Genomic DNA, 72,089 nt, shown 5'->3' with positions numbered 1-72,089 from the left:
GCTTAGTTTTGATATTCTATGTTAAGAAATTCTAATACGTCATTCTTTTGAAAATATCTAATAAGTTCTGTTGCAAATAATATGTGGAAATAGTATAATATATTGTATATTCTCATTTTACTAGTTTATTTATTTTTAAAATGATTATTACCATTACACGCAATTGTTTTGTATTTGTAGTATGATTTTTATTGTTTTTGCTTTTACTTGATTCTGAATATATTTGTTTTAAATTTTATTCTTATTATCATTTTTATCATTATTTTCTGTATTATTTATATTATTTTCATTATTATGACACCACTGGTATATTTTTGAAGGCCATCTTTTTCTGTGTAAAGATGTTTAGTTGAAGATCTTGATGATCCGGTTATGTTTCGGTCTTTATAAGGTGTTTTCTGAAGTTTTACTATCCAGAATATTATGTATACTGAGGGTAGATTTACTACGAGTTCTTTGATGTAAAGACTAAATGAACGTCAGACAGATTTGTGATTTTGTAAAATATTATTCTTTATTAATGACGTTAAAGAATATGTATAATTTTTTTAACAGTTTTGCTGTTTATTCTAAGTTCTTTTGTGAGACATTTCAAGTAAAGTTTTTTTTTTTTTACATATGAAGACAATATCATTAGAGCTTTATCAACGACATATTTTAGGTCATGTAAAGAGGACAAAGCATCAACAACCTATGAGTTCTTGAATGGGTTAGAAACCCTGGAGTTCATAGTACATCGTAGTTTCTGAAATAGCTTTAAACCATTTAGACAACGTGTCTAGTTATGCATACAACATGCACAAATATATCTAGTAATGGGTATATATGAAAAATTGATATTATACATAAGGCAATGTTCGCGTTTTACAACAGTTGGTATCAAACTTATCTTACTTGAATATATGTTAAAATCTCATCTCTTATGTATTTCGATATATTATAAAGGTAACAATAGAATACCGTTGTTCAAAAGCCATCAATTGAATAAGAGAAAACAACTCCTAGTTACAAACTAAAACCGAGGGAAATACATCAACTATAAGAGGAAAAAACGGAACAACAGAACAACAAAGTGTAACAAAAACGCCAACATACATAGAAACGGACTTGTTGATAAAATTGTCATATTCTAGGTACAGGACAATTTAAGAAAAAAGGTTGATTGAACCTGATTTTATAACGAGCCAAACGTCCCGTTTATACGACAATGTTACAAAATATTGCTAAAAAGACAAAACTACGTGACAGGAATACAGCTTGTAAACGTTTGAACGCTTAGACTAGTAAAACACACAAATAAATAAAATGAATAATTCAAAAGTACATACCAACACGTAAACTGCAGAATAAATAATGGCAACAGCAGAATACCACTGTTCGAAATTTATAAATCGATTGAGAAAAAACAACAATGAACATCGTCAAAATGACACCAAAAGGACACCACAACCAGTGACGTATTTTAGTGACATATATATTAACTTGAAATTCGTAAAAGAAACGAGATCATAAGATTCACCAATATTTTAACATTACTAGTCAAACCAATTATTATGATTATGAAAGGCTGTTTGAAAATAATGCTGGACGACGTCATAATTATTTGTTTTCCATGGACTATCACAATACTTGTTACACTCGACTTAACTGACACATAAATCATATATGATATGTACCGCAAGTTCTGAATTCGAACTATAACCATAAGACATAACAGTATATCCAACAGAACCCACAAAAGAAACTGATAATTAAATACTTGAATATATTAAAACCGAAACATGTCGTATAGTAATGCAAATACAAATTCGGCAAAACAGATATATTCCCGAATAGGTAATTTAATACTATTTAATTAGCACTGACGTGATAAGTAATTGTAAAATGATAAACCTTGGCTTTTAAGTCGGATGTGTCACAGTGACTAATGCACATTGTTTTGATATTGTGTGTTTCATCATGTTTACTAGTATTTAGTTGTATTGATAGTTGTTTACACAGTTATAGTTTAACTGTGCAGTTTATAAATCACTGGAACAATCAATGATACTGATGGAATGATAAGGACTTTCTATTTGTATTACATAATGATTCCAGAATCTACATATTCTAGAAGTTTACGTACAATACTTTTCTGCGAGTTTCCCTTCCATAGATATCCGTGACACCTACATAATTATATACAAACACTAAAATCTAACTTTCGAATTTGACATTAATATTCACAGAAGTGCTCTCAGTTGGATTGAAACGTTTATTTACGAACAACATCATACTAGATTGTGACTTATTACACGTAATATTTTGTTTGGAATTCCGTAAAGTTACGAGAAGGATTCCGAGAAAAGAAAAGACAAAGTATCGGACTTATATTTTGACAGTTAAGTTGACATTTCCAATTTTGTAAAACCTTTTGTAAACTTGTTTATTATAAATCTTTTTTTTCAAGGACTAAATGTAGAGAAAATAATAGAAAACTCATGCAATGCATCATGATAGTCGACAAAGTTCAAGCTTGCTTTCGATTTCCAATTGTTTGAGCTGACGTAAAGTCATGTTGTGGAATATAAATTGTTAAAGGAGGGACGAAAGATACCAGAGGGACAGTCAAACTCATAAATCGAAAAAAACTGACAACGCCATGGCTAAAAATAAAAGAAGACAAACAGACAAACAATAGTACACATGACACAACATATAAAACTAAAGAATAAGCAACACGAACCCCACCAAAAACTGGGGATGATCTCAGGTGCTCCGGAAGGGCAGGTTAAATAACAACTAGCACATCTAAAAAAAAACTGATTTGTCCGCCTGAATTTTTGTATATTTCATAGTTTATTTAACAAAATACTTTTTAATTATTGTGGATGTTGATTCATTTGTGACAAAGGGACTGTGATTTGTATAAATGATTTGCTCCAAAGAGATATATAAGATCTATCTTTTTCAAAACGACAAAATTTGTCATGAAGCCAGTGAATATGCAACACTATAATTCTGTCTATCTAACGCGTGTCCTTTGTGAATATTTGAACAATGTATGCATTCTCATAGGCTTCAATATGTAAACGATTGCATCATGTTATAATGATAAATCTCATAGAGTTTTCTAGAAAGGAGATTTCATTGAGATAAGAAAACCATTGTTTTGCATCCTATCTCAAGCTGTTTCATTTTGTCTCTTTGATATATAAATGTTCGTGTGATGTTATATTTAAAAATGAAATTTGCAATGAATATAATGAATTATCGCAAGAGGTGTGTGTGTGTGTGTGTGTGGGTCATACAATGAAGTGTACAGGAATGATGGACCATGGAAAGAGATACAAAAGTCATACAAGTAGGAATCAAGATTTATTTGTAAAAGTATACGTTGGCAGTTGCTGTACATCTTGTTTATCTTCGTCTTGAGCATTAGACAACTCGAGCTGAAACATAAGGTTAGAGTTGAGAAGATATCATCAAAATATAAAAAAAACAAGAATGTGTCCAAAGTACACGGATGCCCCACTCGCACTATCATTTTTCATGTTCAATGGACCGTGACATTGGGTAAAAAATCTAATTTGGCATTAAAATTATAAAGATCATATCATATGGAACATGTGTACTAAGTTTCAAGTTGATTGGACTTCAACTTCATCAAAAACTACCTTGACCAAAAACTTTAACCTGAAACTCCCACTTTCATTTATTATGTTCAGTGGACTGTGAAATTGGGGTCAAAAGACTAATTTGGCTTTAAAATTCAAAAGATCATATCATAAGCAACAAGTGTACTAAGTTTCAAGTTGATTGGACTTCAGCTTCATCAAAAACCACCTCGACCAAACACTTTAACCTGAAACTCCCACTTTCATTTTCTATGTTCAGTGGACCGTGAATTTGGGGTCAAAAGTCTAATTTGGCTTTAAAATTAGAAAGATCATATCATAAGCAACAAGTGTACTTAGTTTCAAGTTGATTGGACTTCAGCTTCATCAAAAACTACCTTGACCAAAAACTTTAACCTGAACGGACGGACGGACGGCCGGACGCACAGACGGACGCACAGACGAACGGAGGCACAGACCAGAAAACATAATGCCCCTCTTCTATCGTAGGTGGGGCATAAAAATACGTTGATTAGCAATAGAAGGTAACCAATGGATACAGGAAAAACACATGGCAAAAACAATTTCGCGAAAATGTACGAATAAACTATTTGATTCACGGCAATCATATATAGCAAATCAATGTGTGTGCATGTAGCATACGACAACTACTGTACATCAGATTCCTGACTTAGGACAGGTGCAAACATTTGCAGCGGGATTAAAAAATATAAGGGCATACACTACAAGCACGGGGACACATTCTACTGCATCCATGCATATTTATACATAAATTGAAAGGCTCTTTCTGATTTACTTTCACCTCTAACATATCTTATGTTCCATTAATATATAATTATAATATATAATAATATACAAGTATTCAAAAATATTAACAGTATCATTTTAATTTGTTTTAAAGCTGTGATCAGTATGCACTTTTTCTGCCTGTCTATCTATAAATACCCTTGATAAAAAAAAAACTCATATTTTTATAAACCATCACTTAATTTAAATAATTAACAAACGAAAAAGCCAAAGTAAGCAATCTACATGATCGATTGATTGTTTTTTCAAATCCCGATATCTTTCTCAACAAAACATGATATATATCGTCTATTTCTAAGACGATTTTTATTTTTAAATTTGAAAATTAAATATCTCGATTTGAGAAATATTATACCACAATCGACACAGTGGTAGAATCAGCATTTACATTAAATTTAAAACGTGTCAGAGATTACAAACCAATCAAACATGCCAAAGAGTAAACAACAGCTCAATGCCACCAATATGTCATCAACACAATGGGATAATCCCGCATCCGGAGGCTGGCTTCAACCAGGCCTTTTACAATAACGTATACTAGTGCAGCAAAAAATGAAGGCCACAATAAACTCCAAAAACATAAATGATCTCAACTTTTAAAAAACATAAAAGACTAACAAAGGACAGATATATGGAAATATTCATTGAACAAAATGAGAAAATTCTAAACGTTCTATATTACTGTTGGGCATATATTTGTACGACTAACGAACAACAGTCCACAAAACACTACACAGAAAAATAAAAATCAAAGCCGACCTCATCTGAATATTGAGAGGGCAATCAGGAACTACAATAAAGTAAGCAGTTCCCACCAACCTAATTTTAGTAAAGACTTACGTCGCTTGTTGCATTTACATTTCTCACATCCATCAGAACCAACTTTGTACCCATATTTACAGTATAAATTGCAAGTCACATCGGAACAATGGGCTGAAATGAAAAAGTATATGTTTCAGAGTTTTGTTACAATGCTACAGCAATTTATACTTTTTGCATTAAACATATACCTTTTTGTTAAGGGATCATTAACTCTTATGGTCGGAACCAATTAATTAACATGTAAAGAAGAAAACTTGAGTCTGAGACAGATTGATCAGATTGTGTTTAATTGTAATAAGAAGATTCAAAAACATTTAAATTAACGGTACTGACAGGACGATTTATAACAGTCTTTTTGTCAATAACATCCTAAGAGGTAAAACACTATATTAGTTTAAGATGCTTTTATACAAACATTGATCAGTTATTAATCCTTGGTCGTAAAATTAGTGAATATGAAACATAGTTTAGTCGAAATACACTTAGTAGAAGCCGCGATTGAATGGTATTTGACAGTTGAATTATTGTTAGATTAGGTCGAAAACGTCATCATATGATGTCAATAAAATCAAAGTTTGAGATGACTTAACAAAGAACAAAACACTTATATATCATAAAAAATAATCAAGCTGGTTGTATTGACTTACGTGGCTTGTTGCATTTACATATCTCGCAGCCATCAGCACCAATTTCAAACCCATGTTCACAGTTCATATAACACATCGCATCGGAACAATGGGCTGCAATTATAAAGCAGAACTCCTGAGTAACATCCAACTTCGCATTAATGGTGTTGTTTTTATTTTTTAAAGACACGTTGCTAATTATTTTGCATATTTCATTTGTAGCTTTGAGATTACTAAACAAAAGAGTATAAAAACTATGTTGAATAAAAAACAATTTATATAATTGTATGACTTACATGGCTTGTTGCATTCACATTTCTCGCAGCCATCAGCACCAACTTTAAACCCATTCTCACAGTACATATAACATGTAACATCGGAACAGTGGGCTGTAAAATTTAAGCATACCTTGATACAGCTTTTTTATAAGGTGTGTAGAATTACAAAAAAAACTTGAGGATCCCAAAAGGTCGTTTAAACAGAAACTAGAATAAATTGCTTTCAGTTCTGGTACGCGAAGCTTGGACAGATGGACCCCGAAATGTTGTTTAACCAGAAAGTCAAATAGGGCGTTTTCATTGGTAGTAAGCGTAGCGATGACAGATGGACAGCGTTTACATCCAATTGAGTAGCACCGTATGCGTGATCATTGATACATTTTTTTTAATTTGAAAATTAAATTGTATTTCATTTCATCATGCAAATCTTGTCTTTCGGAGCGTCTGATATCACCCAAAGTTTGAGTAGGGTTCGCGTTACCAGGTCTTTAGTTTTCTATGTTTTGTCTTGTGTACTATCATTTGTATGTTAGTCTTTTTCTTTAGTCTTTTAACTATGGCGTTGACAGTTTATTTTCGATCTATGAGTTTGACTGTCCCTTTTGGTATCTTTCGTCCCTCTTTTGTCAATTGAAGATTAAATTCAGTCACTTCATTTATACAGACAAAAATACTTATATATTGAATACCAGTATGGGATGAATTGGCTGTATGCATATGACTTACCAGGCTTGTTGCATTTACATATCTCGCATCCATCAGCACCAATTTGGAATCCATTTTCACAGTTCATATAACACATCGCATCGGAACAGTGAGCTGTAATATTAAAATATATATAATCGTTTCAGTTAACCTAAACCTTTGTCGCATTTCTGGCAGTTAACATATCTTGTTTTTACCGACAGCAGCATGAAGATTTAGCGATACAGAAGGTTCCCTGGAACCCGTTTCGACCAATTATTTATGAGAGTTTATATTGCACTTTGGCTTTGACAGCAGCATGCAGCTGTGAGTGACACAGAAGATGTCATTAAACCTTTGCAAATAGCCTATTTTTAACAGTTTATGCTGCATCTTTACAAGTGTACTGTTGGCATGGAACATGATATATATTTTTGTTCTGCTCTGAATTCTCATGTTTTGTGGCTAAAGCAATTCGTTAGTACTGCTTTGATTTTCGTTTTTCCATGCTCATACATTGCTCATACAGATACATTTCAGTTTAGTAGGTGCAACAAGTGACGGTACTATTTCAGTAAATGATAATACTGTTAAATAAGATAATGTGGATACATTTGTATGTAGGATAAGAATGTCGTAAATGTCAACCGATGTAAAGTACTTTAAAAGCATATAAATTCATCTTATGCAATATTTAAACTGATTGCATAGACTTACGTGGCTTGTGCATTTACATATCTCGCAGCCATCAGCACCAATTTCAAACCAATGTTCACAGTTAATAGAACACATGGTATCGGAACAATGGGCTGTAGTTATAAAATATTACTTCTGAATTTGATGTATTAACTTTTTTAAATACAGATCATGTTTCCATGCTTCGCTTGCAAGGATCTGACGACACTCTTTCCTCTTTCTGTTCTGATAAATTTGATACAAACCAATGATATCTTTGCCTTCAAATTTTCGAAGGTGTGCATCATTAACAAAAAGTCTTAAGATCCCGAAAGTCATTTAAACAGAATGTAGAATGGTACGTGTTCGGTTCTAGTAAGCGAAGCTTGGACAGCTGGACTATGTTGTAAACATATTTAGTAACACCATGGTTATTGATACAATTTTTTCATTTGAAAATTACTGAACATTTCATTTAAGTTTGTCAATTGAAGTTCAAACTCAGTTACTGTTTTAAAAAATACAAACACTTCTATTGAATATGAAATGATTTGGCTGTTGGTATGACTTACATGGTTTTTTGCATTGACATATCTCGCACCCATCAGCACCAATTTTAAACCCATTTTCACAGTTCATGTAGCACATCGCATCGGAACAATGGGCTGCAACATTAAAACATAACGCCTGATATTGATATAGTAAAATAATAATAAGTAAAACAGCTTTTTCATTTGAAACAATAATAACAGTTCATTTTATAGAGATCAACTCTTCACGTAACGATAGGTTAAAGTTCACTGTATTGAACAATCCACAAAATATTTATGTTGAATGTGAATAATTAAGCTTATCATAAAGACTTACATGGCTGGTTGCATTCGCATATCTCGCATCCATCAGTACCGACTTTAAATCCGTTTTCACAGTACATAGTACACATCACATCGGAACAATGGGCTGTAATATTAGACCATGTATTTCTGGGTTTTGTTATAATTCCATGTCATTGTTTATCTTTTTCATTTAAGGTTTTCCTTTTTGTCTGTTTAATCCCTTTTATTTTTCAATGAATGTGACATAACTGTTGGCAATTTTTTTTTTATCAATGACAGGACATGTAATTCAGATGTTAAGATAAATATAAGTTTAAAAAAAACATTTATATATATGTAGATCGTAAATCTGAGAGGCATTTTGAATAAAAATGAGAACTCGAGTTTGATACGATTGTGTTGAAGTGTAGTATTGAGTCAAAACAGAATAAAGAAAAAGGAAAGCATAAAGATCATACGGAAAACACTCAGAGGAAGCCGAGATGAAACTATATTTGATAGTTGTTTGGTAAAATAATGTAGATAATTATCAAGCTATCATGCAGATAATGTCAGTTAAAAACGAAGTTTTATGTCATCATACTTAACACAAAATAGTAGGAGCTGAAAACTCGTGAAAACTGAATAACTCTATATTTTTATTAACCTTGTTTTTACATTGTATCATTGATCAAATTTATTCGTTCAGTGTATGTTCATTTGTGTTACTACGTCTTTTGATTGAGTTAAGCCATTACAATTGATATTTGATTCACGGCAATCATATATAGCAAATCAATGTGTGTGCATGTAGCATACGACAACTACTGTACATCAGATTCCTGACTTAGGACAGGTGCAAACATTTGCAGCGGGATTAAAAAATATAAGGGCATACACTACAAGCACGGGGACACATTCTACTGCATCCATGCATATTTATACATAAATTGAAAGGCTCTTTCTGATTTACTTTCACCTCTTACATATCTTATGTTCCATTAATATACTAGTATTCAAAAGTATTAACAGTATCATTTTAATTTGTTTTAAAGCTGTGATCAGTATGCATCTTTTTCTGTCTGTCTATCTATACATACCCTTGATAAAAAAAAACTCATATTTTTATAGACCATAACTTAATTTAAATAATTAACAGACGAAAAAGCCAAAGTAAGCAATCAACATGATCGATAAAATGTTTTTTTTTCAAATCTAGATATATTTCTCAACAAAACATGATATATATCGTCTATTTCTAAGACGATTTTTATTTTTAAATTTTAAAATTAAATATCTCGAGTGGAGAAATATTATACCGCAATCGACACAGTGGTAGAATCTGCATTTACATTAAATTTAAAATGTGTCAGAGATTACAAACCAATCAAATATGCCAAAGAGTAAAAAACAGCTCAATGCCACCAATATGTCATCAACACAACGGGATATCCCGCATCCGGAGGCTGGCTTCAACCAGGCCTTTAACAATAACGTATACTAGTGCAGCAAAAAAGGACGGCCACAATAAACTCCGAAAACATAAATGATCTCAACTTTTAAAAAACATACAAGACTAACAAAGGACAGATATATGGAAATATTCATTGAACAAAATGCGAAAATTCTAAACGTTGTATATTACTGTTGGGCATATATTTGTACGACTAACGAACAACAGTCCACAAAACACTACGCAGAAAAATAAAAATCAAAGCCGACCTCATCTGAATATTGAGAGGGCAATCAGGAACTACACAAAAGTAAGCAGTTCCCACCAACCTAACTTAAGTAAAGACTTACGTCGATTGTTGCATTTACATTTCTCACATCCATCAGAACCAACTTTGTACCCATATTTACAGTATAAATTGCAAGTCACATCGGAACAATGGGCTGAAATGAAAAAGTATATGTTTCAGAGTTTTGTTACAATGCTACAGCAATTTATATTTTTTGCATTAATGTGTACACAGCCATGTATCACCATCATTGATGGTGATCCGATGGATACATCTGTTGTAGAGTTGTCACTGACTCAGACGTACTTATAAATATAATCATTTTCTATGACTGTATATTACATTAATTTGTAGGATCCTTTACTATAGATAATTTAGCTGATCTGTAACAATAACATCTTCATGTCTTATATACATGTATCATGTACTGTAGTACGCCGCTAGATTAAAACTGACGAGGAAAGGTAACACAAGGCCAGCGAAAGCTCTTTTTTTGAGAGCCCAAGTGGTCGCGGGTCTAGCGGGACGGCTGCAGTGCAGGCGATTTGGTGTCACGATATCACAGTAGCATGGGTTCGAATCCCGGCGAGGGAAGAACCGCAAATTTACAGATCTAACATTGTTGGGTTGATGTTTAGACGAGTTTCATCTGGGCTTCCTCTGATTGTTTTCCGAATGATCTTTATGCTTTCCCTTTTCTGTATTCTGTTATTAGGTTTGACTCAATCCTACACTTCAACACAATATTTTCAAACTCGAGTTATTATCTTTATCTAAAATACCCCTCAGATTCATGATCTATATATATACATTGTATATATATATATATATATATACAAAAAAAGTTTCTTTTCAAGCAGTGTACAGAATTATATATTAAAAATTAAATACACAAAAAGAGTTTTAAAAGCAGCATTGTCTAGCGCTTTCATCCATCTTGGGACTTTTCAATACTATGAACGTCGTTATGGGGAACACATTAGTATTATGACGTAACGTCATTGTTCGTAACATATTAGTAGTATGACGCGACGTTATTGTTCATGTAACTACTAAGCATTAAGCTTGGCGTCAAACACTTTTATGAATTTTCTCTCTAGTTCTTTACGGTATTCTTCTGTTGGTTCCGCACATTTGAAGAACGGGAAAATTTTGAATTTTCCTCCCGCACAAATGTCTAAATGTTCGCTCAACGGAATTTGTCTGTACTCGGGTTGCCGTATTTGCTGTTTATGGATCCTGACCCGTTCACACACACTATTTCCTGTTTGACCTATGTAATTTTCTTTACAGTTGACACATGTTATACAATAGAGTAAATTTTCTGATTTGCAAGTCATGTTTGCGTTTACTGTAAATTTCTTACCGTTTTTGAAATATTTCGTACTACCGATTTCTAAGTAATTATAATTATCTCTGGAACATACTCCACAGCGTGAATCGCCACAAATTTGTACGGATGATATGTTTTCAACTATATCAAATCGCGCTTTTGTAAGTTGGCGTTTCAAATTTTTCGGTTGTCTTCTACTATAAATGATCGATTCTTCTTTTACCAAATTTTTCATAATTTCACTTTGATGTAAAATCGGAAAATTCGATTTTATAAACTTGAAGGCATTTGGTAATGACGGATCATGAGTAGTCACAAACGGGAGGACATCATCATCGGTTGTCTGTTCCTTCGGTGTTCTAAGTTGACTTGTAGACATTTTATTTGTCCTCTCAATACTGAGTTGGCCAGATATTTTGACAGGAATTCAAAACTTATGTTTATGAACAGTGGAAAAGATTTCTAGACGATTGTTTTATATTATGGAATAAATCAACAGACGACTTAGAAAAATTCCATGAAATTCTTAACTCATTGCATCCGTCAATAAAATTCACTATTGAAAGTAGTAACTTGGAACTCCCATTTCTAGACATTTTGATTAAACTCTCCAACATTAAAATCATTACGGATATTTATTACAAGAAGACAGATACACACCAGTATTTAAATTTTGAATCATGCCACCCATCACATACAAAAAGAAACATTCCATATTGTATGGCAAGACGAGTATGTTCAATTGTATTGGATAAAACTCTTCGCAAAAGAAGATTAGATGTATCTCTTACAACAGAAATATCCATTAAAACTTATAAATGACAGTATTGAGAGGACAAATAAAATGTCTACAAGTCAACTTAGAACACCGAAGGAACAGACAACCGATGATGATGTCCTCCCGTTTGTGACTACTCATGATCCGTCATTACCAAATGAATTCAAGTTTATAAAATCGAATTTTCCGATTTTACATCAAAGTGAAATTATGAAAAATTTGGTAAAAGAAGAATCGATCATTTATAGTAGAAGACAACCGAAAAATTTGAAACGCCAACTTACAAAAGCGCGATTTGATATAGTTGAAAACATATCATCCGTACAAATTTGTGGCGATTCACACTGTGGAGTATGTTCCAGAGACAATTATAATTACTTAGAAATCGGTAGTACGAAATATTTCAAAAACGGTAAGAAATTTACAGTAAACGCAAACATGACTTGCAAATCAGAAAATTTACTCTATTGTATAACATGTGTCAACTGTAAAGAAAATTACATAGGTCAAACAGGAAATAGTGTGTGTGAACGGGTCAGGATCCATAAACAGCAAATACGGCAACCCGAGTACAGACAAATTCCGTTGAGCGAACATTTAGACATTTGTGCGGGAGGAAAATTCAAAATTTTCCCGTTCTTCAAATGTACGGAACCAACAGAAGAATACCGTAAAGAACTAGAGAGAAAATTCATAAAAGTGTTTGACGCCAAGCTTAATGCTTAGTAGTTACATGAACAATAACGTCGCGTCATACTACTAATATGTTACGAACAATGACGTTACGTCATAATACTAATGTGTTCCCCATAACGACGTTCATAGTCTTGAAAAGTCCCAAGATGGATGAAAGCGCTAGACAATGCTGCTTTTAAAACTCTTTTTGTGTATTTAATTTCTAATATATAATTCTGTACACTGCTTGAAAAGAAACTTTTTTTGCATATATATATATATATATATATATATAGATCATGAATCTGAGGGGTATTTTAGATAAAGATAAGAACTCGAGTTTGAAAATATTGTGTTGAAGTGTAGGATTGAGTCAAACGTAATAACAAAATACAGAAAAGGGAAAGCATAAAGATCATTCGGAAAACAATCAGAGGAAGCCGAGATGAAACTATATTTGACAGTTGTTTGGTAAAATAATGTAGATCATTTTCAATCTATCATGCCGATAATGTCAAATAAAAGCGAAGTTTTATGTCATCATACTTAACACAAAATAGTAGGAGCTGCAAGCTCGTGAACACTGAATAACTCTATATTTCTATTAATCTTGTATTTACAGTGTATCATTGATAAATTTCTTAGTTCAGCGCATGTTTATTTGTGTTACTACGTCTTGTGATTGAGTTAAGTCATTCTAATTGATATGTTATAATGTGTCTTTCTAGGTTGTGATTGTTTCAAATAAGGCTGAAGGTTTGGTACCATTAAAACGTTTAAACCCGCTGCAATTATGTGCATCTGTCCTAAGTCAGGAATCATCTGATGATCAGTAGTTGTCGTTTGTAGATGCGGTTCATAAGTGTTTCTCGGTTCTTGTTTTTTTATATAGATTAGACCGTTGTGTTTCACATTTGAACTATTTAACACTAGTAATTTTTTGTGGAGCCCTTTATAGCATACTGTTCAGTGTGAGCCAAGGTTCCGTGTTGAAGACAATACCTTGACCTACAATGGTTTACTTTTATTAAGTATGACTTGTATGGAGAGTTATCTCATTGGCACTCATACCACATCTTCCTATATCTATCCCATATGTTGGTGAAGTTGATATGTTGTTACTAAGGTGATGAAAATTGATTAATTAAAACTGTCTCCTTTGGAATATCTGTTTCACAGATAATATTGGATGTGTTCACAATGTCGTTACTACTATACCGTTCCATTTTCACGAATGTGACCTACCGAATAAGACTATTTACCGGGTCAGTTATAACATAAGCAACACGACGAGTTCAACATGTGAAACATGATCTCTTTACCCTTCCGGAGCACTTGAGATCACCCGTAGATTTTGGTGGGGTTGGTGTTGTTTAATCTTTAGTTTTTCTATATTGTGTTTTGTATACGATTATTTGTCTGTTTGATTTTTTTTTGTAGCCATGGCGTTGTCAGTTTGTTTTTTATCTATGAGTTTGGATGTTCCTCTGGTATCTTACGCCCTCTTTTATATAGATACATATCAATTTATTAGGTGCAACAACTGTCGGTATCATTTTATTAAATAAGGAAACTTCTGTTTAGTGTGAAGGATAAAAACTTTTAACGGAATTTAAAATGCTTTTTAAAGCAAATAAATGTATCTTATAAAATATTTAAGCTGTTTGTATTGACTTACGTGGCTTGTTGCATTTACATATCTCGCAGCCATCAGCACCAATTTCAAACCCATGTTCACAGTTCATATAACACATCGCATCGGAACAATGGGCTGCAATTATAAAGCATAACTCCTGAGAAACATCCAACTTCGCATAAATGGTGTTTTTTTTTTAAATACACGTTGCTAATTATTTTGCATATCTAATTTATAGTTTTGAGATTACTAAACAAAAGAGTATAAAAACTATGTTGAATAAAAAACAATTTATATTATTGTATGACTTACATGGCTTGTTGCATTCACATTTCTCGCAGCCATCAGCACCAACTTTAAACCCATTCTCACAGTACATATAACATGTGACATCGGAACAGTGGGCTGTAACATTTAAGCATACCTTGATACAGCTTTTTTTATAAGGTGTGTATAATTAGAAAAAACCTAGAGGATCCAAAAAGGTCGTTTAAATAGAAACTAAAATAAATTGCTTTCAGTTCTGGTACGCGAAGCTTGGACAGATGGACCCCGTCATAAAGTATGACTTGTATGGAGAGTTATCTCATTGGCACTCATACCACATCTTCCTATATCTATCCCATATGTTGGTGAAGTTGATATGTTGTTACTAAGGTTGTGAAAATTGATTAATTAAAACTGTCTCCTTTGGAATATCTGTTTCACAGATAATATCGGATGTGTTCACAATGTCGATACTACTATACCGTTCAATTTTCACGAATGTGACCTACCGAATAAGACTATTTACCGGGTCAGTTATAACATAAGCAACACGACGACTTCAACATGTGAAACATGATCTTTTTACCCTTCCGGAGCACTTGAGATCACCCGCAGATTTTGGTGGGGTTGGTGTTGTTTAATCTTTAATTTTTCTATGTTGTGTTTTGTATACGATTATTTGTCTGTTTGATTTTTTTGTAGCCATGGCGTTGTCAGTTTGTTTTTTATCTATGAGTTTGGATGTTCCTCTGGTATCTTACGCCCTCTTTTATATAGATACATATCAATTTATTAGGTGCAACAACTGTCGGTACCATATTTTTAAATCAGGAAATTTCTGTTAAGTGTGAAGGATAAAAACTTTTAACGGAATTTAAAATGCTTTTTAAAGCAAATAAATGTATCTTATAAAATATTTAAGCTGTTTTTATTGACTTACGTGGCTTGTTGCATTTACATATCTCGCAGCCATCAGCACCAATTTCAAACCCATGTTCACAGTTCATATAACACATCGCATCGGAACAATGGGCTGCAATTATAAAGCATAACTCCTGAGTAACATCCAACTTCGCATTAATGGTGTTGTTTTTTTTAAAGACACGTTGCTAATTATTTTGCATATCTAATTTATAGTTTTGAGATTACTAAACAAAAGAGTATAAAAACTATGTTGAATAAAAAACAATTTATATAATTGTATGACTTACATGGCTTGTTGCATTCACATTTCTCGCAGCCATCAGCACCAACTTTAAACCCATTCTCACAGTACATATAACATGTGACATCGGAACAGTGGGCTGTAAAATTTAAGCATACCTTGATACAGCTTTTTTTATAAGGTGTGTATAATTAGAAAAAAACCTAGAGGATCCCAAAAGGTCGTTTAAATAGAAACTAAAATAAATTGCTTTCAGTTCTGGTACGCGAAGCTTGGACAGATGGACCCCGTCATAAAGTATGACTTGTATGGAGAGTTATCTCATTGGCACTCATACCACATCTTCCTATATCTATCCCATATGTTGGTGAAGTTGATATGTTGTTACTAAGGTTGTGAAAATTGATTAATTAAAACTGTCTCCTTTGGAATATCTGTTTCACAGATAATATCGGATGTGTTCACAATGTCGATACTACTATACCGTTCAATTTTCACGAATGTGACCTACCGAATAAGACTATTTACCGGGTCAGTTATAACATAAGCAACACGACGACTTCAACATGTGAAACATGATCTTTTTACCCTTCCGGAGCACTTGAGATCACCCGCAGATTTTGGTGGGGTTGGTGTTGTTTAATCTTTAATTTTTCTATGTTGTGTTTTGTATACGATTATTTGTCTGTTTGATTTTTTTGTAGCCATGGCGTTGTCAGTTTGTTTTTTATCTATGAGTTTGGATGTTCCTCTGGTATCTTACGCCCTCTTTTATATAGATACATATCAATTTATTAGGTGCAACAACTGTCGGTACCATATTTTTAAATCAGGAAATTTCTGTTAAGTGTGAAGGATAAAAACTTTTAACGGAATTTAAAATGCTTTTTAAAGCAAATAAATGTATCTTATAAAATATTTAAGCTGTTTTTATTGACTTACGTGGCTTGTTGCATTTACATATCTCGCAGCCATCAGCACCAATTTCAAACCCATGTTCACAGTTCATATAACACATCGCATCGGAACAATGGGCTGCAATTATAAAGCATAACTCCTGAGTAACATCCAACTTCGCATTAATGGTGTTGTTTTTATTTTTTAAAGACACGTTGCTAATTATTTTGCATATCTAATTTATAGTTTTGAGATTACTAAACAAAAGAGTATAAAAACTATGTTGAATAAAAAACAATTTATATAATTGTATGACTTACATGGCTTGTTGCATTCACATTTCTCGCAGCCATCAGCACCAACTTTAAACCCATTCTCACAGTACATATAACATGTGACATCGGAACAGAGGGCTGTAAAATTTGAGCATACCTTGATACAGCTTTTTTATAAGATGTGTATAATTAGAAAAAAACTTAAGGATCCCAAAAGGTCGTTTAAACAAAAACTAAAATAAACTGCTTTCAGTTCTGGTACGCGAAGCTTGGACACATGGACCCCGAAATGTTGTTTATCCAGAAAGTAAAATAGGGTGTTTTAGTTGGTAGTAAGCGTAGCGATGGCAGATGGACTGCGTTTAATCCGATTGAGTAGCACCGTATGCCTGATCATTGATACATTTTGTTAATTTGAAAATTAAATTGTATTTCATTTCATCATGCAAATCTTGTCTTCCGGAGCATCTGATATCACCCAAAGTTTTAGTAGGGTTTCCGTTGCCAGGTCTTAAGTTTTCTATGTTGTGTCTTGTGTACTATCATTTGTATGTTAGTCTTTTTCTTTAGTCTTTTAACTATGACGTTGTCAGTTCATTTTCGATCTATGACTTTGACTGTCCCTTCTGGTATCTTTCGCCCCTCTTTTGTCAATTGAAGTTTAAATTCAGTCACTTCATTTATACATACAAAAACACTTAAATTGAATACCAGTATGAGATGCATTGGCTGTATGCATATGACTTACCAGGCTTGTTGCATTTACATATCTCGCATCCATCAGCACCAATTTGGAATCCATTTTCACAGTTCATATAACACATCGCATCGGGACAGTGAGCTATAATATCAAAACATATATAATCGTTTCAGTTATCCTAAACCTTTGTCTCCTTTCTGGCAGTTAACATATCTTGTTTTTACCGACAGTAGCATGTAGATTTAGCGATACAGAAGGTTCCCTGGAACCCGTTGCGACCAATTTATTTATGAGAGTTTGTATTGCACTTTGGCTTTGACATAAATATCCATTCTTCTGCTCAGAATTCTCATCATTTATGGCTAAAGCAATTCGTGAGAACTGCTTGAATTTTAGTTTTTCTATGCTCATACAACGCTAATATAGATTCATATTAATTAATAGGATGCAACAACTGTCGGTATCATTTCATTAAATTACTGTTCAATAAGATTATGGTGATACATTTGTTTGTAGAATAGAAAAGTCATCGGAATTTAAAGTACTTGCATTAGCATCTACATTGTTAATGTATCTTATAAAATATTTAAGCTAATTGTATAGACTTACGTGGCTTGTTGCATTTACATATCTCGCAGCCATCAGCACCAATTTCAAACCCATGTTCACAGTTCATATAACACATTGCATCGGAACAATATGCTGTAATAATAAAGTATAACTTCTGAATTTGATATAGTAACATCCATTTTTATTAAATACACATCATGTGTCCAAGCTACGCTTACAAGTAAGTTACCACATTTCTTCCTACTTTCTGTTCCTAGTACATTTTGTATCAACCAATGACATCTCTGCCTTAAAAAATTTGAAGATTAGTATGATTAACAAAAACCTGAAGAGCCCGAAAGGTCGTTTAAATAGAAAGTAGAATGGAGCGTTTTCAGTTCTGGTAAGCGGAGCGTGGACAGATGAACTGCGTTGTATTCAAATTTAGTATCCTAGCGATTATTGAAACAATTTGAAAATTTGAAAATTATATTACATTTCATTTTATCATGCGAATCTTGTCAATTATTGTTCAATTTTAGTGACTAAATTTAAAAACAAAAACACTTATTTTGAATCGGAAATAATTTAGCTGATAGTATGACTTACATGGCTGGTTGCATTTACATATCTCGCAGCCATCATCGCCAATTTGAAACCCATTTTCACAGTACATTTCACACATAGCATCGGGACAGTGAGCTGTAATAGTAAGCATATTTGATATTAAAGCAGAATAATTAGTCAAGCATGCAAGATTCTGAAGAAGGTAAATCCAAAAAAGCACTTTAGATGCAAGAAATGTATTAAAAGTGTTCATCATTTTTACAGCACTGGTTCGATGCTGCTGCTATTAGAATATCAGTCCGTCAGGGTATTATCAGTTCATTATTAATACTTTGGTAGTGACATACTGTAAATTCAGAAATTAATGCGAGGTTTTTATTATTGCGAAAAATGCGACAGAGTTGTAAACGCATTAATTCAAACTCGCATATTGAAATATTTTATATGAATTAAACAGGATTTTTAGAGTTTAAAAGAATTCGATGAAAAAAAGTTGAATAAAGGATAGGAAGTCGAAAACATAACTCAACGGAACTGGAAAACTTTTTATAACAGGCTTGTATACGTCGATTCGGAACAATAACTCCCGAGTATGTTGAAATGCTACTATATTTTAGATATATCCATTTTGTCAATCTGCTGTTTAGATTGTCGAGGAAAGTAGGCTCCGTGTTGAAGGCCGTACTTTAACCTATAATGGTTTACTTTTTAAATTGTTATTTGTATGGAGAGTTGTCTCATTGGCACTCACACCACATCTTCCTATATCTATTTTAAGAAACCAAAGCCTTGTTTTATTTTGATAGACAAAATCGGTTTCATTAATGTACACATTGTAGTAAATTATTAAGACTTTCTTAAACAGCAAATATTGAATCAATAGATTGTCTATCGTTTAAAGAAAGTTTGCCTCACCTCGGCATATTTTTTACTATTTTCATTGTTGCAGTTATTTTATAAATGCGCCTCTTTATAATAGTTGTCTTTTTTAAATACAATACCAGATAATCTTTAAACATAATTCGATATCACACACTCGAGTTTTCCTCAAACTGACACACAGAAATTCGCGATAAATTCAATAAAATCAAGCTCTATATCGGTTTGGATTTACTGTTTACAGAAAATTAAATAATAAATAACAATATAGACCAAACATTCTTTCTGATTTATATTTTACAAAATGTATTATATATTCTTTTTTTAAGTAATGTCCATCCCTGATGTCCAGATTAAACAGCGTTTTCAATATCGATTCACACTGATGTGGGTAGCAAAATGTTTTAACAATGATATGAGGAAAACTGGAGATTAATATAATATGTATATTTCTAGACGTATACAGGAAAGTCAGCTAATTAGATAAGAATATATATACCAATATGAAATTATCTATATCTATACAGGCAAAATTTTCTCACATGAATTTCACGTGAGATTCACCTCAATCGAGCTTATACATGAAACTCACGTGAAAATTTTCATATGAATTTCATGTGAATTGAGATTCACATGAATCTTATGTGAAATTTTTCACATGAATTTCACGTGAAATTTACAATAAAAAAAAATGATATTTTCATGATTTTAACTAAATTTGAAAATTTAGATGTTATTTGAAATACTCTATTTTAAAATTTCACGTGAATTTCAAATGAAAAAAAATAATACGTGATTTTAATGTGAAATTCACATGAGTTTCACATGAGATTCACATGAAACCCATAAAAACTGTTTTCACGTGAGTTTCATGTATAAGCTCGTTTGAGGTGAAATTCATGTGAAATTGACGTGAGTGAAATTTGCCTGTGTATATCAATATAATTTTACTTATAAAAAAAGAAGATGTGGTATGATTGCCAATAAGGAAACTCTTCACAAGTGACCAAATGACACAAAAAATAACTATAGGTCACCATACTGCTTTCAACAATGAGTAAACCCCACACTTGATAGTCAGCTCCAACAGTCCCCGAAATGACAAATGTAAAACAATTCAAGCGAGAAAACTAACGACCTATTTTTTGTACATAATAATGAACGAAAAACAAATATGTAGCACAGAAACAAATAACAACCACTGAATTAAAGACTTCTGACTTGGGACAGACACATACGTACATAATGTGTCGGTGTCAAACATGTTAGCGGGATCCCAACCCTCCCCTCAATTGGATAGTTGTGTAACTGTAAAACACAAGAACGAAATAACTTGTACATCGCATGAAGACACTAAGTACAGATCTGGGAGTACTCGCAGTAGCTTACAGCAAGTTAAAAGCCAATACCAACTAATAAATAAGCTAAATTATCAAGCATTGTAACGGATCGATAAACTTTACCACGATCGTTTCTAAATTTTCGTGCTTGGTAAACAACATCTCCATAAAAATGAAGATGTGTCATCCCATCACTTTGATTTTAGTACAGACTCACGTTTTTTGTTGCATTTACATTTCTCACATCCATCAGCACGAACTTTGAACCCATATTTACATGTTTTATTGCAAACCAAATCAGGACATTTGGCTGCAACGATAAAGCATATATTTCTTAGTTTTGTTACAATTAAACATCCAATTTGTATTTTTTGCATTTGATATATGATTAGGTACATTCCGTTTTGAATTTTCCTCGGGGTTCAGTATTTATTTGTTTTTTTTGTGTTATTAAAGAGGCGCAATTAATAGCCATATGATTACCTACAACCTGTCGATAAATATTGTTGTCGAAACGTACATAAATACTTTCAAGGAGGAAGTTAACAGATTCAATCACCTCATCATATCTCCAATAAGTATATGTGTATTTCTAGTCGTATGTAAAAAAAAGTCAGCTAATAAGTTAAGAATATGCATCAATGAAGACCCGATTTAATCGCTATACATATAATTTTACTTACTCATTGGTGGTGATCTAGCCTAAAAAAGGAAGACGAAAAATATAATTAGATTTGTTTAAAACTACATCATGTCATGGGAATATGAGTAAAATGTATAATCGTACATGCTAAATATGTCTTAACAAAACTTTAAATTTGATTTATATCTTGATAACACAAGACAAACCATGTTGATATATTAGCCTGGATAGTTGGGTGGAATTGTACCAGAACTATTTGTCCGGTCAATGTAATATGCATGATTTGTAATATCTGATCTGAGTGTACGCGTGTTATGGTTTCAGCCGGATCCGTGTGGAACCCATTCACTGCATATCTAGATTGTAAGTGGCTAGTATTAACCATTGTTATTGAATATTCAAATGTGTAGAACTTAAGAGAAGTAATTTCGATGATATTAAATTCATCAATTGCAGACACAAACTGAATTTATGAAAGAAACATCTTAAGAACATCTGAATCCTAAAGAAAACGTACGCTAAATGAACAAGGCTGTGATAATTTACCAAAATTCCGATGAAGATGAGAAATTAGTATGGTGTTGTAGCCTTTAAACAATCTATTTTACAGAAAAAACATGTGTACGTTCCTGTTCCCGCCTTTCAAAATTTAGTTATGTCCACGCTGTTTATAAGTTTTTAAAGAAGGCAATTCTCCAACACATATCTAAGACCACTGTCTGAATCGAATTGCTCTTTAAATTAATAGTAACTTTACCTCGTTTTTATTTTAAATTGCAAAAAAAAAAAACCAAAAAAAAAAAACGAATATGTTATGGAGTTGTGTAAATATTGCACTTTTAAAAACAAATTCCACAATTTTACAAATAAACGTATAAACACAATAATTACTACTAATCGATAGACACCAACAGATTTTTCATTTGTATCTGTAGATAAAAAATACTTGGTTTTAATTTCAATAAAATTATCGGTTCGCTTTAGATGTTTCCTTTCGGATCATGTAGTAAAAATTGAAAATAAAATTTCAGCAATAAAATGCGTTTCAAAATTGTTCGGAAAAGGAGGACTTACACATCGTTGTTTTTACCGTGAGAAATGTCATAACACTTGTTTTAAAACATCTATTAAAGTAAGACAGATAAATTAAAAATAATATAAAAAAAGAGATGTGGTATGATTGCCAATGTCTCAACTCTCCATAAGGGACCAAATGACACAGAATTTGACAACTATAGGTCACTGTAACGGTCTTCAACACTGAACAAAGCTCATACCGCATAGTCAGCTATAATAGGCACCGAAATGACAAATGTAAAACAATTTGAAAACGAGAAAACTACCGGCCTAATTTATATATAACAATGTTAAAAAAGTTGTAGTAATAATTATATTGAATCGCAAATAGATATCGAATGTTTACCTGAATTCCGATGACAGAGACGACGAGGAGCAGAATGTATCGACACATGATTCTAGTTATAATTTCATTCTTACAAAAACACGGCTTTTATAGTAAATGAAACAGATGGTTAGCAATAAAACAAACTGACCGTACATTTGGACAAGATTATCGCACCGATATATCGCGTGCTGTATTATTTCATGGACGTCTATAACGTACATTATGTAGCCTAGGGACCACAATCATACATACACACGACCATCACCTACGTGTAAACCTTCCAGATACATTGTAGCTGCTGTTGAAAACACTCATGATTATACCGAACGGGACTCTTGTGGTTTTGTACTCGCAATTCAATTTTTGTACGGACAAAAGTGAGTTTTGTTCAACAAAAATGAGTTCAGTTAAACAAAAGGAGTAGGTCCGGTAAGGGCCGATTTTGGCCTCAAATTTCAGGTTCATCTGACCATAGATTTTGGACATTTTTTAAACACTTATAAGTGTCTATTTCAATTGATTCAATTATTTTATTTAAAAGATGTTAACTGATTTTGTCATTAAGAACGCTCCGATTTAAGCCTAAATATCAAAACTCTATCAAATATGCCAAACAATGTCACTTTTCAGATTGTTTTTGTCAAAAATGAAAGTGGCCGCATCTGTGTTCATCTTCAACCTTTATATATGTTATTTATTATCATCAAATACAACTTACATTTCAATTTTATGAATGAACACAAATGCGGCCACTTTCATTTAAGACGAAAACCGTCCAAAATTTAACTAAAATACTAAAATTGTGAAGATTTCAATAATTTAGCATACTTTATGATGCTAGTACCCGATATATGTGCATTGTATTGTCAAAAACAGCACATATTTATGTAGCAGAACCATTCTTCTTTCCAATAGATAACTAGAAGTTTACATTCTAACAATTTTGTAAAACTGCTATATTTTGGGGCCAAATAACGGTCTTACCGGACCTACTCCTTTGTAGTATAAGTTACAAATTTAAATTTTGTCATACAACATTATCGTTCAGTGCACAAAAGTTACTTTTGTCATGACAAAATTCATGTTTGTATCACAGACTTGACTTTTGTTACCAAATTTGAAAATTGGGCGACAAAAGTCACTTTTGTGTTTTAATTTCCATATCAGGTAACAAAAGTCAATTTTGTATGCAAATAAGTTTATATTTGCATACCTTTTTGACAAAATTGACTTTTGTCATGACAAAAATGAATTTTGTCTACATAAAAGAATTTTGTCAATACAAAATTGAAGTTCTCATAAAACAAGTCTGTATCACATAGTTTGGTAAGACTTTGATTACAAAAAGTGCAAGTCCCATTCGGCGCCCCGTATAATTAAATATAAATTATTGTAATATCAATTTAAACATATTTTAAATAAGTTTTAAATTTCCTAATTCAAGAAATTCCAGGACATCATTCTGTTCAAAATATCTACCAATTTCTGCTGTTAATTCTACTTAGAAAATAAAATAATATTGTGGATGTTTGATTTGACTAGTTTATTTATCATGCTAATTAATATCTGGGATAAAAAAAAAAAGAAAAAAAAAAGAAAACAATCAACACAGTAAGGTACGAAAGAGCAGGACATGTCAAATTGGAAACAAGTCAAAAAGAGAACATTAAAGACCGGACGTATATGATAAAAACCACAAACATAAACGTAAATCAGATAATTCTGACAGTCAGCAAGCAACGACACATTATACAGCCAGGCTCTTGAGTTTGGATAGGTGAATAATGAAAATATATCGTATATTCAACTTTGCTTTAGAAATATAAGTTTAATGTACAATGATGTTTTCCAAACAGTTTTTAATTCACAAGAAATTCATAGGGAGCGGGTGTTGTTTTTTTTGGGAGCAAAAGTAAAACTGTATATGATTTATAAATTTCTTTTCTTTCAAATAAGACTTCAGAAAGACACAAACGATGGATGGAAGCACAAAATGGAATGAGAATATAGATAATATAGATCATAAAGGTTATTGGTTATGCATCCATGATACAAAATCAGTAAATGCATAACAAAATTTTTAAAAAAATACCAAAGGACTAAAGTATGAACAATTATACTATGAGTTTTGCTTACTGGATGTCGTGTAGTGCTGTACTAGCTCACATCTTCATGAATTCGTTTTATGTGGATAGTTGTTCTATTGGCTTTCATATATCACCTCCTTATGACATACCAAGTAGTTTTATAGTTCTCTCGATCGCTTGCTCCAAATTCACGGAAATCAAATTTAAATATCGTTTTTACCGCTTTTCCTTGAAGACTTTCTGAATAATCGCTCTAACTAAACTGAACGTCCTTCTATCTACATATAATTCTTCTTAACAAAAAATGTCGGTTTCATTTGTTTATATATCTTTTTTTGGCAGGAAAACATCGTTCGCTCGCGCCTTTATTTTACATTAAAGACCAGATACAATAGCATCTCTTACGAACACTCTTAACTCTTTGATCCAGGGGAAGGGGTCTCAAGATTGGAACCCCCTTTTTGAGGATCAATACATTAAAATGGGGACATATAGATGATCCCCCCCCGCGCTTATCCTGGATCCGCCCCTGTAATTAATGTTAATGTCACAATTTAAATGCTGATTTTGCCACACGAGACCAAAATCATTTAATCTCTGCTTTTTACGGATATATATACGCGTATATAAAAGTTTTTCATCATCATTATTTCAACAACTTCTATGTATGTGCCTTGTTTTAACAATAAAGATAACCTGACTTGCTTTTAATTAAATAAGAATACACATCATGAACATTGATAAGTGCAAAGATAATGCGAATATCAAGCAGTCACAAATAATCTTACTGGAAGTCACCTTTTCTAGAAATATGTCGTTTGTGAATGAAAAACAATGAGAGATGGGGTTTAACAAAATATTGAAATTAATTAAATTTCAATCATTTGAACAAAAACGATAATTAGTTCATGTATGTTAACCTTCAATTCTGAATGTATACATTAGAATATTGCATCGATCTTCATTCTACTTATTTATGATAAAAATTTTATTGTTTTAAGCTAACTTTGATTTTTTTTTGTAACCTTGTGTTTTTGTTTGACATCTGTGGTAAGAATGCCGCGCTGATAATAAACAAATGATTATTTAAAAAAGACAAGTATGTTTTTATTAGATTTTTATTTCGTACATGTTTATTTTATCAGATTTCGAACCGGGATCGTGATTTATGTACCTAGTAGTGCGTATTTTAATGATTAAAACACCTGTTCCTCTGCGTTGTCCGAACTTTTATTATAAATACATGTAAGATGAGCCTAAGGCTACATTGTACATGGTTAATCTATAGCTAAACAATCAATGAAAACGAACAAAACACGCAATTGCTATTGTTTGTTCTGCAACGGCTTTCGTTCCATAATTTTTTTCTCTAATAAATATGTTTTAAAATTTAATCGGTTAAAACAAATGGAAAATTCACTAAAAAATATAAACGGTTATCATATAGAATAAAATACTATACGAAATTTAAAAAATAAAGAAAAAGAGAGCTCCAAGCCTTATATTTGTTTGAAATTTTGTACATAAGGTAACAGATACCCTTTCCGGGTTTGTAAGTGTAAGGAACATTTAAATTTCGTGTGTAAAAAAGGGTTAGAAATGACTTTTAACCTTCATGTTGCAGATTTGAACATTACAATTATAATGTATCGTCTTACATACAATAAGTTTAACCAACGACCCAAAATATGAGCTATTGCCATCAAATGGCATTCGCCGTCTGTCCATGATTCTTTAGATTTTCACAATTTAATCGTCATTGCTGGCACATCTGGGTCAATACAAATAAAATAACAATCATGCTGAAATAAATAAAAAAAGACAATTATAAGTTAACTCACACATGAAACTTTAATTTTGAGTTACATTGGACACTTATTCGATTATAAAACATGATTGCTCTACATGTAGGTGCTCTTTTTGCCCAACTTGACTAAGTCGGAACTATCGTTTAACTCATGGTTATGTCGTATGTTGAGTCATATTCGGTGAAATTGTATCGTATACAAACTGTGAAGTGTCTAAGTACCTTTAATTTTAGACATGATTACTCAATACAGAAACCAATCATTATTTTGATAAACACAAAACAAATCTCTATTTGTAAGGTATAATGACACATCTTAATGAATATAGAAACAGCTTTGTAAGGTATAATGACACATCTTAATGAATATAGAAACAGCTTTGTAAGGTATAATGACACATCTTAATGAACATAGAAACAGCTTTTTCAACAGACAAACAAAAAGCTTTACTTGCAGAAATAGTTGTATTTAGCTTAATGTACCAAAACATGAACGGAAAACAAATATGTAACACATAAACAAACGACAACAACTGAATAACAGGCCCCTGACTTTGGACAGGCACATACATACATAATGTGGCGAGGTTATACATGTTAGCTGGATCCCAAGCTCTACCTAACCTTGGAAAGTGGTGTATAATAATAGTAACAGTACAACATAAGAACGAACAATAAAAATCAGTTGAAAAAGGCTTAACTCACTCGATGGATAACAATACAAATACAAGTGGACGTGGCCAGGTACTTGTACATCCAACATCAAAAAGACACTAAGTACATACCTGAGAGTATTCGCAGTTACTGCCATCTAGTTTAAAGCCACTAAAACTAATAAAAAAAATCATGCATCTAAGACTAAAGTCTATAGTCTGCTTAAAACAACAATGGATAAACTAACAGCATCATTCATAACAAAATAATTTACGAACGACAAATACGAACTTATAACAATTACTTAACTACATACTCCTGACTTGAGATAGGCACATGATAATGTGGAATGGTCAATATAAATAAGAAGGTGTGGTATGAGTGCCAATAAGACAACTCACCGAACAGAAGCTATAAAAGGCCCAACAATTTCTAAGCGCTGGGCGGGGGGGAGGGGGGGGATGAGCAAAAATGTAGTCTTGATGAAAACGAATAGCTCTTATTATCTCATCACTGTTTCAGTTATTACATCTCATATTCTTATTTCTTAGTACAGAAAAAAAGTTTTATATCAGAGTGGCACCAACTATATATATTTGATGATAATTATCTGAAAAGTTATTTGATTTAACAAAAACAAGACTTGCAGATAGGATTACGAGGACGTATATTGTAGAAAGTCAAACAGTTAAACGGTATAAAATTGACAATCAAAAGTACGTATTTTGTTTTATTAGAAAAATCAGATGATACATAAGATAATTAGTAACTACTTTGGAAAGCATTCAAATGGACAGGGAGATAAGCTGCGATACTGCTTAAAGGGACTGAAAAAAATGACGGGTGTTCTGTAGGTTAGATAACCGATATATAATAAAAACATATTTATAAAAGAGGAGCGAAAGATACAAGAATGACAGTCAAACTCATAGATCGAAAATAAACTGACAAATAAGAGAACACAAGACACAACATAGAAAACTAAAGACTAAGCAACACGAACTCCATATAAAACTGGTGGGTGATCTCAGGTGTTCCGGAAGGGTAACTGTTCAGCAGAGACCTTAATAAGTTGACTCTGGCCAATGTTATGAATGCTTACTATCTAAATCGGATGTGATTGAGTAAAATAGAATTTATTAATTTCATTTTGAGAATTACCTAGTAGTATTTACGTTTAACCACTACCACAGTTTTGGCTGTTTTATTAGCCGAGTCAAAACACAGATCGCTTTTCGAGTATTATTAGTTTGTTCTTAATTATAGAAAAACAAGTATTAAAATATTAGAGTGTATTTTAATATATATCTTTTTTTTAAATTGTATACGATCATCATAACATGTACCTACAATGTACAGGGGCCTCGGTGACCTAATGTTCTAAATAGTCGAACTAAATGAATTAGGATTGTCAGTATTCCTACCAAGGTCGTTTGTTCTGTCCAGACACTTTGGCATTCTCCACCAATAAAACTAACCACCATGAAATAGTCCAAAAAGTTACAGTAAACACCAATCAATAATTCAAATAATCTACAATGTTCATACATTACCGGGTTAAAAAATGTACACAAGAAGGATACAATATAACTGACTGTGTGATCATTTAATTTTAAAGTAAAAATTAACAAACAAGGCAAGATCAACAAAATAAAATGGTCGACTCCTTAGAAAAGTGATTACCATTGAATTGCGATTTGTACACGTTATGTTTACGCTCGTGAAAACTATAATAGATACAGAGAGCCGTGGGGAAGTGGTAAGCGCATTAGACTACAAACAAAAAGGTTCCTGGTTCGATCCATGTTGAGGGGATAAAATTTCAGGGACCATTTTTTTGGCTCGCTCTTGACACCATTTGCGAGTATGGCACGATAATAGTCCATCGGAAGTGGACGATAAATGACTGACCCGTGTTAAGAGAGAGCAATATATCTTGCACATAAAAGACACACTAGTAGATTTCAAAAAGGAGCAGGCTACTGCCGCTACAAGTGGGATTCGCACCAGCAAAGTGTAGAAGGGTTAACATAAGTTCCAATAACTTGTTTCCTAATTAACTATGAACAAATATGTTTAAATAAAGAGAAACTTTAAATAGCAAGCTCTTGTAATAGATAAAAATGATATTAGGTATCTTTCCGTGAATCAAAATAGTACATGCACAACAAAAACAGAAAAATCACAGGAACAGCGCTTTTTATACAGCTCTTTGTCTCAAAGTAACAGAAAAGCCTTCAACATATAACAAAATCTCGCACGTCACTTCCAGTATAACCTAACTCCAGTTTGAGCTGGATTTCTTGCAAGCTGAATAAAGCCACACACAAAAAATAACAAAACAATCAGCTGTTTATTGTCATAGTATACACTTCAGAAACAAGGTAATTTCAGAAGCAATATCAATTCATATGTACAAGACGAATTGTAGAATTTGTGTTTTATAGTCAGCTGAAATTCGTTCATTCGATTCCTCAATCTGGTAAAATTGCTTCATATCTAACTGTGTACATAGTTATATATCTTTAAATACGCTGTCCCTTTCTAAGGACCTTAACAAAAGCCCTTAGTTCCAAAATGTATGTTCATAATATCTAATATACAATCTTGAGTATCTTCTGTTACTTTAATTAAGTAAAGAAGTGAATGCATATTTGTGTCAATTTTGAAAAAAAGATTTGACATAGTGTAAAGAAAATAAATAACATAAAACGAATATTGAACAAATTGCCCCACCAGAAGAACAAGATTGACAGTAATGCATTTAGTAATCTTATCCAAACAACAAACTTTGTATTTAACATTGAACAATGGTTTCCTTTGAATACGTGTTTGATAAGGTCGTCAAGCGTTGAACATTGTGAAGTTTTTCCAATCAGAATAATAAACATACGGAAGGCACTCTTTTTTTAAATTTTGGGTACACGTGTATTGCTACCTGATTTTTTCCATACTCTCCGTCTTTTAAAATACAAAAATGTAGTCTTTTTGTCAATTTGATATAATTGACCATGCAACTAGAGATCTTTTCGTACGAGATGTTTCCCTTCTATTCGGAGGAACATATTTTTTCTTTATTAATAAATGAAGAGTTTTAGATATTAAAATCTAGACAAATCCATGCTTAGGAATATATCAAAATTAAAACGAAAGCACAGACAATAGTCTAGAAAAACCTACAACGAGTTTAAAGTTTAAGAAACACGAAAACTACTAGCACAAATTGTGGTGAGGCGATTTCATGTGCTCAGAGTAATCAATTTACGTATAAAACCACTAGATATCTTTTAATATTGTGGGTCAGACATCTCTTTTTATTCATGCATTTTATCTATTCTTAGTGCAGAATAAAGTTAAATTTCGCTGGTCTATCAAATGTTTTAACTTTAAATATCAATACTTTGTTCAAATATGTCAAAGATAAAGTTACAAAATACTTCACCTAATACCGGGTACTCTACTTTGTAACCAAGAAGTGATATGAAAATAATCAATAGATAGTATACCAGATAGAGAAAGAGCACCATAGGATGTACAATGTTTTTATTACTTATACTAACTTTACTACCACTGTCCGAGGCAGTACCATTCCGTCATGATATAGATTTTCATCATCCAGAAAGTGGGGAGAGAGTTAAACTACAGAGTAATGGTGAACTTACTGATACCGTGGATCTAGACAGAGTTGACGGAATCAAGGTTTGTGAAACAGATATTAAAAAAAAACTAAACTATTAGTTTGATAGATACGAGAAGATGTGGTATGAGTTCCATAAGACAACTCTCCATCCAAGGCACAATTTGTTAAAGTAAACCATTATAGCTCAAGGTACGGTCTTCAACACGGAGCCTTGGCTGACACCGAACAGCAAGCAAGCTATAAAAGGCCCCAACAATTAGTAGTGTAAAACCATTCAAACGATAAACATATTTTATTTGAAAAAGTATCAATAGATATTGGACACAAGTTATAATAACATTAGTGATGTTCTCTCCCTTCATTGGTCAGCTTGGTACAGATTAATGATGTTTGTATAAAATTTAAAAATTACAAACTTGTCGTTTGTGTGAATTTGGAAATAACTGAAGGGTTCAAAGTTTGTAAAGTCTGTACATTCTATTTTGTTTTCGTTTTGATGGAATATGTTTCGGAGTTACAAAATGTAAGTTTGACATCCATTATCAATGAACTAGTGCACATTTTTGTTTAGGGAGCAGCTGAAGCACGCCTCTGGTGCGGGATTTTCTCGCTGTATTGAAGACCCATTGATGGCCTTCGGCTGTTTTTTGCTCTTTGGTCAGGTTGTTGTCTCTTTAACACATTCCTTATTTCCATTTTCAATTTTACCTCATATCATATATTCATATCCCTGGTTCATGTATTGTACATAGTGTCGTAGAGGTACGTTAATGAATCAAACTGTTGAGATGGACTTTGCGTCTATTTGGATTGCTGAAACATGTAAAATTGTTCTTTCTTTTTGTTGAATTTATTACAAATTTTCATCCTTGTAATGAGTTTTTGGAGAAAGTAATTTTATCCGTATCATTTTTCAAAGATTAATATTTTAAATCATTTCACTAGACTGGTTTATTTTTACGAGTACATATCTTTCTATTGAAGCGTGTTATCTGTGAAAAATACAAAGTTCTAATAGCTGCTGAAACAAACACCATTGCAAAAGAATGGAAAACTGGACAAGTTATTATTGGGAGTTCTAGGTGGGATTGCTATAGGAATACGCTAGGATCTAACTCAAAGGGAATATATGCAAAGATCGTGGCTGTTTTCTTTCCGACGGAGACCGGTATTGTAGTCCATACAGAAAAAGCGGGGTAAGTAAGCTATACATTCACACACGTGCAAGAATAATGTTAAATAGAAAGTACAGGACAAAAACATATCGCAGAATTAGATGTAAAAAGTAGATACATTATCTGCTTGTGAGAATTTTATGTTGATTGGACAATGAAAAGCTGAAAGAATGTTGATAGATGATCTCGCAGATTCCAGATTTAAAATGAAAGGTTCAATTTGATCTACTGATCATGTTCGATATTTATTATAAAACATCTCATAGGCATGTAGTTCAGAATCAAAGTCTGCTATGGTGTTAATTTATTCATTGTCAATTGCAAGTGTTGATGAATATGCAAATGCCATACAATGTACAAAAGTTTGTTCTTATCAATTTTTTGTTTGATTGTCAGACTTATTTCATAAAAGCATTTTAATATTTACAAAAATATACATTCCATTTACAAGGAATCAATTTCTAGTCGGTAAATACATTAAGATTTCAAAGAATTATTGTAATCGAGATATTTCTTTTAAATGATTATGGGGGGGGGGGGGAGCAAACGAATGTAATAGATATTAAAAAAAAAATGAATCGTTCAGTTCTATTCATCATTGTTTGCAAAAGAAGAAAGGAAAGAGTCCCCATAAAAAGTTGCGATTTCTACCAAATGGTAACTTTTCATTCGCAACTACATGTTGTTTATACAAGAATATCATTTTCATTGTATTTTAGTGCGTTTGATGTAATCGACGAAGCTAGCATCAAATTCCACTATCATCCTGGAAATGAAAGCAGTCACCCACCAGATGTCCGACGTCGTCATCGACGGTATTTTGCAAACGTTTTGTCGGAACTTCTGCGAAACATCGAATGGAAAGCTAACTTCAGCGCCACTGTACCATGGAATTACGATTTAGACAGAAAGTCAAATGGACCTTCATTCAGAGTCGTAACAACTGAGCACGATACAGAATATAATGTCCAGTTTGGTGGCTATAATACTACAGAAGATGAAGTATTTAGTTTCAACTGTAACAATTGTCATGGGCAGTCGACATTTTCGTATACTTTGTAAGTATTTAGTTCCATCTGAAACAATTGCCATGGGCAGTCGACATTTTCGTATACTTTGTAAGTATTAAAATGATACATGTTTTTGTGATCTTTTTATATGTGTTGCTCGTCTCTAGAAAATGTCTCAGCGAAAATGTCCATTCTGTAAAAAAAACCATGATACTGTAAATAACTATAACTAGAAGGGAAAAAAATCTATACAAAGTTATATATAACTTAAGTATAAAATTCGATCTGCATGTTGTTTTTATAGTACACTTAAGAAACATAAAGACATTTTCTTGTCGAGCGTACATATCAAATTTTCTCGTTGTGTTTCCTATGAGTGACTGCTTAATACATCTACAGGTTTGATTGTACTTTCAAGTAAATTCGGATTTGGATCTGAATTTTTAGTAGTTTGTGTTTTAAGTAGTAAACGGTTTGATGCATATACACTTATCTCTTACTACATTCATCGTAATTAAACCGTTCAGTTCTAAATATATGGAGCATCTGACTAAATATCAGTTAAGAGACACAGGAGGCCTTTAGGAATGAGCTTCTACAAAGAATCTCAGAAAATAATAAAACATGGAACAGAAAAAAGAGAATTAAAAAAAAAAACAACGATAGAAATTAATTAAAGTCATGAAATTTACCTACAGAACTGCATGCAATATCATGATATATTACCATATGTACATTAATAATAATTTGTAATGTGTGTAATAGTATAAACAAAACCAAATAAGTTATACACACGTGTATCCGAATAATATTTCAATGTTTTATACTTAATTTTAGTGAAATGGTTATAAAGAAAAATGCTATGAATCAACCAAATATTCATCACTACTTATCTAAGGTTCGTATTACTAGGTCCTGCATGTATTAATGAACCTCTGGTATTACCTATATTTTTGAACGTATATCTAAGGTTCCTACTACCAGACATCAGTTACTAGATACTACAAGTATAAGTAGACTTCTATATCTAGTATTACCTAATGGTGAACTTATTTTTATGAAAGAATGTTTGATAGATATTTTGAGATGTCTACAAAAATTTCTGGGAGTAGCAATACTTTTATCTCACTGACTCTATACATACAATTTCCTTCACTCTATAATATGTTATTATAATGCTTATAATTCTGGTCACCATTATTGAACATACTTTACCACTTAGGTTGTTTTCGGTCGCTTTTGAACGATTTTGAGTGTAAGGATAATCCTTATTAATATATCAGTGGCAAATATTTCAAGCATTTTCAGGATGGAAACAAGTAAATAATCTATATGATCGACAGCGGAGCTACAGAGCGCAGTTGTTTCAGAACTAGTTTGTCATATAAATATTCCGTCTATTATTGTTTGTTATAGAGCGTTCTTGTTATCATTTTTAATACTAGTTAGAAACGAATACTTCAATGTCATTGGACTCCTCACTAACAACAACTGATGCGATGAGAGTGGAAATATCAAATACAATTATGAAGACAGCACCAAAAGTTCTATTTACCATACCAGTAGCTGTAGTAGACGACGCACGTATTCCTCCCGTCACACTTACTGTCAACTATGAAAGTGAAACACACGTCGATATCAACATGACAGCTACGGATAAAGTGAATGCTGCACATAAATACAACATAAAAGGGGCATATGAAATAGGTAGTTACACTAGGAGGTCATGTAGATGATGCAATTTAGTATTTTGAAATAAGATCATAGAATTAAGCGTCTGGAAAAAACCCATATTATTTCACAAATGACGATATATTCTGATTATACTATATCACAAGGGCGTATGATCAAACATAACTAGAGTTCCTTGCTACACATGTTATAAAAGTTAAAGAAACCAGGAGCATGTGACATGTATATGTAACACTCAATCGTGGGACAAATTTTCAAACGATTCAACATCATTTGGACGTGTGCTGTGGAATATATGTACAAGACAGTATGTCATAACAATGAAACAAAACGAATGCGCATGTCATTATGATTTATCATCACCGGAGCATATGACATACATGTATATAGTTAAATATAATACCAATTTGAAATCAACATTCCGGGGGGGAGGGGGGGGGGTTGACATACACGTTAAGTATTGAAATGCGAGAATTGAGACAAGTTAAAAATTAATGCTAAAAGCACAGATATACCATCGCATTAATTTAAAAATAAAAAAAGATAAACTATATACTTTTTTAAATATGAATAGAAAAAATCATCAACAAATGAAATAAACAATTAGAGAAATACGTCATTTGTTTGTGCATCATTGTTTTTTTTCCCAGTGAATTTATGACACATTGAAATTGCTGAAAACTCTTTTTATACTTGTTCGCGACGAGATAAAACACTTATATTTTTTTGTATTTTATTCCTAGTTCAGGAATATTCTGCTGGACAGGGCATGACGGGTTATGTTGCAGCAGAGAATTGGGAAATACAAACACAACATGCTGAAACTATAACAAACAAAGATCTTTATCTTACAACAGCTGTATACCAAAAGGTAGGCTTAGTAAAAAATTGAGAACAACAAAGAAAATTTATGGTTAGAAAATGATATAAGATAGACATACGATCTTGTTCATTCCTAGCTCTCCAAATAATCATTGCGAGGAAAAATATTGTTAAGCCAAACTTTACTTAAGGTTTAAAGGTGATTGATAACGCATATTATAATAGTATGATAGTAAGTACCTTATGTCTGATTTCAGGAGTATATATAATATGTATAAAGAGTAGGCCATGAAGAGAGTACCGAAAAGATAGGCAATAAAATTGAGAATGGAAATGGGGAATGTGTCAAAGAGACAACAACCCGACCAAATAAAAAACAACAGCAGAGGGTCACCAACAGGTCTTCAATGTAGCGAGAAATTCCCGCACCCGGAGGCGTCCTTCAGCTGGCCCCTAAACAAATATATACTAGTCCAGTGATAATGAACGCCATACTAATTTCCAAATTGTACACAAGAAACTAAAATTAAAATAATACAAAACTAACAAAGGCCAGAGGCTCCTGACTTGGGACAGGCGCAAAAATGCGGCGGGGTTAAACATGAGTGTGAGATCTCAACCATCCCCCTATACCTCTAACCAATGTAGAAAAGTAAACGCATAACAATACGCACATTAAAATTCAGTTCAAGAGAAGTCCGAACCTGGTGTCAGAAGATGTAACCAAAGAAAATAAACAAAATGACAATAATACATAAATAACAACAGACTACTAGCAGTTAACTGACATGCCAGCTCCAGACTTCAATTAAACTGACTGAAAGATTATGATTTCATCATATGAACATCAGGCACAATCCTTCCCGTTAGGGGTTTAGTATCATACCATCATAACATATATGAGAAGAACATAACCCGTGTCATGACAACAACTGTTTTTAGAATAAATGTGTTTAGTTCCGATGCAAAGACCTTATCAGTGACTCAATATTAACGCCAAAATATGCAATCTTTAATGACAAAATGACGATATGGTGCTTTACGACATGACACAACTTTAATCATTAGTTGTTTTAGTAGATTAAACTACTGAACCACAAATATAACAGGCTCTATTTAAAATGTTTGAGAACCACGACCCATGACCTTGACATTAAAATAAATGTCATATGTCAATTTGACTTTCTACATGTTGACCTTTGCTAGAAAATCGTCATTGAGGATTGCAACAAGTTTACGTGAAAGATACCCATAACAATATATTTTATAATCTGAACAAATGACGTTATCATATAAGAAACCGGAAGTGACATTCTGTGATCAAAAAGAGGTAAATAATCTTTCTTTTTTCAAACAAAACAAAACACAAATATATCTAACAAAAACACAGACCATTTTTGTCATAACGTTATCCAAGTAAAATATATATAAATATAAGCGGGACAGTTACGTATTTAGGTATAAAAATAATTGAAAAAAAGGTATATTTTGTAATTTTATTCAGCTAGGTACTAACTAATTTAGTTTCCATCCTGAAAATGTTGTGCGTGTTCGGTCTTCGTTGCTTAAAAGACGACCTTGGTGCTCATATATATTTCTCAAATAAACAGTGCCGCCTCCTCTGACGTATTTTATTACAAATCCAGTAGAACAGTCGTCGTCAGCTCCTCTTTCTGTGTCTGCATGTACTTTTCCACTTATATGTCCATCGACAACCAATTCTGTTCCAAATTCTCCAAGGCCACCATCATCTATTCTTGAATTTACACAGATTGTCCAAGTAAAAGCATACATTCCACTTGATGGTGCTTTGAAGATACCCGTATTCCTTTTATAGACACCAGCTGTGTTTGTTTCTGTCTGGTCAAAGATCAGCGTTCTCCCCTGCGACAATGATCTACTATGACCATTTACAAAATTGTGAGACATGTACGCTGAAAATCCTATAAACTCTCTCTTATTTGTAAACCAACCTGAAAAAAAGAAATTCAATTAGAACTTTTTTTTTTTATAAAAATAATAAATACTTGTTTTATCTAGTTAAGGGGGCTCCTGGGTATAAATCAAATTTTTTTTCTAATATAGGATTTCGCTATATTTTTTTTATAAATGAACTTTATCGTATACTTAAAAGAAAAATGAAATAAAAAAATGGGGTCACCGTTCATTAAGCTAAAATCTGCCTCTGGAAGAAGCATACATTTTTGTTAATGTCCTTTTTTTCTGTTGAACTAATAGGAGAAAAAGAAGAAATATCGAAATAAAAAAATAACCTAATTACAGAAATTGCTTAAATTTTACAATTATTTAGTTTATGTAAAGCTTATTTGAAAAAAATAATAAAAAATATAGGTCACCGATGAGTTAAGAAAGATATTTCAAATTTAATGCCAAAAAATGGCATTTTTGCACCAAAGGGAGATAATTTGGATCTTTTTCAATTTTTAAAGTCATCTGGGGCCAAACCAAATCAATTATTTGGGTTGTATTTTGTACCATATCATAAAGTAACAACTAATAGTGTAATAAATAAAATTTGTAATGAAAAAATAAAGGTTTAATTTTTTTCTGAAATTTTTGTACCCAGGAGCCACCTTAAGAGGCTAAAGGCAAAACCATTATTTGCAGTAAGCAAGTTTTAGTTTGATAAGAAGATATTCTCAAATCAAATTGAAGAATAATTAGAAAAAAGTATATTTAATTACAAAATCATTGAACATTTGAACATAATAAATGTTAGGTTTAAAGGGTGCTTTAAACCCCCTTTTTTTTTTGCTATTTGGAAAAAATGTTTTTCAGGTTATAATTTATCATTTGTTTTGTGTGTATTTAGACGTAAGTTTGCAACAAAACAGAACACAAAAAGTCCATGTTCCAAGTTGTCCCACTTTACGTGTCCTTAAGATACAATAAATAGTTTTGTTTTTTTATTTTTTTTCATTGGAGAATTAACTAGCAGATATTTCAACATCCATTCAAACAGGCAACAGTAGTATACTGGTGTTCGAAATTCATTAATCGATTGAGAAAAAAACAAATCCGCGTTACAAACTAAAACTGAGGGAAACACATCAAATATAAGCGGAGAACTACGACACAACAGAAACACAACATTAAAATGTAATACACACAAAAACGAACTATAATATAACAATGGCAATTTTCCTGACTTGTTACAGGATATTTTAAGAACAAAATAGTGAGTTGAACCTGGTTTTGTGGCATGCCAAACCTCCCGCTTTTATGGCAATATTAAATATAACATTAAAATGACACCATTACATGCAAGACTACAATACAAATAAATGGGAGCTCTTATAGAAACAGAAAAACACACGAATAAAAGCTTACAAAGGGTACCAGGTTTAACATTTGATACGCTAGACGCGCGTTTCGTCCATACTAGACTAGCCAGTGACGCTATTTGAGCATTGGTTGATAGTTGTCTTTTGGTTATCATACCATATCTCCTTTTGTATATAGATTCAACGTGTTAATAATAAAAGAGTCGTCTCCCTTTATCCATGTAAGCAAACAAAGTAATCCATCCATTCAAAACCCCTCTCATTAATTTATACATCCACACTAACTTAATAATATGTCGAAGATTATTCAAACCAACCTGATTTTTGTACTTTTGGAAAACACAAGAAGTTGGAAGCTCAGACTAAAAACAACATATTTCTTTTTAGGGAAAAGAAAATAAAAAAAACACCTTTGAAATGTTATATATAAATTTCCGATTATCAGAAGCTATTTATAATACATTTTGCACCAATATTATTATGATTGTACTTACTTCTTTTATTGTTTCTGGTAAGCCTTTCTAGAACCAATTCGTTTCTCAATTTTCTCTCACTTGCTTTCAGCTCGGTAACCTTTTTTATACGTTCCTCACTATCGACACACACCACCATAAGAAGAGATACTATTATGCGGGAACTTGGTCCCGACTTTGTGATTCGTGTTGTAGTCTTTCTTTCATGGTTTTATCGATTCTTTTTACGGGGAACTGCTCACATAGATGTTACATTGTTTGGGAACTAGCTTGGACTCGGCATGACAACGGGACCTTTAAAAGACAATCCAGTCTGCTAACTACATTTTATTCTGGTTCACAGTCTAGTCATTATATTTACAATAGTTACAATAAAGATTACATTACCTTCTCATCATAGTTATACATCAAATATTTCGCGATATCAATCGAACAATAATACAAAACCCGACAATAGTATACGCGCCATAAATGAACAGTCGTGTAATCTGTTATCTCCCCTTATTTCGTTTACTTTTAATATTCAATCAAATATCAAATTAAGAATTGTATTTTCAAAAGTTATCTATACGAATAAGTTAATTTCTTTTTTTATATGTTAGGAATATTTTATACAAATCATTTACCTGAATTTTATTTCAAACTTTGCCTCTTATTTATTTAAACTGTACCACGATTTTACTTGTGAATGTGATTAAAATTACTTTACTGAAAAACATCTTCTAATTTCTTAAACTCGTTTCTGCTAAAGTTTATAAGATAAACTATTAAACAAATTTAACATTTTTACTAACCTTTAAAAGACAATCCAGTCTGCTAACTACATTTTATTCTGGTTCACAGTCTAGTGAACCAAATAGTTTTGCACGACTTTATATAGCAGACTGGACTTAATTTGACACGTAATATGTTGTTACTCATTACAATAGCTTTCTCTGATCTCTTTTAATAAACAATGGATTTTGTCGGTTAAAGGCAGAATTACTTAATCTTAATTGTTCAAGTCTATTAATTTTAAAAGTATATACAATTATCTTTATGCCTTCGAAGCTGACACATTTATCAATTAGCTGGGGGACATTTTTGAGACAACGTTATCAAATACTTAAAAGATTAAACACTTAACATTTATATTTTTAGGAAATTGTTCTATAAACAAGTTAAACTTTCTTTAATTCATTTTATTTACGTTTATTTTTCTGTCATTTAATTTTACAATTAAATGACAAATATTCTCTTTAACTTCTGTGCGATTCTTCAATATTCACCAACGCTTTTCTTGTAATTTATTTATAAATCTTATCTTTAAATATCACGCATTTTTGCATCATTATATTACCCCTTTGTTTCAAAATTTTTGTCCCTAAAAATTAATAATGATTACTTAGTAGAACAATATGTTGTTTGATATGAGATAACACATAATATCAATAATAGTTCAAAGTTTCTTGGTTATTTTGTCATCTTGATGTGCCGGCTGTCTGCTCCGTCTCGAATAAATCCACCGATTTGAAAATCATCGTTCTATATACACTATTTTACACAGTTTTTCTATTTCTGTCAATTTTTACAGAGTCATCTAAAATTTGAGGTTATATTACTGTCACTATGTATCTATATTTCTCTTTAAATGCTTCTAGTTTTCTCTAAGCTGATTAATTTTCGGGGCTGTAGTCCCGGACCAATCACCATGCAGGATACTCAGGAATATGAAACGACAAAAGAAATAGTTAGCTTATGCATATATAATAAAAAAAATATTAAGTAATAAAACAATTTATGTACATCACAGAACTTTAAAAAATTCGAACAAAATTTTTTTTTTTTTATTTACAATGTTTTGTTTACATGCAGTTTTATTCGTATATCAAGATATCTATATACTTTGGTTGTATTAAGAGGTAACAAGGTCGCGCAATTAAAACAACACTCAAGTTTCCAGACACTACACAAGTTAGCTTTTGGATACACAATAATAATATACTTAGTTATGAGACAATTTAAGTTCACCAAAGAAAAAAAATCAGAACCAACATCTGTTTACTCATTATTTACAATGTTTTGTTTATCATATATCAAAATATCTATATACTTGGATATTTTAAAAGGTAACAATGTTTCGCAGTTAAAACAATTAAATATGTAGATACTTTACAAGTTTTGTCTTACTTGACTCAAACAATAGTTGCGAGCGCAGCTAAGATTATTATAGAATCAGATAATAAGTAAGCTTACACGTACATCATCAATTCGTATTTTCAGCTATACAATAACCTTTTTTAAGTTTTAAGTATTCAAGTGAACATGAAATTTATTTCATATATATTTGTCATAATCGGTCTCGTAAATCAGCTCTTATCCTGTTTTGCAGGTGGCAGCATAACTACTTGTAACTTTTAGCTACTTTCTTCACAATATTTTATTTTCAGTATTTCAATGTTCCTTATATCTTACACTGAATGATTTTCTTTTCTCATTTCTATTATATATAAGTTATCTGTGCTATGGAGTGCAAGTTTACCACAAAACAGCTTATTGTTCTTAAGTATGCGACCGACCTAGGTTTTTGTGAATATACATTTTTGAAGTTGAAGTCAAACTAGTCAAGATGAATCACGGTAGCTGGTCTAGAAACAGCTGAGCACTAATTTTAAATACTGCTGAAATAGCAATAAAAATTCTTATGGTTCATACTTGGCCTAATTCAATATCAGTGGCCTAAATTTGAGAGCTCTTAAATTCTGTGATGTAACTTGGTCACTAAAGAAAGCTAAATTGCATTATTGGTAGCTTGAATCCGACAAATATTAAGACTTATAAATTTATTCAGACACTATCTTTACTGGCTAACATTCAATTTTTCTTTATGTATTTGTCTGTTTTACAAGTAAGCTAGTTGGCCTTTTTCTCTTTGTGCCTGATTTTGTAAACTTAGTGTAAAACTCAACCAATAGACCTTCACCTATGTTTTCTTCAGGTTCCCAGGTAGTCTTTTTATAACCTACCCATTTGACCTTATAATAGTTTTTGCCCTGCCTACGCTTTTTGGCAAGTAATTTTTCGGCTATGAAGTCATTATCGTCGTCATTAGTCTCATCATTTTGTTGCATTTGTGAATCATTTTGTTGCATTTGTGCATTATCATTTTGTGTTCTATCTATATTGTCATTTTGAACATCATCTATATCATCTACTGTTTCTCTATTATTTTGAGCAACATTTCTTTGAATATCAGGAAAATTCCTATGATCTCTTGGGTCAATATATGGTTTCATTCTATTTGTATGTATTCGAGACTTAATTAACTTGTGATCTGAACATCGTCTTAACTTACATGTATTATTTTGTCCAACATTAATAACATAAAATGGACCATCCCACTTTGGGTGTAATTTGGGTGACAAACCTTTTGGTACTTTCATAGATTGCAACATGACATAATCTCCAATTCTAAATTTTGGTGCTTCAGCTTTCTTATCATACCTATTTTTAGTTTTCTCTTGTGAATTTTCTACTGACGTTTTTGCAATATCTTTTACAATTTTTAGTCTATCAATAAGGGTTTCGAGATGATTCTTAGCAGTTTTACTCATACCATCTTTAGGTTGAACAGAAATATCAAATGGCAAGTTCATTTCTTTACCAAACAACATTTGAAATGGAGAATAACCAGTTGATTCAGTATTTGTGGACATACGTAAAGCCATCATAACGCTAGGGATCAACTTATGCCAATTTGACTGATCTTTAGCCACTAATGTACGTAAAGTTTGTGCGATCGTTCGATTCATTCGTTCACATGTTGAATTGGTTTGCGGATGGTACGAACTAGTATGATACCTTTGAACTTCAAATAGTTCACATAAAGCCTGAATAAGTTTACTACAAAAATTAGCTCCTCTGTCAGATACAATTGCTCTTGGCGCACCAAATCTAGAAAACACCTCATTGTATAATACTTCAGCTATTTCGGTAGCTTCTTGAGTCTTAAGAGGGAAACATTCGGGCCATCGAGAAAAACTATCGACTACTAACAATAAGTGTTGATATCCATCTTTTGTTTTGGGTAGACACGTAAGAATGTCCATGTGCCATCTAGACAAAGTGTCTTCAATAGGAAGAGGAAGCAATGGTGCCGGACGATGGTGTGTTGGTTGTTTTGACCTTTGACATTTATCACATGACGTCACATAATTATAAACCTCTTGATACATACCTGACCAATAATATTTAAGATGTATACCAGCGTATGTGCGTTTTATGCCTGTATGACCATTGTGATCATGATATGCTAACAAAGCATCTTGTTTTAGACATTTCGGTAAAACCAATTGTTCAATCATGCTTTCAGCTTTAGGTATCCCTTTTGTTCTTGACCTATGTAAATGAATTAACTCACCTGATTGACTTAATCTATAGTGGTCTCGTTCATAACATATGTTGCGAGCCTCTTTTTGATTTTCGGGCAACTCGCCCGTTTCAAGGTATTTTATCAATGGGATCAACTGATCACATTCTCTTTGCAATTTTGAAATATCTGATACATCATTCAGATCAACCTCATTATTTTCAATAGCTGCAATTATTGGTTTTTCATTTGCATACTCAAACTTAATTTCAGTTTTGATATTATTTTCCAATAAGCTGTTTACAGACAATTTCGGGTGTATTTCATCTTTAATTTCTTGATAAGGAATTCTTGACAAAGCATCCGCATTTGTATTTTTTTTACCTTCTTTGTAAATAATTTCAAAATCATAATTTTGCAATTCAAGAGCCCATCTCCCTAGACGAGAGTTAGTATCTTTTGATTTGTGTAACCAAACTAAAGCTTGATGATCAGTATACACTTTGAATCTAGCATGAGACAAATAAACTTTGTTTTTAGTGATACCTTCAAGAACTGCTAAGCATTCTTTTTCAGTAATAGTCCAGTTTAATTCATTATTTCTCAAAGCACGACCACTGTATGATATTACTCTTTCTTTACCATTTTCATCTAACTGACCTAGAATATAGCCAATGGCTGAGCCTGATGCATCGCAAGTCAAAATAAATGGTTTTGACATATCTGGGTACGACAAAACAGGAGCAGTTGTCAAAGCCTGTTGAAGACTTTCAAACGAGATTTGACATTTATCAGTCCAAACATATTCTTTGTCTTTTTGTAAAAGATTATTCAAGGGAACTGTGATTTTAGCATAGTCCTTTACAAAGCGTCTATAGTAATTACACAGACCTAAAAACTGTCTGACCTCGGTCTGATTTTTAGGCCTCGGATAGTTTTTCACTATAGTAATTTTAGATTCATCTACCTTGACACCGTCTTTTGAAATAATATGACCTAGATAATTGACTTTCTTAACAGCAAAGTGACATTTTTGTGGCTTAAGAGTAAAATTTGCTTTTCGTAATCTAGCAAAAACTTCTTCAAGATGTTGCAGATGCTCTTCAAATGTTTTACTGAAAATCAAAATATCATCAATATATGCAAGTACATACTTCCAGTGCAATCCTCTTAATATTTGTGACATGACCTGAGAAAAAGCTATACTGCTATTACGTAGACCATATGGCATTCTATTCCATTCATAGATTCCAGAATGAGTTACAAACGCTGCTTTTTGTTTAGAATTTGGGTGCAAAGGCACCTGCCAAAAAGATGAAGATAAATCAATAGAACTAAATATCTGTGGTTGCATTTCTCCCATAGTATCAAAGACATCATGCATGTTTCCAAGCGTAGCATGCATCGGGGAAGTAAAAGCATTTACCCTTCTATAATCAACGCAAAATCGCCAACTGTTGTCTTTCTTACGAGTGAGACAAACGGGGCTATGCCAAATAGAATTAGAAGGCTCAATAATTTTGTACTTCAACATCTCTTCAACTTGTCTTTCAATCTCTGTTCTAATATTGGGTGCAGCTCTATGTGGGGGTAAACTTACAGGAGGGTTGTTCCCAGTGTCAATTTCATGAAAGTGTACATCTGTCATGCCAATTTCAGACAAATCTGTTGCAAACACATTCCTATTTTTATCAACAAATTTTCTTAATTTATCTTTTTGCTCATTTGTCAAATCTGCTTCAGAAAGATCAATGTTTAATTTTTGTTTTTGCTTTTTATGACCCTTTTCAATGTTATTTATATGAACTTTTTCAGTTTTATCAGACCAATTTTGAATAGAGTTAGGTTTTATTTCTGATATTAAAGCAACAATTTCATTTCTGTTTAGCACCACTTTATCTTCATTTGGATTAATGACTTGCATTACTGCTTGTTGGGTTGAAGACGACACTAGACAAGCAGCACCTACAATGCTTTTATTGTGCAAAGACTGACTAGGTTCAAGTATTATTTGCTTCCCTACAAATTGTTTAGGAATTTTAACAGGAATAATGCTTATTTTCCTAGCTGGAAGCTCGATGTGTATTAGAGTTTTAGCTTCATTTTGTCTAGTACTTATAAGTGCGATCTGTGCAATTCCATCATACAAGTTTAAAGTTTTAGTAGGATAATTAATGTTAGCTTTATTATATTCTAAAAAGTCATTTCCAATTATTAAAGAGTGTTGAATTTTATCAATTATGTAAAAATTCTGGTAAACAATTGGCTCTTTATCAAATTTAAGTGGAAGTTTTACTTGTCCTTTCACAGAAATTCCTTCACCGCCTACACCATAAACATTGTTTATACTTGACAAATTAACTTTTATTTTAGTTTTATCTAGTTTATTGAATAAATAACTTGAAATACAGGATACAGCAGCTCCTGTGTCAATCAATCCTTTTGTTTTAATTCCTAATATATCAACATTTACAGTGTTTCCTTCAATATTAGTCATTAAATTTATATAGATATTTTCTCTCTTCTTCTTGTGTGGTTTCTGTCTACTTTTAAAACTTTTAGTTTTTACCACATTTCTATAAGATTTAGTGAAACAAACTCTTGCTAAATGTCCTATTTTTTTACAATTAAAGCATTCTTTATTTCTTGCTTTACATTTATGGTTTTTATGGTAATATGACATACCACAATATTTACAAGCATAATTTTGTTTTGTCATCCTATTGACTTTGCTATTTCTATATGCATTTACCTGTGGCATCTGTTCTTTTATTTTCAAATTTAATGTATTAATTTTCTCAGTTATTTTATTTAGATCTTTATTTTGCTTTATTACATTTAGATTTGAGCAATCAGAATCTTTTATTGTTTTTCGTACGTTAGCACATTTTTCAGCTATTATTGCCGCTTGCTTTAATTCATTCAGATTTTTCGGGTTACTCAAAGTTATGCTAGTATTTAATTTAGGAAGTAATCCCTTTTTACCCATGATGAATTCTAAATTTTCAGGTATTTCTAAATCCTTTGCAATTATTCTTAGTCTGTCGAAAAATTCTAAAACAGATTCGTTTTCCTTTTGTTTTACATCTAATTCAATATCGCCTTCATCTTTTGAAAAACGTTCAATTAAACCAATTTCTAAATTTTCTGTACTATTCTGAATATTTTCATTTAAACCATCAAACCAAACTTTAGCTGATTCTTTCAAATAAAACGGCAAGTAATGACAAGCATTTTCATTTGCTATTGAATTAATTTTTATCCATTTTCTAAAGTATAATAACCAATTTGACGGGTTACCCGAACCATTGTACACAGGAGGTGTTATTATGTTAAAATAATTAAAATGTACGTTACCATGTGGTTCAGCCATGCTGTTCTTTTGATATAACTATGTTTTTTTTGTTCTTTTTCTTTAGCTGTCGTTGTCCATCAGTTGACTGCAAGTTGTTATTTGTCGAACTGTGCCGAAGTCCATCTTTACATGTTGTTCATTGTTGTAGGTACCGATGATTTTACCACTCGTCTCCACCAAAATATATTATGCGGGAACTTGGTCCCGACTTTGTGATTCGTGTTGTAGTCTTTCTTTCATGGTTTTATCGATTCTTTTTACGGGGAACTGCTCACATAGATGTTACATTGTTTGGGAACTAGCTTGGACTCGGCATGACAACGGGACCTTTAAAAGACAATCCAGTCTGCTAACTACATTTTATTCTGGTTCACAGTCTAGTCATTATATTTACAATAGTTACAATAAAGATTACATTACCTTCTCATCATAGTTATACATCAAATATTTCGCGATATCAATCGAACAATAATACAAAACCCGACAATAGTATACGCGCCATAAATGAACAGTCGTGTAATCTGTTATCTCCCCTTATTTCGTTTACTTTTAATATTCAATCAAATATCAAATTAAGAATTGTATTTTCAAAAGTTATCTATACGAATAAGTTTATTTCTTTTTTTATATGTTAGGAATATTTTATACAAATCATTTACCTGAATTTTATTTCAAACTTTGCCTCTTATTTATTTAAACTGTACCACGATTTTACTTGTGAATGTGATTAAAATTACTTTACTGAAAAACATCTTCTAATTTCTTAAACTCGTTTCTGCTAAAGTTTATAAGATAAACTATTAAACAAATTTAACATTTTTACTAACCTTTAAAAGACAATCCAGTCTGCTAACTACATTTTATTCTGGTTCACAGTCTAGTGAACCAAATAGTTTTGCACGACTTTATATAGCAGACTGGACTTAATTTGACACGTAATATGTTGTTACTCATTACAATAGCTTTCTCTGATCTCTTTTAATAAACAATGGATTTTGTCGGTTAAAGGCAGAATTACTTAATCTTAATTGTTCAAGTCTATTAATTTTAAAAGTATATACAATTATCTTTATGCCTTCGAAGCTGACACATTTATCAATTAGCTGGGGGACATTTTTGAGACAACGTTATCAAATACTTAAAAGATTAAACACTTAACATTTATATTTTTAGGAAATTGTTCTATAAACAAGTTAAACTTTCTTTAATTCATTTTATTTACGTTTATTTTTTCTGTCATTTAATTTTACAATTAAATGACAAATATTCTCTTTAACTTCTGTGCGATTCTTCAATATTCACCAACGCTTTTCTTGTAATTTATTTATAAATCTTATCTTTAAATATCACGCATTTTTGCATCATTATAATACGACGAACATGTATAACATGGTTATCAAGTTTGACTAGTTGGGATATATTTTATTATTTTACATCTATGCATTAAATAGACCTAGAATTTGATCTTTTTTCAAATATTACCGATATCGTATTATAATCACGCAATATGTAACTAAATACACGTATTTTGTTGTTGCTGATATTTCCAGGAATCACTTTCAAGGTCGAGATTTATGCAACTATAAGCTTATTTTATTTATCTTAGTTTACATCATGTTATATGAATTTGGACAAGACAATATATCAGGAAAATATTGAGAAATCTTTATTTTTATTTGAATAATAATCTTATTTAATAGTATTATGTTATTCATTTTGGACTGTGATCGTATAGGAAGAAAATTCACAATTTATTTTTTCTTATCTGACAGTGTTACGTTTTCTGATACCTTTTAATTCTAAAAGAGTGCCACGCTATTTGTACTTTACAAACTCTTGGAGCAACTCTTTAAGGGGTCCATAAAGGTGGTCTATTGCAAGGCAAAATTTCTGTCCGTACCCAATACAGCCTCATTTTTCAGAGGCAGTCCAGATTACCCCGACTATCATCCCGGATAGCCTTTATTACAAAACCTATTTATTGTTTTTATTGTTAACGTACTCTCGTCCTTAACATGCATAAAATATTTGCCACTGGATGTTAAGCAATCATCAATCAATCAATCTAAAGTATTCACTAACTACTCGACGTGTGCAATCGCAAGCATACGTAAATAATTCGACGATATCCGTAAATAACACGCAATGGCTCGCAAATAACCATGAAAGGAGGATTAATTTTTTGACACGTGCTAAATAATAGATCCCGTTAAATCAGATGTAAAATTAACGGAACCTGATCAAAATAATAAAGCCTTATCTGAGCAGTTTAGTTCAATAGGATCAAAGCAAAACAGCAAAACTTACTTTTATGGTTTATTTTATTCACTTTTATAATTTTTTATTGCCAAATGAATAGTTTTACGAATATATTGACATATTCAATGGTAGTGATGTTTTTATTTATGAACACTGTATTTATTGTATTTTTATAGTTTGTATGACGCAAACACTAATACCCTGTTGGTGTTTGCCCCTGATGTAAAGCGGTAGTTTCTCAATAAATATAAATATGTAGTAATTCTAAGAATTATTATTTACAATCGATTAAATCATTAAACAATGGGAACATTCGTATTTATTTCAGATGAATGTAACAACAACAATTGGATGGCTTGCCAGAGACATGGAAATTAATTTTTCGCCTCCTGTTGAATTCAGGTATAATGCATTATCGTATAAATTAAATGATCTATAAATAGCGAAAGTAAGTCTAACTTTTATCATGTACTACGAAATCGATTTTGAGCACCTGTTTTCATGTTTCTACCTGTTTCGGTATTAATTAAGAAACTGTATTTAGCAATAACAATGGAACAGAATGACTTTCCTATGAATTTTACTGCTTAAGCCTATAAGTGATATCGTGGATTAAAAAGATAAGATTTCTACAAGAACGTAATGAAGAATAAGCGTATAACAGTCTATCCCACTGACATATGTATTACAATATTTTCCTATTATGTTCTTTTGGTTTTCAATATATTGACATTTTCTAATTTTTATACTCAAGAATGATCTGAATGTGGCATCTGTGTAAAATTGTATTAATGTTGTCTTTTAGGATCTCCCCAATATTAACATCGGTGTCAGTAACAGAAGACGTCAAACGCTGTACCGTAGATGTATTAAACATAGAAGGCAACTTTAATGTGTCTGATGCTCGTCTCATTGTGGATGCTTTCGATGTTCCCATATGGTAAGATTTGTCTTTGTGTATACAGTAATCCGATGCATTTTTACTGATTTAAAACATTCAGGTTTATATTTTGTTTGACCCAATACAACTTATCATTAAAGTTTAGTGCTAACCCACTTGTTCTTGTAATCGCGTGAGGCAGATTGTTAATCGATGTTTGTTCACACAGGAGAGAAATAAGCAATTAAATGATAAAAAAAACCAAATGCGACCAAGAAGAATTATGAAATATCAGTAATTTTGTACAGTATATTATAACTAAGTTTAATATATCATGGAATTCCAGTATATTCTATTTAAGTTTCATTCATTATAGCATTTTACAACATGTTGTAGGAATACATTGCTGGCGGAAGGTTTCAACAGAACAGTAAATATTACGGAAGACGAAATGTTCAGATCATGTAGTGCCGACTGTTTTCCGGATGAGAAAGACAATCTAATTGGAGATGCACATGATATTGTTGGCCAAATGAAGAACAAAATATTACGAAATAATACCTCCTTTTATAAGTATGATTTCAGAAGTTTCAATTTGACAAAACTATTTATCTGTTTGTAATAATTTTATTATTTATTCAACACATACATGTAATTATATAATTCTATTGTAAGGACATCTTGTGAATATATATTTAAAATAACTACAACAATTGAATGTCTCCATAAAATTGAGAATGGAAATGGGGAATGTGTCAAAGAGACAACAACCGGACCAAATAAAAAACAACAGCAGAGTGTCACCAACAGGTCTTCAATGTAGCGAGAAATTCACGCACCCGGTGGCGTCCTTCAACTGGCCCCTAAACATATATATACTAGTACAGTGATAATGAACGCCATACTAATTTCCAAATTGTACACAAGAAACTAAAATTAAAATAATACAAGACTAACAAAGGCCAGAGGATCCTGACTTGGGACAGGCGCAAAAATGCGGCGGGGTTAAACATGTTTGTGAGATCTCCCCCTCCCCCTATACCTCTAACCAATGTAGAAAAGTAAACGCATAACAATACGCACATTAAAATTCAGTTCAAGAGAAGTCCGAGTCTGATGTCAGAAGATGTAACCAAAGAAAATAAACAAAATGACAATAATACATAAATAACAGACTATTAGCAGTTAACTGACATGCCAGCTCCAGACTTCAATTAAACTGACTGAAAGATTATGATTTCATCATATGAACATCAGGCACAATCCTTCCCGTTAGGGGTTTAGTATCTTACCATGTCCGTTCTTATTATCATGTTGAGCCCTGGAAATAACAACTTTTAATTTTTGCTTTACAGCCAGAATTATATTGGTACATTTGAAGTATAGTGAGATCAAACCTCATATTCTAAACATTTTTAAAATAAATTTCCATGCCTTTGCAGGGTCACCAAGTTCAATGATGCCGTTATTTGAAAGTTTTGATTGCTTGTCATTCCTTTAAAAAATTGTTACACTCACTTACTGTATCACCACACTATCGCCATGAACCGACCGTGCGAGGGTTGTATAGCCAGTCAAGGTTGTTAAAAAAGTCCATCATTATCTCCATAAAAAAGATAATTGATAATGTAAATGATTTGTGTTTCTTAGATTACATCAGATGGTTGGTAGTGATGTACTGTTTGCATCAGAGGAGGCCGACACAGCTGTATGGTGCGGATATCCGGGCAGATCATGTGCACGATGTACTACGAAACCAGCAGGATATAATGACGTCGATAAATGTGCTGATAGAATGATGACGTCATCATTAGCATCTAAGACGAGTCTTTTGGGGAAATATGTCACAAGCGAGTGGCCAAACAGTACGTGGTTTCAATTTACAATAAAACTTATAGTTTTCTTGATTGTTCAATGCTGTACGGTGACTTAAATTAATTGTAGGTTTCTTATGGATAGTTTTCTTATTGACAATCATCCAACATCTTTTTATTTACTCGATATACAATATCAGTAGGAACGTTTTTTTGACCATATGCAGGATTTTGGTTTTGAAACTCACTAAATTTCAGAACATTTATACTAACAACACTTTCAAACCTTCTAATACTTATTCATAATTTCTTTTGTTTTGTTATTTCAGGAAAGCTTATTGTTCATGAAGCTTGGGACGAACCAACTTCAGTACATCCTCATGGCGAACATGGGAACAATTCTCTTCACTACGAGGGAAGGGCGGCAATAGTGTCAGTATCGAAAAATATTAACAAAACAACACCGCTAATAGACCAAGACCCTAATCTAACTGAAAGACTTCACGAGTTAGCAGTCTGTTCTGGGTTTCCATACGTTTCAAATGAAGATGATAGAAAACTTGTACACGTGGCTGTTAAGGATGAAGAAGTGACTCATACTAAACGAAGAAAACCTGAGCCTGTCAATTCAAAGGACCAATTAGCTTTCGAAAATGCATTGAAGAAAATAGGTAAAGCCATATGGAAAGCTTTTAAGTCCCTTTTGTTTACACATAATTTTGACGACGACCGAATGAAAGACATACACGTGCGGTAAATGTTAATGTTACCATGCGTCCGTATAATAAAATATCAAAATGAGGTTGTTAAATTTGATGTGTGGTCTTTTGTGCTTTGTTACATTTGTTTGTTTTTATAGTGATTCTGATGATAACACAATGTGTGCCATACTTTTGACATTTTTACCTATTGTGTTCACACATCTTTGTCAATATAATGGAATTTGATGCGACTGTCATACAAAAAAGAGGTTAAGCTAGCTATAAAATTAGGTTCAATTCACAATTTTCTACATAAAAAAATGTCTGTATCAAGTCTGGAATATGACAGTTGTTTTTATGATTTTACTTTTTACAGAAATGAACACTGGCAAATATAGCGATTATTGCCTTTGACAGACACAATTAATTGTTTCTTGATGATTATTTTATCAAGCCTTCTACCAAACAAATGTGAACTACGTTGTTGTTAATGATGACTACCGCGTGTGCGTAACCAACTTAATTACCAAAGAATTCTCGGAGTGAATTATCGATTTAATTAATTGAATGCAAGTTCAAACATACATCATAATAAGTCCATATATTTGTGTTTAATTATGTTAGGAAATACCAATCACTTCAATGTTTATACTTCTCACTATTTATATGTATGTGCATATTTTAGAAACCATGATGTCTGCTGACAGATGCCCTGATATAACAGTTAATCCTACAGACCACTGGCCACCACAGTACACTAATGAAGTAGACGCATGTGGACAGACGTCATATAAAATCAGTCGCGAAAACGAAGATGCAATGAAAACGTATGTTTATTTATTTACATACTAAAACACACCTGCGATATCGCGGTCCGTTACTGAATTAAAGTATAAAACTATGTGTAATCCTTATTGTAGCCTGGATTTTTAGTATTGGTATTGTCATCTGTTTAAGTCATGCTGATTATAAGATGCACAGTTTTCTCTGCTTTTAAAATCGTTCTGTTGAAGCCGTCGACATGGATCAACTATTGGCAATATTAATTACGAGGAAAAAAAAGGGTCTGGAAACAACACCATTGTCCTATATTAGATATATTTATTGTATAAAATTGAATTCTTTGATTTGTCGTTTTTACCCCAAGACGGCTGACAAATTGGACTTCGTTATTTTAGTATTATAGATATATTCTTTAATAAAAGAGGGACGAAAGATACCAGAGGGAAAGTCAAACTCATAGATTGAAAATAAATTGACAACGCCATGGCTAAAACACAAACCCCATCCAAAACGGGGGTGATATCAGGTGCTCCAGAATGGTCAGCAGATCCTGCTCCACATGTAGCACCCGTCGTGTTGCTTAGTTATTACAAATCCGGTAAATAGTCCAATTCGGTAAGCTGCCAGTAAAAATATTTTTAGTGAACAAGTGACCATGTGAAGTCTCATAATTCACGTCATGAAATATACATGTATGAGACTACAAGTTGATATGTCACTTGTGCGTCTCGTGTAGTACACCAGTAGCACTCAAAAAATGACTAATTCATGTAATTATTAATTACGATTTTTTTGAAGATTTTCATTTGATTGATGTTGCGGTTTGTAGGTTAATACAAAATTATGCAACTGAAACTTGAACCTAAAAAGATTCTATCTGCATGGACAGTTTTAATCTGATTTTTTTAAAAACTTTTTCCTCACTATGAAATCTGTTGATATTGTCTGTTCTAAACTTCTAGTTTGTACGAGTATTCGGACGTGGATGTACAATTTGTGCAGGAAGGAAAAGAGGGCCATTCATGTGGTCTTGGAAGGGGATGTATCTCATGTGAGAAACCTAGTATGAGTAAATCGACCTGGGATTGGTGTGCCACACGTGTCATGTCTCCTAGAATGGCACTTCGACTCAAACGCTTAGCAGCACTTGTCAAAACAGACAGCGTGTTAAAAGGTATGTGAATAAATTATGTAAATAATAATTTGACAATTTGCATGCAATGCATTTGTTTTTCTTATTTGTTTTAATAAATAAGAAAGAATTACATTAGCCTATATGTTCCCTTTTTACCTTTGTCGATAGCAAATTGTTATTCAAAAACAAGTAAACTAGTATCTGTAGTATGCAGACATATGGTTAAAAACTCAATATACGTCTTACACGACATTTCTAAAGAAGACTCCAAGGATGACTGAAGAAACCAATATGTTCACTCTTAATCTTCTTTCAGCAAACTGTAGATAAAGTGTTGCATTAAATGATCCCACGATGCGACCAAGCATACAAAATGAGGGAGTGCAAAAATTAGATTGAAGGTCGACATAATGCATAAAATTGATACACCAATATAGAATTATTTTTTTTTTATATCTAAGGTGGACAGATACAAGTTTTAAAGGCATTCAGTGATCAAAGAAAAGATTTATACAATGATGGAAGGTAAGTCTAGCTACTCAAATATATAAAAAAAAACTTCTCTTTTGTATCGTGGTAGTGTGTTCCACTAGAGTGCAAGATGTCGTGAGGTCGAACCCGGCTGGATCAAAACAAAGAGTCAGATTTAGTATTTGATGCTAAACAGGCGTATTGAAGAGTGTTAGCAGATTTTTGCCAATCCGGAGTCAGAATATTGTATCGATAGATAGAATAAAATGTACTTCTGTGGACTAAAATCCGGTTTAGCTCGTCAGTATAGAACAACGCAGGGTTTAAAATAACATTACATATATATATGATCTTGTATTTAATATGAATTTAACTTTATTTATCACTCAATATACCTTTTCCTTTGCATTTGCTCATTCAGTAGAAATTAAAAGTATTGAATATCTGTGTCAACTGTCCCTAATTGTATAATCGACTATTACTTCACATAAAACACTAGGCTAAGTACAGTTGATAAATGGCCGGACCTCTCAATACGATATGTAGAATTTTAATTTGTTTTCATTCTAGAGTTATAAACTCTTTCAGATTATGTATCCGAATTTGAATGATCTTGGTACATTTGTAACATGTTTAATGCTATTAATCCTTTCAAATGCAAAATCAAAATCTACTTACCCCATTTCCATTCTTGATTTTATACACACTCTGAACAAAAATAACTATCATATTTAGTTCCACATCTTCTAACTTTGCAAAACAAAGACGGTTACACAGCGATTATTTAAAACTGTTTCTGTTTGTCGCAATGGTTGTCAATGTTTTTTTTAAATAACCTATAATTGAATATGAATTTTAAAACGGCGGAAAAGTAGAAAACATTATGTTGTTGTAGATATCAGCTTGACTACCGGTATAACGGTGTAACGTAAGACAATGATGAGCAAATAATCATTTATAACATTTATATTTTAGAGCTATACAATTGACATATATCAAAAACGGAACACAAGGGGATGCTGATCAAATGAAAAAATTAGCTGCATTGTCTGTTTGCGCGGGATTTGACTTCGTCAAATTCCTATTCACACATATAGAAGCTTTTGTGAAGGAACAGTCTGGATATCGTACAACTTTGAATCAATTTCCGAGTGGAACAGTTATGATATCAGTTGATCTTCCTTTAGAAAATTCAAACGAGTTTTCTTATCCTGAAAGCCTCCAACACGAAAGCAAAAAACCAGCACTCATACGATCATTGAGCGATTCAACTCGCTTATCAAAACATTTTAAAATTGGTGATTTTAAAGATATTTCAACTTCATATTTACGTATCGACTCAACTCTGGTCGAATGTTTAGACATGGTAAAGGAATCGTTTAAACAGGGAATAGACGTTCTCAAAGCCTACACGACAAAGTCTACAAATATGGAAATGAACAGCGAATGGACGCAGGAACAATTAGATCGGTTTCAGATGGGACAAGCTGTCGTGATTCAGCATGAAGAACAGACCACAGAGAGTACCACGGAACTGACAAAGTTACTGATGAGTACATGTACACCAACGCTTAGATTACAAAGGCGTGGCCTGTCTTTATCGATTAGAGAAGATGGAATATGTAGTAAACAGCCAAAGTTGCGTGGTGGGAAATACTGTGGTGTGTACTTTGTTAATACAAGGGATTACGGTCTTTGATTGTTAAAATTTGCCCTTAAATTTCCTTTTTAGTCTATTGAGAATAATTTCACAATTTGTTTTATATATATTTATTATTTGCAGTATATATTGCAAATAATACAAAATTATGTTGTTTTTGGTATATTATACTAAAAGTTACGACTTAATGAACCCTAAATAATGCATGATCTTTGTTGTGCGACAGTTTTGTTAAAAACAGAATTCTTTACGTTTATGAAAATACCTAACATTTTGTTGCCACCTCGGATCAAGAAAAGTTTTTTGTCTACGGATACAATATCATCATCATTGTGGCATTTATTTCGGTAACAGAACATTTTGAACCGTATATTACGGTTTAATAAGGATTTTCAATAGCTTTTATGTCCGAAAAATGCCCCAATAATATGGCATTTTATATTCTATGGTTTAGTTGAAATTTAAAGCCAACGTGGTCTAAAATTAAACTGATCCTTAGCTAATATAAAATAATCTGCAGCGTACTAGAACTTGATAAAAAATATTTAAGAAAAACGTATCGCACAATTCATTATTGTTTAACTTGCTTTTAATTTAAAGTAACTTGCATTGTATGATGTACTAAAGCTTTCAACAGATATTTTTTTAGAAATAATAATTTAGGAGATAACTGTATGGTATTTCAAACTTGGCCTTCGTAAAACTAGATTTTACTATCGCAAAATGAGTTTACATAATAAGGCGTAGTGCTATATTAAACAACGCCAAAAGGACATTATTTGATTAAAACCCTGCAATTCGGACACGAAAAGAACGCGAACCTGTTTTCCTTTGTAAATCTCTATCAAAACTAGTATGTTAACATATTGTTCACTCAAACCAAGAACTGTGTATGGTCAATAACTGTATTTCGCCAATGTTTTGGCAATCATTTAAATCCATTTGGCTGTGAAAATAGTATGTTGCAGTCAGTACATAATATTTTACTATAGAACGGCTATCACATTTCATATTTCTGTTATAGTTTATGTTGGTTTATACCCTCTGGAAAGAACTGAAGAGAAACAATATGTAAAGATAAGTACTAGTTTGAAACTAATGAAGACAGTAAATGAGCTGTGGTCAAAAGTTTGGGAGAATATTAAAGAATATAGATCTAAATTAACATCAGGTAAACTATTGCTAGTTATTTCCCTTTTTAAAATAAAACATAAAACATCTACATGATTTACCTACAGTATTGTCGTTTTCGAAAGAGGGGCGAAAAATACTAGAGAAATATTCGGACTCATAACTCGACCACGCCAATGCTTAAAAGAAGAAAAATACAAACAGACAAATAATAGTACACAAAACAAAACATAGACAAATAAAGACTACTAGTAATCTAGACGAACCTCACCAAAAATAAGGGGTTATATCAGATGCTCTACATGTCAAAAAGTCGCTAGTATATACGTTAAGAACCAGCGGAACCAGCACAAAGTAAAAATTCTATCTTATTTCTTATGAATGAGTTGGACGTCCAGAGCTTTTTGGTCATACGGGTAACTCTCCATCATGTTTTTTATTTGTGTTTATCCATGTATCCATTATAAATATGTTCAGCCTTTTCAAATCTTTTCATCATTTTGTTTTTATCTTATCATCTAAAGGTTTCCTCTATGATAACATTTACATATTAACTAGTTATTTTTCATGTCAATCGTGTAGTTCTCTATTATGATTTTCCTCCTTGTACCACGTGCAACTGGTCTAGATGAATAATGGTAAAGCTATATGATGGATTTCCTCCTTTGTATTCTGGCTAGAATATTCATGATTTTCTCGTCATTCATGTATCTTTTCTCTAAGATGTTTTTTCTCCCATACCATTCATACTATCCCTTTTGTATGTTTCGCTCCTCTTTCATACGAATTACTCCCAATACTAGTTTTCTACCTATAAATCATAACTCTCATTGTTGTTTTTTTTATGTTTGCTAAATGCATGAAAACAAGTATGAAATGCATTGTCTGGATAACATATTAAGAATTCCGATAAATATTTTGAAGGCATAATAACTAACCCTTCATTGCTATCAAAAACAATAATGGAAGAAGACGATAAGAGATAAAATAATAAAAAAGACAAGAAGCAGCTGACCAGTCTATTCATATATTTTATTACTATTCAAAGTATAGTTTAAAAGGGGAACACAGAATTAGAATATTTATAAATAAAATGGAGTTTGGCAGTTATAACATTTATGTTTCATGTTTATACAAAACGAATATTGGATGAAGAAAAATTTGGTAAAATAACTACATGTACATGCAATTTAAGGCATTAGTTTACCTATTGGTAAACTCAAATTATATTAATAATCATTTTCGTATGTAGGTGGTCCACAGATAATACCGTATAATGCTGAGGACGTATGCAAACCTTCTGAACTTGGGAAGGGAAACGAATTCTTGTCATTCCAACTGCATCATTTCGGGTAAGATGTCAATTACAAATGATACTAATATAAGTAGTTATAATAATTACGTATTATTAAAATGTTAACATTAAAATTTATACTGCGATAAGAATCAGGAGAAGGATAATTGAAGAAGATGGTACAAAAAACCCAAATTCTAATGCAACAACGTTTGTAACGTTCATTTTGATTGGATAACGTCACTTTCTTACATGGCATCAACTGACAATTGATGCTATGGGACGAACGCGCAAGCGCAGACGGCATATGACAGATTTTAAATACATGTTTTAACGTTATTTTCTGTCAGTTTCATTAGAATGGAGATAACAATATTGTATTTTAAGCTCCGACGGCATCAATTTGGGATTTGATGGTCGCAAATACCCGTTTACTGTCTCCGCTAACGCGTCGCCAGTAAACTTGATTTGCGACCATCAAATCCCCAATTGATGCCGTCGGAGCTTAAAATACAATACAGTTATCTCCTAAATAGTTCTAAATCTCACAAAACTTGTATTGTTATGTCAGTTTGATTATCATTTGAAAATTTTAAATAAATATGAAATTAAATAAAAACATCATTTTTACCAGTATGAAAAGCTTTAGATTTGTCGAATCAGTCAAGAAATGGTTCATCCCTGTTGCTTTTTGGTTTTTCTATTATTGTGTTAACTGTTTCTACGATGTAGATTCTGTCTGAACTTTAAACAAAAAGAGCGATGTGAAAGAAGCATGGATGCAAGGCAAGCGGAAGCTTTAAAATTGTGGACACAGATGTCTTCTACTGCAAGTAAGAATACCCTACCAACGACAGAGATGAAACGGGCAATATTTGGGTGCTTGGTGGACGTATGTGGAGGCTGTTCAGGCTCAGGTAATTTATAATGACAAACTTCGTGATTGGGCATTTATCCCATACGTTTTGTTTTGAAAAATCATAAAATTCAGAATAAAAAACAAGTAACTAGCTTGTCTTCAGAACTATAATCATACTAGGAGCTGTTTTCTGTATGTCATTTTGGTTTTCAGTTCAAGTATTAAATAGTTTAACTTCATGATTGTTCATGCATTTTAAACATTTTATTTTGACAAAACAACATCATAAAATTCAAAATAACAAACAAATTATTGTCTTATCTTTAGTACTATAGTTATATCAGGGGTTTTATATGTATTCCTTCTGGTTTTCAGTTCTAAAGCGTTAAAAGTTCTTTTTCAAGTTAAACTATGATTGAAACTGATAAAGTATAGTTTTAGAAAATAATTTTGAGCAGTACGAAATGCTATCATATTACATATACGTTTCTATCAAACTATTGTAGCAAACCATTTTAATAATTTATAATTTGCCTTATATAGTGATCACATGTTGTTTTTCGTCTTTAGGAAGGAAATGGGACAAGAAAGTTAAGGCATGTGTTGACGTCGTTAGCAAATATATCTCTTATACTAGAAAACCACTGGTTAAGAAGACCGACAAAGTATCAGTTTTTAATACGGAGAATATACAATCTGCAGCACATGGCTTGGCTTGTAATGGGGGTGTTAAATGTGTTGAAAATGTTCAGTTGTACAGCATGTTTCGTAAGTACATCATCTGTCTGAACATTTACTTTTTAAATACGCAGATGTCGTATAAGTGCCAATGGGACAACTCTCCGCCAAAGTTACAATATGTAGAAGTTAACAATTATATGTCAAATTACTGCTTTCTACACAGAGCCTTGGCTAACAACAAACAGCAATCTATAAAAGACACACAAATTACTAGTGTACAACAATTCGTAAAGAAAACCATCGGTCTGATCAATATAAAAAAAAAACGAGCAATACCTATGATCCACACCAACAAGCAGCAACAAATGCACAACATGCTCCTGACTTTACCCTATTTAACAGAAATACAATTTGTGTCGTTTTATATATTTTGTAAAACATTTATACATTAAAGTACATTTTGTAATAACCTTCGGCACTCTTTCTGTTTTGAATTTAACGCCACTGATGATGCTGAAGTAGGTTGTCGTGCTAAGGTAACGATTGGTACAAAATGTAGTTAGTGTCTTTTTCTTCCATAATAAAAAAATATAAATAACATGTTTAATGTGTTATACTAAATTCTTCGATATTTTGTTTGTAATTCTAACGGTCAAATCAAACGAATCATATATTTTCGTAAAATTAATACATATTGATATTTCCTTGAAAATTGTTTGATGCAGCGAGAGCACCTTTAAAAAACAAACATATGAAAAAGTAGATGTTGTATGATTGCCAATGCGACAACTCTCCACAAGAGACCTAATGACTCATAGATAAACAACTACACGTCACCGTGCATATATTTAAAAAAAAAAGATGTTGTATGATTGCCAATGAGACAACTCTCCACAAGAGACCTAATGACACATAGATAAACAACTACACGTCACCGTGCATATATTTAAAAAAAAAGATGTTGTATGATTGCCAATGAGACAACTCTCCACAAGAGACCTAAAGACACATAGATAAACAACTACACGTCACCGCGCATATATTTAAAAAAAAAAGATGTTGTATGATTGCCAATGAGACAACTCTCCACAAGAGACCTAATGACACATAGATAAACAACTACACGTCACCGTGCATATATTTAAAAAAAAAGATGTTGTATGATTGCCAATGAGACAACTCTCCACAAGAGACCTAATGACACATAGATAAACAACTACACGTCACCGTGCATATATTTAAAAAAAAAGATGTTGTATGATTGCCAATGAGAAAACTCTCCACAAGAGACCTAATGACACATAGATAAACAACTACACGTCACCGTGCATATATTTAAAAAAAAAAAAGATGTTGTATGATTGCCAATGCGACAACTCTCCACAAGAGACCTAATGACACATAGATAAACAACTACACGTCACCGTGCATATATTTAAAAAAAAAGATGTTGTATGATTGCCAATGAGACAACTCTCCACAAGAGACCTAATGACACATAGATAAACAACTACACGTCACCGTGCATATATTTAAAAAAAAAGATGTTGTATGATTGCCAATGAGACAACTCTCCACAAGAGACCTAATGACACATAGATAAACAACTACACGTCACCGTGCATATATTTAAAAAAAAAGATGTTTTATGATTGCCAATGAGAAAACTCTCCACAAGAGACCTAATGACACATAGATAAACAACTACACGTCACCGTGCATATATTTAAAAAAAAAAAGATGTTGTATGATTGCCAATGCGACAACTCTCCACAAGAGACCTAATGACACATAGATAAACAACTACACGTCACCGTGCATATATTTAAAAAAAAAAAGATTTGGTATGATTGCCAACGAGACAACTCTCCACAAGAGACAAAATGACACAGAAATTAACAACTATAGGTCACCATGCATATATTTTGATTCATACTCAAATAAAAAATGATATTTTTCTACACTATATTACAGAATCCACTATTAATTCAAAATACAAACCGGAACCTAACAATTCAATAGAGGAAGCCTTGTTTGATGGTCATGACAACCCTAGTCCATTGTTAGAAATAGTGGAACAATTCGTGGCAAAACAAGCGGCAGGAAATGTGTCAGTCTACATTGAAAGTATAAGGGATATTTCAGCACTTCGGAATATTCTCAAGGTAAACAAAAATTGGAAACTACATTTATTTTTTTTTTCTGTATTATTTTAAGCTTTAAACTATAAATTCTATAAAAAAATTTTATACGCTTTCTGCATATCGAATGAATGTTGTATTCTTTGAAAGTATATATTTGCACCATTTACGGATTTACTAATGTTTATGCCATTAAAAGACCTTGAATTTGTCTCTATTTTGGACGTTGAGCTTACTTATCGAATCGATCGACAAATTGTTAACAAAAAGTTACTTTATATATTAATCTAATAAATAATTGTTTACGTTTAACATTTTAATATTTGATCTATTTGTAGGTATTAATGATTTATAACAGAGATATAGAAATGGTTACCTTTCTCACTTTTACTGGCGTAAAGAAAGATAAGTTAGCAACTGCCATCCAACGGAAAATTGAGACATGGGCCGGAAGTGCATGTCCAATATGGAGTCGGTTTGCTGTTGTTCCTTACAAAATAGAAGACGTACATCCGGCCAGAGTAGCACGCAGTATAGAGGACGGACGACATCGGAATAAAATGAAAGAGAAACAAAGAAACTGGGAAATCGATTGGATAATGATGACTTAAATATTTTTATTTCAGACTGTCAATTTTTTCGATTTCTAAAGTCAATAAATATGTTTGCATGCCTTATTTGTAGATAATTTGTTAACTATATTATATATGTTCAAACATCAGACAATTTCTAAAAAGAGACACACACAGTTTGATTAACCTTTAATCCAACTGGCCCAGGTTATAACAATATACCAAATATGTCTATTTGTGTGTCCTGTTTTTTGTCTACTTCCTGCTTTACGAAGACTGATATTTATATAATGTCAATCATACATATTTAATTGTGTAACATTATTCTCAACAATACACGTCATAGAAATAATCATTTAAAAACACTGCATCATGTCCATTGGAAGTCGAGTAGACGTACAAAATGCAGAAATGTGAAAGACAATCCAATGGCTTTTGCTTTTTTTTTTTTTTCGTTTTTAATTTGTTAGACCACTCTAGCTATGTTTTTAATAGACTAATTGATTTGAACACTCCTTTGGTATCTTCCGCTTTTTCGAGAAAAGGAGTTTGATTGTCATCTAAGCACACGATGGTTGGCAATCCACTAAAACAAGATACCGGAAATTGAAGGATTGATTGGTTTGTTGTTTTTCGTGTAATCATTTTGAATGTGATCCCTCCAATTCCAAAAGGCGTAAATCGATCTATCATCTTTTCTTAAATTCACTGTCTTAACATCCCGGTAACCTACTGAACCATTGGAAAAGTTTTTCTTCTGTTATGTCTTAGACACCACGATCTCCGATGTCTGTCGTAGCATCTACGTTAATGATATATAGAATCAAATTTATAACAGTGTAGCTATGGCCATTGATTGGCGCTCTTTAATATCCCATCCAATCGGACAGATTAGGTGAATGTTCGACTGTATCGCCCAAAGTTTACCACATCCGTATAATAGACATTTGAACTGTGGGGTTACCAAAGGTTTTCAAAGCTTAAATGAAACAATTCGAAATACTATCAGGAATAGTTGCATACTTAAACGTTTTATACTTGTGTTTTTGTTATGTTTTAACAATCAATATTCATACATTTGTAATATGTTATCGCGCGTTCTATCAGAAAAAAAAAATCACTTCACTGGTGTTAAAAGTTACAATGCATGATTTTGTTTATTCTGACGTCAAAGCGATTTAAGAATTGTGGTTGTCAAATAATGTCATTTGACGGGTGCCACATGTGGAGCAGGATCTGCTTACCATTCCGGAGCACCCGAGATCACCCCTAGTTGTTTTGGGGGTTCGTATTGTTTATTCTTTAGTTTTCTATGTTGTGTCATGTGCGCTGTTGTTTGTTTGTCTTTTTCATTTTTACCCATGGCGTTGTCAGTTTGTTTTAGATTTATGAGTTTGACTGTCCCTTTGGTATCTTTCGTCCCTCTTTTTTTTTAAATTTTTATCTGGTCTAAAATTGTATTTTAGAACGAACTCATAACCCACTTTCAATAGTTGTGCAAATACAAAACATATAGACAAAATATACTTCCGTCCTGTTTCTGTTGTACTTGCAAGTTAATGGATAGTAAGAAAGCTATTTGGATCATTTTCAAATATTTAAATTAAAAATACCTTCATCATTCAAAGATCGTCTGTACCAACCATTTCCCATTTTCACAAATTCGAGGCCAAACCATCAACTTGCATGTTTGCATATTCCTATTTCTAAGTCGACAAAACTGTCAACGCTTGAAGAGCTAGTAACCATATACCAGAGATAGAGTCAAACTCAGAGATCGAAAATAAACTGACAACACCATGGCTTAAAAAAAAAGACAAACAGACAAATGATAGTACACAAGACACAAGAAAACAAAAAACTAAGCAACACGAACTCACCAAAAACTGGTGGTGATCAAACGTGCTCAGGCAGGGTAATCAGATCCTGCTCCACATGTGGCAACCGTCGTGTTGCTAATTTACAACAATCCCGGTAAATAGTCTAATTCGCTAGGTCACATTGTGGTGAAAATGGAGGTGAATTGTAGTTACGACATAAGATCTTTCATTTAGCAACTCAATATATACCCTTCCAAAATGTAACAATTTTGAACAATAAACATCAGTTTCGACCCCCAGACAAAGATCTGTCGGATTTTCCCTCTCTATATTATGTCTATAATTCAATTACATGTACTAAGGTTAATGTATTTGGAGCCGTATAATTACACACTCATATGTATTCGATATGTTTATTTGATTTTGCTCTTCAGATTTGTATTGATTTTGACATGCAACTGATATGAATAGAGTATCATTTGAGATACCTACGGAGACCAAACATGATTTTAGTATTCAAGCTTGTTATATGTTTATCTACAGTAACAACGGGTCTTCATGATAACTGATAAACTCTTATCCAAGGGCAGTTTTAATCAGTTGTAAATACCGAGAAACACAAATGATCTGTTAGAGTACTTCATTTTTAGGTTTTCTCTCGGTTCTATATATAATATAAACAAGTTTTTCTGTTCTATGTTTTTTACTAAGTTATCATTGTCTACACTTAAAGGCAGATCAAAAGAATTTGTCCAATTTTGTTTCGTTAAACAGAATTTCAAAAGCAAATACAGACAGGAACACATCATACATTCCTTGTAAACTCTTGATAAATTGCATGTTTTCATTCTGTTCCATGTTAAGATTTTAAAACATCCTATTACACTTTGTCTCAAAGTCTAATTTTAAAGTCAAATGCACATGTCCTAGGTTAGGGAAGGGTTGAAATTCCGCTATTATGTTTATTTGTTTTTGTTCAGTTTTTTTTTTACATTAATAAGGCCGTTAGTTTTCTCGTTTTTATTGTTTTACATTTGTGACACTAATGTCTATTAGATGATTTTGCGGTATGGTCTTTGTACTGTTGAAGGCCGTATGGTGACATATAGCTGTGTCATTTGCATGGTCTCTTGCTGAGAGTTTCTTGATTGACAATCATACCACATCTTCTTTTTTAATATAAAATTGAGGATGGAAATGGGGAATGTGTCAAAAAGACAACAACCCGAATAAATAGTAGACAACAGTCGAAGGCCACCAATTAATCTACATGTTTCTGTTCAAACTTTATTAGGTCATTCATTATATTGTCAAAGTATCGGAGTTCCAGTGGATAATAACTATGCTTTCCGTATTGTTTGTTGTAACGAGTCAAACTATATTTCTAAAAACAGCAAATCCTCCAAAACCAAATATCTCATAACAAAAATATCTGGCACATTTAGTTATTCAGATGATACTTGGGTAACAATAATGACCACTTTCTGTATGTACACTAACGACATTAATCTTTGCTGTTACTTAAGGTAAACATACATGTGCAATGGTATATTAAATTTTGAAGGTTCGTCTCAATGCTATCATACCATATCTTCTTATATTTATTAATACTGATTTTTTGTTTAGATTTTATAACATTGTGAAACGAATTTCATAACCAAAGTATCAAGGGAAACACAATATTAAAAGATTTTTTTGTTATATATAAAATGGCTTTTATGCGAGTTGTTTCGTGTGTTTAAGCTTTTTAGATTTCCCATTTGATTAGGGACTTTCCTCGGGGATATATATTTGTGATATCACTTTTCATTCTTTTATCCGATCAAATAGTTATCAAAGGTACCAGGATTGTAATCTATTACGCCAAACGAGCGTTTCATCTACATAAGACTCATCAGTGACGCTCAGATCAAAATAGTTGTAAAGCCAAACAAGTACAAATTTGAAGAGCATTGAAGACCCAAAATTCCAAAAAGTTGTGCCAAATACGGCTAAGGTAATCTATTCCTGGGATAAGAAAATCCTTAGTTTTTCAAACAATTCAAAGTTTTGTAACAGAAAATTTTTAAAAAATGATCACATAATTGATATTCATGTCAACACCGAAGTGCTGACTACTGGGCAAAGTGATTGTAAAATTGACGAATGAAGATTGAAAATGACTTTAATAGTCCCGTATACTGTTCATCTGGTTTTCGCTTCAATGTTTGATCCTGGTGATGATCATGAACCCAAATAATTAACAAATATATTTTAATCAACAATTAACTATGATAGTAACCCTAATTAACGTACCTGACTCTTCTAAAAAAAAATTAATTAACGATGACTGACAGTTATGGAATATCTGTTACACAGATGTTATTGGATATGTTCCTCGTGTCGTTTCGATCCCTTTTCACGGATGTGATCTACCGAATTGGACTATTTACCGGGTTTGTAATCATCCTGTGGGGTTCTTGTTACTTAATATTAAGTTTTTTTTATAGTGTCTTGTGTACTATTATTTGTCTGTATCTCTGTTTGTCTGTTTATTATAGATCTATGAATTTATTTCGTCCGTCTGTTATGTTTATGTCAGCACAATTCAAACTATAAAACACAAACAGTATATATATTTTTCACAACATAAAGACTGTTTGATTTAAAAGTATGTACATTTGCTTAATCAGATTTTACCTTTACCTTTACATTTACGATTGAGGTTTCAAAAAATATTAGAAAGTAACTTGCCGAGAATTGCAATAGATGAAAATCTACAATTTTCTATTGAAAAAGCTCAATATGAAGTGAACATAGAAAACAGTTTCAGACAATACAATGCACGTCAATCCCTTTTATTTGTTCATGATAAGCTTTTATGAGTGTACATTTGTGCATTGTATTATTTACTGACGAATATATAAATGTCAGTTATCTATGGCTAAGATACTATCACTTTTATAAGCAAAACGTACAAAAAAAATTCACTTATCCAAAAGCATGAACGAATATGAATGTTTGTACACCCGGTTTTACCTTGATAACCCAATCCATCAAATGGGAAAATGTTATCACGGTATCACAAATAAAAATAGTTAGTTTTATATACATGATATACTTTTGGAACGGCATATTGGAATTATTTATGGAAATTAAAACAAAAAGTTTCAACATGTATAGATGTCAATCTCATCTCAGACATTAATGTATTTAATCCTGCACAATAAATACTTCTTCATGGTTTGAACTTGAATCATCTTTTCTCTGTAATGATCGTTGACTTAATGACTCACAATTGAAGTCAATAGAACCATTAATGTCGATGTCAGCAATTCCATATATAGATATGTAAGTAGTCGCCATTACAGGAATAACCAAGGAAAACAACAACAAACCGAGAAGGGAACAAAATGACGCCATTATTTTTCCAACCACCGTTTTTGGAATCATATCACCATATCCCAGAGTCGTCATTGTTACGATGCTAAACCACCATGAGTGTGGAATACTGGAAAAGTTTTCGCCTTCAACGAAATATATAAAATTGGACAGAAGAATGACGACAAAACATACGTACATACACATTGCAAATAGTTCTTTCTTGCTAGATTTTAAAGTAAAGTAAAGAACTCTGAAGGCTTTCAGCCTTCGAATTAGACGAAATAGTCGGCACACTCTGAAACTCTGGATATACAGTAAAACATGATAGTTAACAGATGGCTCTGTTTTGTCTTGAATAACTTTAAATATTGCGCAAATTGTTAAAGTTATGTCAATGATATTCAACGGATCCACAAGGACAGATTTTATAGACTTTGCACAAAAACATCGACACATAATGTCAACAGCGAAACAAACATTTGTCCCAACAAGTATAATTACAAAACAATCTTGTGTTATTTCAAAGCAGTCAACTTTGAGTTGAAAATTGTTTAGCATATCTAATAGCTTATCAGTGTGGTAGTTTTTCAAAGGGTCACTTCTGTTTGCTGAATCTGTCACTTGCTCTATCATCCCATTATCTTTTAAAAACGGAATATTTGATGAAGTTGTTTTTGCTTTATTACCACCTGAACAGCTTGAACAAGCATACTCATGTTCAGTAACATTAGTATCAGAGTCATTTCTTCTGTACTCTGGTAAAGTGCTAATTGCTATGCTAAATACCGCCAGTAGAATACAAAATGTTAATAAGGCAAAATAGACCTGCAATTATTTAAATTTATTAAACTAAAAGCATTTGAGACAGTTAAATGGAAATCTTTTTTCTATAGTATGCATTTGATTTTTTTACGACTATACATTTATGTCTTGGATGACATCTGATGTATTCTAATCAATTGAAGTAGCTAACATCCCGTCATCTTAAACTGAATGAAGAGTGTGACTTAGCATGTAAGTTTTATAAGCTATAAACAAAACCACTGACGCCACTTGTAAAGTTTACCCTTCCAGAGCACATGAGATCATATCCGGTATGAATCTTTATGTTCGATCATAACATTAATCTGTACCGTTCTTCGTTCTTTCTTCTTTGTCTATTTTTTAGTCACATTTTGTATCTCGACTTTGTCTTTATTGTCTTAACTAATGAGTGCTTCCTGTTTATATAGTTAGCCTTTCTATATTTTATCATAAAGATTCTGTCGATCTGATTCGAACTTCAATTGGTTTTTAGTAATTGTATTCGAAATAGCCTGGGAAACCGAATACAGTCAAATAACATATACGAATAAAAAGCTTTCAGTTTTTTTTCTGGAAGTCGGTAAATTGCTGGTTCCTTTTTTTTTTAAATATGACAGTATATTTGGTAATAATCGATAATATATCGGGTTGATCTGAACAAGAGAATATACAAATACAAAACAACACTGTATATATTTATTGTGTCTAAAGCAAATAAAAAACATACTTACCTTACATGGCATAGAATTACCGTTTATTTCCAGTATATGCCGTCCATACAACCGAAGTTTTTGTAGTTTTGAAATTGTGGTAGAAATTTTGTCTACTTTCTCTTTTCTTTGATCTTCCATGTAGGTGTGAAGCAAAACGTTTTCTGCTGTCTGTTGTTTGTATTTTAGAAAACAGCATGATGACAAAGAACTAGAATTAATACCCCAGAACTTTAACTCTTCGACAAATGCAACAGGACACACATTATGAGGTATATGAATACAAGATCCACCATAGAATTGTAAAACTCTCTCAAACACGCTCTTGTCTCTATAATATAGATAGTGAGTTTGAATTTCACCATTTTCAGTAATGTGTATACTTTTGTTTTCTGCTGGTAGTTTATTTTTTATATGTCTCTGTATTCTATAAATTTGACCAGATATATTGATAATTACGTATTTCTCTTCCATGATGATAGTATGTCTAACTGCTGTATGACCATCTCTGATCTCTTTAATAGTCCATACAGTGCACTGTTATATAATAAAGTAATACTTTTAATTGTGCATTGGCAAAGGGGGGAAGGGTGGGTCTCTATTTTCATAACATAAGATTAATATGTTTAATCAGCTCATGGGAAATATAGTTTTGATATTTGAAACGCTAATTACCGTTTGTATAGCCATTATTCAGATTTTAAATACATCTGGAAGAGAAATTTTGATGGCCTTTTTGATTATCAGAAACTGATTTAATCAGATATATACTAGGGAAATGTGTTTGCTCATTTTTTACATTTTGATAATTCCATTCAATCTTTAACTAACACATTATTCATGGTAATGACAGAACGCTAATATACTTGACAGAAATTAATTTTCAAATGCCATTATTTCTGATGAATTTAATATCATTATGGCTTTGTGAAAGTAATATATAAGCTAATCTTGACCAATATCAACTACTGAAATCCTTGTGTTCCACGTATTCTAAATTAAATGAAATATTTTATTGACAGTCTTCAGATATGAGCCTACATTGGGCCTGACTGATTGGGATCGTATAAATTGAAAAGTTAAAGACCTGCAGTTAAAGATCTAACGAAACGATACCAATGATTATTATATAACTGTAAAGTTTTTGCTTACTCATTGGCTAAAACATAGGAAAATCTCTTTGATAAAAAGTTATATATTCCGCGGCAAAAATCACGAAAGGTTAATAATGCTCAATCTCAAATCACAATATCCGCAGTTTAGCAGCCACATCAAGGTTGCACTTCTGTAAATATCGACAATGCAATTACCAATAGAAACTCCTTTTACTGCAAAAACTGTACAACTTTCACTATGAAGTTTCGAAAAAAATATATCCAAGAATGGAAAGTTCATATGCACTACTTTTTGCAAAGATCACAATATAAGAGTGTGCGTCATATTTTCAACGTTTATGTGCCCCGAACTT

At 32.2% G+C, this 72,089-nt stretch overlaps 3 protein-coding genes across 6 annotated transcripts; 1 reads left to right on the top strand and 2 right to left on the bottom strand.

The window, feature by feature from the left end:
• Positions 1 to 3,365: 3,365 nt before the first annotated feature.
• On the bottom strand, positions 3,366 to 21,519 carry LOC139528799 (cysteine-rich motor neuron 1 protein-like). 3 transcript variants are annotated; one of them, XM_071325003.1, is made up of 18 exons: positions 21,345 to 21,519; positions 18,951 to 19,043; positions 18,402 to 18,494; positions 17,841 to 17,933; positions 17,138 to 17,230; positions 16,863 to 16,955; positions 15,967 to 16,059; positions 15,696 to 15,788; positions 14,801 to 14,893; positions 14,531 to 14,623; positions 10,128 to 10,220; positions 8,377 to 8,469; positions 8,082 to 8,174; positions 6,877 to 6,969; positions 6,169 to 6,261; positions 5,894 to 5,986; positions 5,265 to 5,357; positions 3,366 to 3,431 (listed from the first exon to the last, which is right to left on the bottom strand). In XM_071325003.1, exons 1-18 carry the CDS (start codon positions 21,502 to 21,504, stop codon positions 3,418 to 3,420), a joined length of 1,662 nt encoding a protein of 553 aa, XP_071181104.1. In that variant the 5' UTR covers positions 21,505 to 21,519; the 3' UTR covers positions 3,366 to 3,417. The 3 variants fall into 3 exon arrangements, with proteins under 3 accessions (XP_071181104.1, XP_071181105.1, XP_071181106.1); XM_071325004.1 differs by lacking the exon at positions 8,082 to 8,174; XM_071325005.1 differs by lacking the exons at positions 16,863 to 16,955; positions 17,138 to 17,230.
• Positions 21,520 to 31,174: 9,655 nt separating this feature from the next.
• On the top strand, positions 31,175 to 64,029 carry LOC139528797 (uncharacterized). 2 transcript variants are annotated; one of them, XM_071324999.1, is made up of 21 exons: positions 31,175 to 31,422; positions 32,348 to 32,559; positions 33,258 to 33,596; positions 34,386 to 34,446; positions 34,994 to 35,255; positions 35,984 to 36,111; positions 50,131 to 50,204; positions 50,608 to 50,742; positions 51,079 to 51,255; positions 52,333 to 52,547; positions 52,826 to 53,167; positions 53,883 to 54,024; positions 54,943 to 55,154; positions 55,577 to 55,640; positions 56,562 to 57,247; positions 58,271 to 58,417; positions 59,630 to 59,729; positions 60,404 to 60,588; positions 61,101 to 61,298; positions 63,186 to 63,376; positions 63,691 to 64,029. In XM_071324999.1, the coding sequence occupies exons 1-21, from the start codon at positions 31,261 to 31,263 to the stop codon at positions 63,961 to 63,963; spliced, it is 4,305 nt and encodes a 1,434-aa protein (XP_071181100.1). In that variant the 5' UTR covers positions 31,175 to 31,260; the 3' UTR covers positions 63,964 to 64,029. The 2 variants fall into 2 exon arrangements, with proteins under 2 accessions (XP_071181100.1, XP_071181101.1); XM_071325000.1 differs by lacking the exons at positions 31,175 to 31,422; positions 32,348 to 32,559; positions 33,258 to 33,596 and adding an exon at positions 33,599 to 33,656.
• LOC139528798 (uncharacterized) lies at positions 37,545 to 48,960 on the bottom strand. The gene is made up of 3 exons (XM_071325001.1): positions 48,917 to 48,960; positions 39,862 to 39,991; positions 37,545 to 38,035 (listed from the first exon to the last, which is right to left on the bottom strand). The coding sequence occupies exons 1-3, from the start codon at positions 48,932 to 48,934 to the stop codon at positions 37,578 to 37,580; spliced, it is 606 nt and encodes a 201-aa protein (XP_071181102.1). The 5' UTR covers positions 48,935 to 48,960; the 3' UTR covers positions 37,545 to 37,577.
• Positions 64,030 to 72,089: the final 8,060 nt, after the last annotated feature.

Source organism: Mytilus edulis, chromosome 6 (assembly GCF_963676685.1).
Source record: "Mytilus edulis chromosome 6, xbMytEdul2.2, whole genome shotgun sequence".
NCBI classification, from domain to species: domain Eukaryota; kingdom Metazoa; phylum Mollusca; class Bivalvia; order Mytilida; family Mytilidae; genus Mytilus; species Mytilus edulis.
Note: the sequence above shows the minus strand (reverse complement) of the source record. Positions and strands in the feature narration are given on the sequence as shown.

Bases quoted from the DNA above. Each gene is read 5' to 3' on its own strand.
- LOC139528799 (XM_071325003.1), bottom strand. From the start codon at position 21,504: ATGCAAAAAATACAAATTGGATGTTTAATTGTAACAAAACTAAGAAAT. The intron at 19,044-21,344 runs GTGAGTCTGTAC...TTACTATTACAG, and splicing joins ATGTAAATGCAACAAAAAAC to CTCACTGTCCCGATGCTATG. The intron at 10,221-14,530 runs GTAAGTCAATAC...TTTTCATTTCAG, and splicing joins ATGTAAATGCAACAAGCCAC to CCCATTGTTCCGATGTGACT.
- LOC139528798 (XM_071325001.1), bottom strand. The intron at 38,036-39,861 runs GTAAGTACAATC...TCTTTTTTTCAG, and splicing joins TACCAGAAACAATAAAAGAA to GTTGGTTTACAAATAAGAGA.
- LOC139528797 (XM_071324999.1), top strand. From the start codon at position 31,261: ATGTTTTTATTACTTATACTAACTTTACTACCACTGTCCGAGGCAGTA. The intron at 34,447-34,993 runs GTTCGTATTACT...TTTTAATACTAG, and splicing joins TTCATCACTACTTATCTAAG to TTAGAAACGAATACTTCAAT. The intron at 54,025-54,942 runs GTATGTTTATTT...CTAAACTTCTAG, and splicing joins AACGAAGATGCAATGAAAAC to TTTGTACGAGTATTCGGACG.